Source organism: Anolis sagrei, chromosome 1 (assembly GCF_037176765.1).
Source record: "Anolis sagrei isolate rAnoSag1 chromosome 1, rAnoSag1.mat, whole genome shotgun sequence".
In the NCBI taxonomy this organism is placed as follows: domain Eukaryota; kingdom Metazoa; phylum Chordata; class Lepidosauria; order Squamata; family Dactyloidae; genus Anolis; species Anolis sagrei.
Window position 1 is genome coordinate 93,925,066 of NC_090021.1, and position 72,089 is coordinate 93,997,154.

A 72,089-nucleotide genomic window follows, 5' to 3' on the forward strand; every position below is an offset into this window, starting at 1 on the left:
AAATACTTTTTGAAATAAAAATAATTCTTTTCTTTACTTATGAATTACTAGCACTGTGAACCCCGCCAGCAATCTAGACCAGGCATGGGCAAACATTCTAACTTGGGGACAACATGCTAGCACTCCCTGCTAAGAGGACTGGCTACCCACTGATGGAAGGAAGAAAGGAAGGAAGGGAAGGAGGAAGGAACGAGAGAAGGAAGGGGGGTAGGGAATGATAGAAGGAGAATCAGGGAGGTAAGGCAGGGTGGGAGAGAGGTAAGAAGGAAGGAAAGACAGAAGGAAGGAAATACAAAGGTGAAGGAAGGAAGGATGACAGGGTGGAAGGGAAGGATGGATGGAAGGAGAAGGAAGGAGGAAGGAAAGAGAGAAGGAAGGAAGGATGAAAGGGTGAAAGGGAAAGGAGGGAAGGAGAAAGAGGGAGGGAGGGAGGGATGGAAGGGAGGGAGGAATGAGAGAAGGAAAGAAAGATGGAAGGAAATAATAATAATAATCATCATCATCTTTATTTATATCCCACCACCATCTCCCAAAAGGGACTTGAGGCTGCTTACAAGGCACTACAAGTGTAGTATATAACATAAACAGTACATGAGTATAAAAACAATATCACATAAATGTTATAAAAACAGTCACTATTAACACATAAAATAAGATCACAGTTTGAAACGGAAGGACGAAAGGAAGGAATGAAGGAAAGAAGGAGAAAGAGGGAGAGAGGCAAGGAGGAAGGAAAGGGGGAAGGAAGGAAGGTTAGGATGGTGAGAGAGAGGAGGACCTGAGAAAAGATCCCAAGGGGCTGCATCCAGCCTCCGGGCCTGGGTTTGGCCATACCAGATCTAGACTAAACTTGGCACACATACCAATCATGACTAACTAACAAATGGTGTGGTTTGGGGGTAATGGCAGATGATGATGGCAGTTGTAATTTACCCACATCTTTATGAATTTTCTAATTGAGGCATTCATAAAATTCAAAAATAAACAATGACCATTTTTTCTAATATTTATCAATTCAAAAGACCTAGAATCATAGAATCATAGAGTTGGAAGAGACCTCATGGGCCATCCAGTCCAACCCCCTAGCCCAGACATTGCCAAATACATAAGCTAATACTTCTTTAAGAGAAAATTCAGTCTGTTTAGGGAGCTTTGAAAATGCTGGCTTTGTTATCAGTAAATGTTTGATGTTTAGACCTGTTTTATATACCTATATCCCAGGGTCACCTAAACATTTCTCAAGCCAAAAGGGGTTGCAAGTGGAAATGTTTAAGAAGTTCTGCTTTAAGGTATCAAATGTTAAACTTATGTTTTTTGAAAAGCTTTTTGGTTTGTTTTCTTTGGCTTCATATATTAGCTCAGGCATGAGCAAACTTGGAATTGTGGGAGTTGAAGTCCAAAACACCTGGAGGGCCCAAGTTTGCCCATGCCTGAGCTAGCTGCTTTGAAACTGTGCATCTCCTGGGCAAGTGGAGTGGAGATGTTTCTCCAGTCCTAAAGTATGTTGCCTCACTACTGAACCAGTGTATTGTCAAGTCTTAGCTTAAACTAAGAATGGGAGAAAAGGGCTTTATATACACAACTCTCGAGGAGATCACATTATATATCTTTCTTATACTTACTTATGGCAGTATTCAACAATAACTTCTCTTTTGACTTTTTCAGCTTCATCCTACAACAAATGTTGTTTACATAATATTTTGCAGCAATTTATACATCACATGAAATATAAAAACAAAACATAGACATACAAAACCACATTGGTGCCATTCAGGGAACAGAATTCAATAAGAGTACATATGTTCAAATCAATCAATTACAGGAGTTACAACTGATAACTCTAATACATTTTAATAGGTCTACTCTAGTTGGGAATAACACTTGATGTAGTCTAAAGCACTTTCACACAGAAAGAGACAGTGTGATGTAGGGGTTTTTTTCTGTTAAGAGTTACTTGGGGCTGTTGTCATATCGCCTCTTGAACCTTTTTTTTCTTTTTTCTTTTTCTTTTTTCTTTTTCTCTTTTTATGTATGTGTGTGTGTGTTGTTGGTTGAGATGGGTTCATAGGAAGGGGTCTGATGATTGGGGGGGGGGAGGAGTATAACTATAGGAAGAGGGTTGAGTTAAGAGATAGAAGTGTGGAGAGGTGAAGCAGATACCCATGAGAGATTACTATGAGATTAGATGGTGGATGGATGAGGGCGTGAGAGAATTGGCCATCTGCAAGGACATTTCCCAGGGGACACCCAGATGTTTTACCATCCTGTGAGAGGCTTATCTCATGTCCTTGCATGAGAAGCTGGAGCTGACAGATGGGAGCTCACTCCACCTTGTGGATTCAAACTGCTGACCTTCAGGTCAGCAGTTCAGCCATCACAAGGGTTTAACCTATTGCACCACCATGGCTCCTTCAGTGTGATGTAGTGATTTGAGCATTGAAAATTCACATTTTATTATTGCTTTGTTAATTTAACCACACAAACACACAAACTTTTGTTCTTTATAAGTTTTACATAGGTGAAATACTACAATTCTTTTGAAAATGGAGGTTTTGTTCACTTCCATTTTTGCAATACATGGATGCTGGGAGTTGCAGTCCAATAACATTAAAGACCACACAATTCCCATCCTTGTTTTTCACAGCTAAGGAGACTGAAATTATTCCACAGAAATCATTCTAAAAATAACTATATAATTTCTAAAAGAAAAACATTCCTGATGGACTTACTGTATTCTGCATCCTGCTTCCCAAGGTGTGCTTCTTTTGAATGAATGCATTCAGCATCGTGTCTCGTGGACCCTGTTTCTCCAACTGGATGGAAACAAAAGCTTCGGGGTTCCTGGAGGATAAATGAATGACTGTCCTTGAGACAGAAATACTGGTACTCGTCTGTTAACAGACAAAATGCATGGTAGATAAAGCTAAATGTTTCCCTTGACATTAAGTCTAGCTGTGTCTGGCGGGGGGGGGGGGGGTAAAAATTACCTCCTTAAATTATAGTGTCCAGCGATAATATGTCGAGTGAAATATGAACTCAGTGGTGTAGTAGCAAGAAACTGATCTTCTATTTCATTTCCAGCTGTGGAATTCTTTCCATTTGCTGAACTGCTCTGACTTCTCAGACTTAGAGCTCCTTCCTGAAACAGATGTATATACAGATAATGAATTCTACTTATTATTGTAATAGACAGAAGGATACCATGTAGGTAAAATAAAGGTAAAGGTTTTCCCCTGACATTAAGTCCAGTCGTGTTCGACTCTGGGGGGGGGGGGGGGTGCTCATCTCCATTTCTAAGCCGAAGAGCCAGTGTTGTCCATAAACACCTCCAAGGTCATGTGGCCAGCATTACTGCATGGAGCACCATTACCTTCCTGCCACCAAAGCGGTGCCTACTGATTTACTCACATTTGCATGTTTTCGAACTGCTAGGTTGGCAGAAGCTGGGCCTAACAGCGGGAGCCCACCCTGCTCCCCGGATTTGAACCACCAACGTTTCAGTCAACAAGTGCAGCAGCTCAGCAGTTTAACCTGCTGAGCAACCTACAGTATACCAAAACAAGTAACCAACACATAGCTAGAAGACAATTTCACTCATATTAGCCTATTGTTACAAAATACGCAAATATATTGAATAGATTTAGATTCATCAGAGGATGCATTTTTGTCTGGGGAGAAATAATGACACTGTTTGAAATATATACATGGTCTAATTCTTCTCTAATGACTTTGAAGAAAAAATATAATAGACAATTTAATATTCAGTCAAGTATTAACATTACCCTGGAGAAATTTTATGACACCCTTAACTAAATTGTTGTAAAAGATGTTAAGCAAAATATACTTAATGATTTTTATAATTTATTCTCTTTTACATTGGCAACATGCACTGTGTTTTGCATGAAGAAATTGTGAAATAAGTGAGTTGGTATAAGACATTTAGAAATGTACAAGTAGACAAACAGCTAGCTACATACTACCATTAGCAATTGGTATGCCTTCTGATTAGATTCAGTGTGGTAGATAGATTCAGACTTGGAAATCCTGACTTAAATCCCCATTCACACATGAAGGATACTAGTAGGTAACCTGAAGCCAATCTCTCTCTCAATTGACACAACATACTTCGCAAGGTTGTTGTGATGATAAACAAGTAGGTTAGGGTATTTTGAATTATTTGCCATAAAACTTTAGTGGTTTACCTCGGGATTCTGTAAAATCCAGGTGTGGCAGGTAAAGTGGATTCAGACTGCTATAATTGTGCAATATGAAAGAGACCTCAATATTTTTGTGTTAGGGAAGAAAATATTTTGCGCAATGTTTCACTCCCAATTCAAATAATGAAAATAGGAACTACAAATTAGAGATAGAAATATTTTTTTATTGAGGGGACAGTGGTAAACCTTTCCTGTATAGTGGGAGGCTGTGAGTTTTCTGGGGTGTATGGCCATGTTCCAGAAGTATTCTCTCCTGACATTTTGCTCACATCTATGGCAGGCATCTTGTGAAGTCTGTTGGAAGCTAGGTAAATAAGGTTTATATATCTGTGGTAGTCCAGGTGGGAGAAAGAACTCTTGTCTGTTGGAGGCAAGTGTGAATGTTGCAATTGGCCAGCTTGATGAGCATTGAATAGCCTTGCAGTTTCAATGCCTGATTGCTTCCTGCCTGGGGGAATCCTTTTTTGGGAGGTTTTAGCTGGCCCTGATTGTTTGCTGTCTGGAATTCCCCTGTTTTTTGAGTGGCCTTGTAGTTTCAAAACCTGGTTGATTGCTGCCTGGGGAGATTCTTGAGAGGTGTTACCTGACCTGTATATATGCAAGAATGAAGCAGTATGAGTGGTGCAATTGCATGTAACATTTACTTTTCATTCCAAAGTCTGTCCATACCTTATCAGCAGCCCATGCTGCTTTTAATTTTGGGTAACTACATGTTTTGTGCTGTTTGCTGCCCTCAGGTGAGATGAGAGAACAAATTCTAACCTTTATGCCCTTGCTTCGTGTGGGTTGCACCATGGGGCAAAACGTAGCCTGTTGAATAGCCACAAGGAGTAAGTTTTTATGACTTGTTTGGCAAGCAAGAGCAATCTGCAAATTTTCCATTCCATAAGGATTCAGTAAGATCTGAAGAATAGGCATAAAAAGACAAGCAATTACACAACCATAATAGGCAGTTGCACAATTCTTGTGTGTGTTTGTCATCGATAAGCTTGACAAAGAATGTAATACTTTTTATGTGAATTCAGAGAAATGATCTTGTTCTGTATGGAATCTGGAATAATAATTAAGTACAATACAAAGCAATAAAAGGTTTTAACACATATGACAAGGAATTTAAATTTGGTGAAATAGTTCAGCCCAGAGTTAATTCTTGATTCAAATTATAGTTGCAACTTTCTGAACAGAGTCCACAAAGAGTAGGCATATAGCTGTGTGTATGTCCTAAATGACCCCATGGAATGGAGGGTCAGTGGACTACCTCTAAACAGTGGGTAAGGACTGTATTGCACAATGTCATGTGCTACCCATTACTGCTCCACAAGCTCCTTGCAACAAACCTGTCCCTGGATCACGCCACAGTGCTGCAACATGTGTGATGATCTGACATATAAGCATTGAATTGACATCAGGGGGAAGGATTATCCTATTATTATGCTATCCCCCTCTCGTTCACTTCCAGTAATTAAAAGAGATTTAAAAAATAACTAAACTTAGCAGAAACTTCAAAAAAAATTAAATTATGTAGCTACAGAATGGTGAGAGGGCAGAATTTCCTCCCCAACAGGAAATGTGGCCATGGGACCACAGAGCTGCAGCTGTACAGAAAGTTGGGATAACAAGTGTGACTGTCCCAGAAAGTTTCCAAGATTAGTGATTGGACAAATGCTGTGGGAAGATGGCTTCATGCAATGAAGTCCTAAAAAGGGCATTTACTGATACAACAATGGAGCATTTGCAATGTGGAATCCAAGTAGTGTGGAGACAAAACAACAACATCAGCGATTGAATGAACTCATGCTGGACACCAGAGGTCATAGGTTTGAAGTGCTATTCCCACTGCTAAACACAGCCTGTGTCTTCTTTTGCTTGCACTTCCCAACAGCTGCATATACATCTCACAGCATTCAGTTATCCAGTTGTAAGTTTTGTACAATATTTATTTATTTATTTACTGCATTTCTTTACTGCATTTATATACCACTTTTCTCACCCCTGGAGGGACTCAAAGATATGTAAATCAACTAATGGCAAGATTCCATGCCAACATATATACAAAACCAAAGTATAATAACTAGACCAATAACCTATAACTATAAATTAAACCATTAAAATCATATTAAAAATAGAACATAAACAGGCATGGAAACAATTAAAACATACAATTAAAAACATCTTAATATACGAGGGTTATCCAGAAAGTAAGGTCACAAGGCACGTAGCTCTCGCTGGGAATCTTCTCAGGGGAAGTTGGTATCACTGCCGTGTAGCGGGAAGCCAGCGGAAGCAAACAAAGCAGTGCCAGCCGTCAGAGGCTCATTGATTGGTGTTGTGGTGAAGGTTAGAAATGAGAGTCCTCATTTCATTCCCTCCAAGTGTGAAGTTCGCGCTGTAATATGCTACCTAAATGCTAAAGGCATGAATGCCACTGTGATTCATTGCAAAATCATTTCAGTTTATGTAGAGGACATAATGTCAAAACAGCATGTGACAAGATGGGTATGGAATATATTGTGAGACCATGAAGAAACTTCGCAGAGACATCCAAAACAAACACCGTGGGATGCTGATGGTGGGAGTCTGCCTCCTTCATGACCAGGCATGTAGCTGGGGGGGGGGGGGGCTTGAGGAGCTTCAGCCCCCCCCCCCCCGAAATTCTCATGGTGGTTCGCGAAAAGGCCTTACTGGTGCATTATTTAAATTGTTATGTTTATTCATATCATGATCTGATCACCATACTCAATATATCCCATATGCATGGGGGTATTGGGGTAATGATACAAAAGGTTTGCTAGGCTAGACCCTCTTTCACTCAGACTCAGCCCCCCCCCCCCAAACTCAGCCCTCCCGAACCCCCCCCCCCTTAAAAATTTTTAGCCCCCCCCCCCCCCAATGAAATCCTAGCTACGGGCCTGTTCATGACAATGCCCATTCTCATACAGCTCATGCAATACAAGAGTTGTTGACTCCATTTGGTTGGAGTGTTTTAAGCCACCCCTCTCACAGCCCCGATCCCACACCCAGTGACTATCACCTGTTCACTAAATTGAAGGAACACTTTGGTGGAAAATACTTTTCCAACCACAACAAGGTGAAAATTGAAGTGATGAACTAGTTGAAAAAGGCAGAGGGAAACTTCTATGACACAGGCATCAAAAACTCGTCCCACTGATGACAAAATGTATTGAACTGAATGGTGATTATGTGGAAAAATAATGTAATGCCTATGCCATAATCCATGTAAATTTTATTAAAATAGATTCCTTGTTTGTATTTTTTAAAAAATCTTGTAGCCTCCCTTTCTGGATAACCCTTGTAAAAAATCATATAATCCAGAATCATAATCCAAAGCCATTCCTATTGTCAATTGCACTTATTCCTATTCATTTCTTGTACTGCTGTACTTTACGGCCCAAAGGCTTGGTCCCTCAGCCGTGTTTTTACATTTTTTCTGAAGGCCAGGAGGGAGGGCATTGATCTAATTTCACTGGTGAAGGAATTCCAGAGCCAAGTGGACACCACTGAGAAGGCCCCGTCAAAAAACGGAAATATTGCTTGTTTCCATACACATTTGGACGAACAAAAAAAAATTCAAGGCAAAGGGTGTGCTAAAATATAATGCTTTAACAGTGTTTGAGTTGAATGGAGAAAAAAATAATTCAGGCACCTGAAGAATGCTTTCTCTTGTACGAAAACTAAATTTGCCAATTTGATTGTCAATGTCCTGGATGCTTAACATTAATGTGGATGGAATATATCTGTAAGAGAGAGAAATGTTTCTTAGCTATTAAAACACAAATGCAAATGTTTCCCACCTAGCAATTAAAAGAAAACACTTTTACTGGCTTTCTGTATATTCCCTTACTGCAAAGAAGTATAGTTTTCGTTCTTTTAAAAAAAATCCAATCATATCATTGGGAAGTTTTCAATAAAATTCTTGAAAATACTAACTATATAAGCAGTATAGGAACAACATGGCCTATCTTTTACAAAGAGGGGTGGTTTGAAATGACTGATATGAAGTAAAATATCTATTTCTGTACACTACTGCAATTTTTTGACGTACACCAGTAAAAAGTCACACACTGTACAAAAGCAACCCTCCCCGACCTGAAAATCGCAGATCTTGGCAAACAGACTTTATTTCTGCCTTTAGTACAAAGAGTCAAGTAGAAGCTGGCAAGGCCCTTGAATGTGTCAAGAACAGATGGAAAGTTCAGAGTCACCATGCCCTGACCTAATAATGGTGGGAAAACACATAGCATGTGGGTAGAGCACATCCAGGTGCTGTGTGGAAGGCTGCCTGGGAAAGGTGCCAGCGGCAACCGTTTCTACCGTGTGTAAAGCATTCATATACTGTTCTCTTAAGATTACTCATAAGGGCAGAATTGGCAGTTCCATCCTCAGCAAGGCAATAACTAGACTGGAATACATATTCAGGTATCAGCATGAACATCTGGTATGTTGCCACCAAGGAAATACGGAGATAGTCTAGTGCAGCCCCTTGGACTCTTTTCTCAGGCCTTCCTTTCTCTTGCCATCCTTTCCTTCCTTCCTTCTCTCTTTCCTTTCTCCTTCCCTCCCTCCCTTCCTTACCTCCCTCTTTCTTCCTCCCTCCTTCCTTCCCTTCCACCCTTTTGTGCTTCTTTCCCTCCCTCCTTCCCTCTCTTCCTTCCTTCCGCCCATCCTCCCTTCCCCTTTTGTCATTTCTTCCTTCTCTCCTTCATCCTTCACCCTCTCTCTTTCTCCTTCCTTCCTTCCTTCCTTACTTATCATTTTGTCTTTCCTTCCTTCCCTCTTTCCTCCCTCCTTCCATCTCTCCTTCCTTCCTTCCTTCCTTCCTTCCTTCCTTCCTTGCTTCCCCTTTTGTCTATCCTTTCTTCTCTCTTTCCTTCCTCCTTCCCTCTCTCTCTTTCTCCTTCCTTCCTTCCTTCTCCTTTTATCTTTCCTTCCCCCTTTCCTCCCTCCTTCCCTCTCTTTTTCCTTCCTTCCTTCCTTCCTTCCTTCCTTATCCTTTTGTCTTTCCTCCCTTCCCCCTTCCCTCCCTCCTTCCCTCTCTTTCTCCTTCCTTCCTTCCTTCCTTCCTTCCTTCCTTCCTTCCTTCCTTCCTTCTCTTTTCTCCTCCTTCCTATTCCCTCCCTCCCTCCCTTCCTTCCTTCTCTTCATCCTTTTCTTTCTCCCTTCTTTTTCTTTTTCCCTTTCCTTTCTTCCTGGGGGATGTTTAGCTGGGAGAAGAGAAGGTGGAGAGGGAACATGAGAACCATATTTCAAGACTTAAAAAGGTGTCCCATTGAGGAGGGCAGGGGACTGACTTTCTGCTGCTCTAGAGACCAGGGCACAAGCAATGGTTTCAAATGACAAAGAAAGCGATTCAACTGAAAAGATTAGGAAGAACATCCTGAGAGTAAGAGCTGTTGGAGAGTGGCATAAGCTGCCTGGGAGTGTAGTGGCGTCTCCTTCTCTGGAGGTTTTCCACAGAGGCTGTCTACTGGGAGTGCTTTGATTGTGCCTTCCTGCATGGCAGGGGATTGGACAGGATGGCCTTAGAGGTCTCTTCCTGCTGGCTGTTAGGAATTGTGGGAGTTGAAGTCCAAAACACCTGGAGGGCCAAAGCTTGCCCATGCCTGCCTTAGAGGGTTACATCCCCTGTAGTTCCCCCTGCAAAAACCTATGCTAAATGTTTGTCCTCACACACTTCCAAACATCCTGGGTGGAGGCAATGAGGGCATTTTCACTATGTTTTGGGAATATCCTGAGCCATTCTAGGCCCAGTGACAAGAAGCCACTTTCCTATCCTTACTTTTAAAAGACATTTCCTGGATGCAAATTGGCTGAGAGGGGCACATGGCCCACAGCTGCACTTTGGCCATCCCGGTTCTATACAACACAGCATATAGTGTACTGTAAGTTAATCTGGAGCATGACATCTCAAACCGAGTGGTGATATACTTACAACATGACTGAAATACTCACAAACCCCTGTCTTACCTATCAACACTACTGTCCTGGCGTTCGAGAGAAGTAATAAATGTTGGCGCAGGCTGGTCTGTTTTTTCTTTGTGCGTTGCAAATTCAAAATACACCGGCCTTAAGTAGAGGTGGAACTCGTCAAAACCCATTTCTCCTGCAAATTCCTTGTACAGTCTAAAAAGGAAACGAATACGTCTGAAGCTACATCTGCCATTATACCTTAGGACGATTTTGAAACTCAGGATACATATATGTATGTACTGTACATATTTAATTCATACTGTGTCTTTCTCTCAACATGGGATTCAAGATTCCTGACAACAAGTCTCAAGTAGAACAGCTCCATTCAATCAATTGTTGAATGAAGAGTCGACTCATAGGTAATTCCCACTGATTCAATGAGTCTATTCCATTGGTTCTCAACCTGTGGGTCTCCAGGTGTTTTGGCCTACAACTCCTAGAAATCCCAGCCAGTTTAGCATCTGTTAGGATTTCTGGGAATTGAAGGCCAAAACATCTGGGGACACACAGGTTGAGAACCGCTGGCCTATTCTAATTAGGATTAAAATTAAGAGCCCCCTATGGCGCAATGGGTTAAACCCTTGTGCCGGCAGGACTGCTGACCAAAAGGAGGTGGGACCAAGAGCAGGGCCTCCCCAAATGATCTTAATCTCCGAGATGGTTTATAGAGGAAGATATGTTCGGATAGGAACGCTGGCCAGGAACCGTTCAAATAATAATAATCTTTATTTATATCCTGCCCCCGCCCGGTGAAATATTGTACTGGAGGATCCAAGAGACCCACAAACACTTCTGTGCGGACTGTGTGTGTGTTTTTGTTTTGATTTTGTTTTTGATTTTGTTTTTTGGAGCATGGGCAACTGAAGCCATAGATATGTGGATAAGGAGTTCGTACTGTATAGTAATGTATTCCCCATTCCCACCCACCCCCCAACATGAAAACAGTTTAGAGCAAGCCCTACCATCTGTCTCTCCACAGAGCAGCAGTGGGGAATGACTGGATCTCCAGATGTTCCCATCATTCCTGATGTAGACCACTGACTAGTGACGAGTGATGGAATCCACAATGAAAAGGCCACAGTTTCTCCCTCCCATCATAAAGGGTTCAACAGAATACTCTACATCCCAATACTAACCTGCCCATCTGTGCACTCTCCATTGCTGCCTCTATCAATCGATGGCGAAGGACTAGAAGTTCAAGAAGCCTTGAGAAGATGTTCAGAATTAACGTTTGTTTTTCTTTATTCCCTTTATTCTGTTCCTCCTTTGCTACTGACTTCAGTGCCAAAACAGCAATCTCCCTTACAAGAGACGGATCTTCAACCAGAACCTCTGTAAATAACTACCAAGGAAACATTGACTTATAAACTTCCAATATAAAGAATGCAATAAATTGTGTTATTGATTTTATGACAGCCATTTCATTGGTCGCACTGTTATGTCTTAACCTGGAAATACTTCAGTGAAAGTCAGACTACAATTTATTTTATCGGTATATAAAACAGGCCTTTTTGTCACATCATCCTTTATACTTCTTCATGCTTCATAGTAAAATATCAGCAAAAAAATATTAGGTCTGGAAACATTTTTATGTAACTGGATTGTTGTGTTTTTTCCAGGCTATATAGCCATGTTCTAGAAGCATTCTCTCCTGCTGTTTTGCCTGCATCTATGGCAGGCATCCTCAGAGGTTGTGAGATCCTCACAACCTCTTAGGATGCCTGCCACGGATGCAGCCAAAATGTCAGGAGAGAATGCTTCTAGAACATGGCCACACAGCCCAGAAAACACACAACAACTCAGTGATTCCAGCCATGAAAGCCTTTGACAATACATTTTTATGTAACTAACAATAGTGCCTGTTATAAAGAAATAACTGCTAGGGTTTGTTTTCTACTGTTTTTCCATATATATTAAAATAAAACACAATTGGATGTCATGCATTTCTGCTGAAAAACTTGACAAAACTTTAAAAAATTGAAACCAAACAAGCCGCAGGCAGAAGACAGCAGGTAATATAAAAACAAATACAGCAGTGAAGAGGAATTGGCTAGAAAAGCAAGTCTGTCAACATCCTTCAGGCCAAATGCCTGCTAATCTGGTCAGTTTATGTTTTACTTTGAGTGGAAGGACAGCAGGGAGGAGGAGGAGGAAAAGAACTGAAATTGGGCATTTAATAAAATAAGTGCAGCAAAAGAAAAGGCCCTGTTATGTGCCTGAGGCCAAACTTGAGCTAACAGTGGAACATAAAGAAGAGAGTTACATTATCCTTTTTTTCCATATCAAGAGTGACTTGAGAAACTGCAAGTCGCTTCTGGTTTGAGAGGATTGGCTGTCTGCAAGGACGTTGCCCAGGGGGCGCCCAGATGTTTGATGTTTTACCATCCTGTGGGAAGCTTCTCTCATGTCCCCACGTGGGGAACTGGAGCTGACAGAGGGAGCTCACCCCGCTCCTTGGATTTGAACTGCCAACCTGTTGGTCAGCAGTCCTGCCAGCACAAGGGTTTCATCCATTGCGCCACCATGAAAGCAGACAAGCTTATGGAGTACATTCTTTCTTGGATTTTACTTAACCATAAAAAATTAATAAACATATTTCTTTAATAATCAAATCCTTCTGAAGAGTGCAACAAGGATCTTTATCCAGTTTACAAAGGCCCCATCTATACGGCCATATAATGCATTGAACTGGATTGTATAAGTCCACACTGCCATAGGATCTAGTTCAATGCAGTTAATCTCCATTCCAAAACTGCATTAGATGACAGTGTGGATGGAGCCAAATACATTAATCAAATATCTATACTGATTCAATATGACCAGTGAAGAAACACTGATAACACGGATTGAGTTCTGCAACAGCAAGTACTTTGTGGTGAGTAACATGACTTTTGAGCGAGGGTAGAGAACATGTTGGACAGCAATTCCCATCAGTGCTAGGTCTTTTTTTTCCCTTTTATAGTGAAATAGAGGCAAGGAGGAGAGCTTTTTGCATCTTTCATATCTTTTTGATATGAAAGATCGTAGAATGATAGAATCATAGAGTTGGAAGAGACCTCATGGGCCATCCAGTCCAACCTGCTGCCAAGAAGCAGGAAAATTGCATTCAAAGCACCCCTGACAGATGGCCATCCAGCTTCTGCTTAAAAGCCTCCAGAGAAGGAGCCTCCACTATACTCCAGGGCAGAGAGTTCCATTGGTGAACAGCCTCCACAGTTAGGAAGCTCTTCCTAATGTTCAAGTGGAATCTCCTTTCCTGTAGTTTGAAGCCATTGTTCTGTGTCCTAGTCTCCAGGGCAGCAGAAAACAAGCTTGCTCCCTCCTCCCTATGACTTCTCACATACTTATACATGTCTCCTCTCAGCCTTCTCTTTTTCGGACTAAACATGCCTAACTCTTTAAGCCACTCCTCGTAGGGCTTGTTCTCCAGACCCTTGATCATTTTAGTCGCCCTCCTCTAGACACATTCCAACTTGTCAACATCTCCCTTCAATTGCGGTGCCCAGAATTGGACACAGTGTGATTCCAGGTGTAGTCTGACAAAGGCAAAATAGAGAGGTAACATGTCTTCCCTAGATCTAGGCACTATGCTCCTATTGATGCAGGCCAAAATCCCATTAGCTTTTTTTTTGCTGCTGCATCACATTGTTGGCTCATGTTAACTTGTTGTCCACAAGGACTCCAAGATCTTTTTTACACGTACTGCTGTTCAGCCAAGCATCGCCTCCAATTCTGTATCTTTGCATTTCATTTTTTTTGCCTTTCATTTTTTCTGCATTTGTTGCTGTTGAAGTTCATTTTGTAAGTTTTGGCCAATCATCTCTCTAATCTGTGAAGATCGTTTTGCATCCTGCTCCTGTCCTCTGGAGTATTAGCTATTCCTCCCAATTTGGTGTCGTCTGCAAACTTGATGATCTTGCCTTCTAACCCTTCATCTCAGTCATTAATCACTTAATCCCAGCTAAATGTTGTTCTCCTGTGACAACTGAAATTTAACTATGCCAAATGGTGAAGCCAACCTAGATTAAATATATATTACATTGCAGTCTGTGTTATTTATTTCAAAACAATATTAAATTCACCATAAAGTTTTGAAGAGCAAGACAAGCATACCTCCTTCTGTGTTTGAGTGCCGTAGAAAGACCCAGGACTTTCCAGGGTCAGCCATGTATCCAGAGCAAGATGAAGCACTTGCTTCTCCAGTTGAATTGCCTCTTGGGCTGTCTTTGGCCTACAGATTTGCTGGAACTCTTGCAAGATATGACCCAAAGCTTTTGGGATTAAAGATATCAGGCCAAGAGATGGGTGAAACTCCAACAAATAGATGTTCTTCAAAGCTGTGCTTTAAAAAGAAGGGGAAAGATAAAAGAATGATGAAAACTTATGATGATGAAATGGGGGAGGAAGAGAAAAACTCTTGTTTTAAAAGAAAGTCACAAGGATCTTCATAGTCAAGATAGGAACAATGAACAAGGAAACCCAAAAAAGAAAATAAAGTTACCAGGTGTCCTTCACTTCATATACAGCAAAATGACTATGATGTTTTTAATTGGACTAATCACATCAGACAAGTTCATTGTGAGGGGCTTCCAATGGCGCAATGGGTTAAACCTTTGTGCCGGCAGGACAGCTGACCAGAAGGTCGGTGCTTTGAATCCGGGGAGCAGGGTGAATTCCCGTCTGTCAGCTCCAGCTTCCCATGCGGAGACATGAGAGAAGCCTCCCACAGGATGGTAACACACCCAGCCATCCCCAGGGCAACATCCTTGCAGACAGCCAATTCTCTCACACCAGAAGTGACTTGCAGTTTCTCAAGTCACTCCTGACATGAAAAAAGAGTAGGATTGTTTAAAATAACATCCAAATTTTGATATTAAAGAAACTTTATTATTATCAACCAGAAATGAATAATCAACCAAGATATTATGCATAGATATGTACTGGTGTAAGATACAAATAATTACATGCATACCTGTTAGTGTTTGTTGGGAAAACAATTATTTTTTATATTTTTAATTAGGCATGAAAAATAGAAATGCTGCAGCTAACAAACTACTCAGCTACACAAACTTAATGAGTTTCCTAAAACAGAATCACTATAATTATATTGGCAGAGAAACAAATATTACTCACAGGCTGTTATTAACAGCAATTAATTGTTTTGGAACAATATATGGGGGGAAACCAAATTCTTGGATTCTACCTTTGGGTCCATCACGCCAAATCTTGTGGTTATAATCACGCTGTGTATCTATCTGAAAATCAACAGGCAAAAAAATTCTACAAGATATAACAATTGCTGACATTTTTCTAGGACATGTGCTTAAATAACATATCAATGATATTACAGGTATTATAATAATAGAATCATAGAGTGGAAAGAGACCACCTTGTGGGTCATCCAGTCCAACCCCCTGCCAAGAAGTAGGAAAATCGCATTCAAAGCACCCACAACAGATAGCCATCCAGCCTCTGCTTAAAAGCCTCCAAAGGAGGAGTCTCCACCACACTCCGGGGCAGAGAGTTCCACTGCTGAACAGCTCTAACAGTCAGGAAGTTCTTCATGTTCAGGTGGAATCTCCTTTCCTGTAGTTTGAAGCCACTGCTCCACATCTTTGTCTCCAGGGCAGCAGAAAACAAGCTTGCTCCCTCCTCCCTATGACTTCCCCTCACATATTTATGTATGGCCATTATGTCTCCTCTCAATCTTCTCTTCTTCACGGTAAACATGCCCAGATCTTTAAGCCGCTCCTCATTGGGCTTGTTCTCCAGACTCCTGATCATTTTAGTCACCCTCCCCTGAACACATTCCAGCTTGTCAACATCTCCCTTAAATTACAATGCCCATTGTAGACAGATGTGCTGGCACAATGGTCAAGAATGAGGTAAATATTTTTACACAATGTACATGTTTTGAAAATTAGATTCACATATAATAATATAACTTGGACCATTTCGTGTTTTAACATGTATGGCTGAATAGTTCCTTGAAGAACTGGTACCGAAATTAACCATAACACAGAAAATTCTCAAAGCCCAACCCAACTGGCCACGCTGGCTGGGACATCATGCGAACTTCAGTTCCCCTAAATAAACTTTTCCAAGCTCTGACCTGGTACAACCTTGGTTGAAACGAGCATTTGTTGTCCTGCGCATAACTCCAAGTCTGCTCACCTGCTGGTTCAATATATCCCTCACCAGCTGTGTGTGAAGCCTTAGGCAAGCACACTCATCCTTATAGAGGTTCACAAAATATCCAAGGTGGAAATCAATTCGAGGGCGTCTAGACATGACATCGGTTATTGCTTGGGCCAAAGCAAATCTTTCTTCCCAAACTAAAGCATGTTGGTATGCTTCAAAGTAACTATCCAGGAGCTGAAAAGATGTTTAAAACAAAGAAAAGCTGGTTTCTTTCTATTCTTTTACACTGCTTCCTATTAATTTTATATACTAATCATAAAACTATTTCAGGATGAAAGAAATACTTAGAAAGTTTGAAATAACTACTTCAGGAGTTTGCCAGATCTTTGTCTGGGATTTTCTTTATATTACATGTCTATACGGGTCTGTAACTCAAAATAGCTACTTACAGTTTTTTTAAAAAGGTAAACACACTCACAGAGACTCTATATCATATCTGAACCAGTCCAACACTTAGAGCCCCATCACATTATAGTATTATAGAATTATTATTCCACTTTAATAACTTCCATGATAATTATGGAATAACTTATGGGATCCTAGGAGTTGCAGTTTGGAGGGGGTTGTTGTTTACAATTCTCAATCTGAGTGCTCTTAAAATCCCAGACTTGGAACTGACCACAATGGCTATCCAGTCCAACCCCCTGCCATGCAGGAAAAGCACAATCAAAGCACCCCCCAACAGGTGGCCATCCAGCCTCTGCTTAAAAGCTGCCAAGGAAGGAGCCTCCACACACTCTGAGACAGAGAGTTCCACTGCTGAACAGCTCTTATAATCAGGAAGTTCTTCCGAATGTTTAGGTGGAATCTTCTCTCCTGTAATTTGCTGAGTCCTAGTCTCCAGGGCAACAGAAAACAAGACTGTTTCCTCTTCCTTATGACACCCTTTCACATATTTATAAATGGTTATCCTGTCTTCTCTCAGCCTTCTCTTCTGCAGGCTAAACATACCCAGTTCTTTAAGACGCCCGCATAGGGCATAGTCTCCAGACCTTTGATCCTTGGGTCGCAATAAATTACAAATGCCAGATTTCCTGAGAATGTTGCCATGTAGTTTTGCAATGGCTGCCAGTATGTTTCCTGCCAAAATTCATTTAAAGCCCTACTTTTTTAAAAAAAGATCTTCACCTCTTGACAAAAGGATACCAGTGAAGGAGCCTTGGCATACATCCTAACAATCTTTCAGCTTTAATTGCTCTATTAAAAATATATATCGAAATTTGTGGAGAGCTTTAGAGGGAAGAAAATCTGCAAGGAATAGAAAGGTTTACCTCTCTGAAAATGTAAAAAGGACAACAAATTAGATAAAGACACTTCTGTCCAGCTCCAGGTGCAACTGAACGTGGCCTGTTTTGCCCAGAAAGGGATGCACTTGGTAGAACAGCCAAAGGTGATCAAAGGCACAATGGGCAATTGATCTTACCTGTGTCTCCACAAAAAACATTAAGTCCAAGTGGTCCTCAAGTTGTGCACTTAGTCCCTATCCTTCTGGGGTTTTTTGTTGTTGAATTAAATTCAATTGCGAAATGCTAACTACAGCTTTTTGCCTATGTAGATGGTATGTACAGTTCTACATACAATTATACCCACTAATACACACACACATGTTGCTCACAAATATGTATACCTGTTGTTTGTTTTCCAAGAATCCTGTTTCACAAGTCCAAAGGTCAAGCAGCACTGCGGACCGATCCACTGACCCATGTGCCCACCCTGAATTCTTGTTGGAATTACTGCTGGCTTTCTGGCCTTGGAAAGAAAAAAGATTGTTCAACAGATATTGCTAAGGAAACTAATATTCAAGCAGCCACAGAACCTGCACCTGAGAATCCTCAGTTGATCTGGGTAGGCTTTATTTCTCCAAGCTCTGTGTTCTAATTTGGAAGGTCTCTCCGCTTCACACAACCCAACAGTAGCCAACACACATAGAAGTTTCTTCAGATGTTTCACCAAAGTCTGCTGGGTACTATGTGAGCTCTCAGGATGATAGCTGGAGCCCCTAGCATGACATCTGCAGGTACCACAGCACCCACCAATACCGCCATCAGAAGCCACATCTTCTTATAATTTTTTGCATTTTCACATCTATTTGTATTACTGTAGAAGTGCAGTATTTTGATTACAGGACAAGAAAGTGCTGTCCTCCAGCTGTCCTGACATCTTCCTTTCAGCTTCGGCCCCATGCTAAACCAGAGGCATCTATTCCAAAGAGAAGATATAAGCACCCCCTGATTTCAGCATGGCTACTTGCCAATTAAAATTGCTTCCTTTTAGAATAGGTAAAGGGAAAAAGTATTTGTTGTAGGTCAGTGTTTCTCAACCTGGGAGTCGGGACCCCCCAGGGGGGAGGTTGCGATGGAGTGTCAGAGGGGTTGCCAAAGACCATCAGAAAACACAGTATTCTTCTGTTGGTCATGGGGATTCTGTGTGGGAAGTTTGCCCGATTCTCTCATTGATAGGGTTCAGAATGCTGTCTGATTATAGGTGAACTATAAATCACAGCAACTATAACTCCCAAATGTCAAGGTCTATTTCCCCCAAACTCCACCAGTGTTCACATTTGGGCATATTGAGTATTCGAACCAAGTTTGGTCCAGATCCATCATTGTTGGATCACCCAGCTAGCCCTCGTTTAAATTCTTGTACTGTTTTTATACTCTGTTTTATTATGTTATTGTTACTATTTTAATGGCTTATTATGTTATTCTATAAGCATTTTTATTTGATGTTGTCGTGTGTCTTGTATGTATTTTATTTTGCTTTATTGTAATTGCTTGGGATGGCCCCATGTTAGCCATCCCAAGTCCCTTTGGGGAAATGGAGGAGAGGTACAAATAAAGTTATTAGTTATGATTATTCTTTGAGTCCACAGTGCTCTCTGGATGTAGATGAACTACAACTCCCAAACTCAAGGTCAATGCCCACCAGACCCTTCCAGTATTTTCAGTTGGTCGTGGGAGTTCTGTGTGCCAAGTTTGGTTCAATTCCATCACTGCAGTTATGAAGTACCAACAAACATAATGTTATGATTGGGGGTCACCACAATATAACACACTATATTAAGGGGTCGCAGCATTAGGAAGGTTGAGAACCACTGTTGTAGGTGATGGGATCCAGGAACAAACTGTGAGTTGTGGGTTGCAACAAGAAGAGCCCATGAAGGCGAGGGAGGCTAGCCGAGGATTCAAAGGATAGCATTTCACCTGTAAGTGATGTGTTTTTTGTGCATGACCTTTATGTGTGGCCTCAATTTAGGGTTGCCAGATGAAATATAGAACAGGTGTCCTGTACATTTATTGGTTGTGTAGAAGAAGACATTCCGCAGGTGCCACTTGCATGATAAGCCACCAATACTTGCTGGAATTCCCTCTTGTATGTAACTGTTCAGGGTGCAAGCACCCGGCCCATATTATACTTGGCATCCCTACCTGAATCCCATTGGTAGTCATAGAGTAGACTCATTCAATCCACTGACCACATTTGGACCGTGTCATTTTCTACACCGCTGCGCTGAAGATATTACAGAAATGATGAATGTACCAGCGCCTTACCTCTTTCCCTTTCGATGTACTGGGTTGCCACAAGCAAAAGCTGTTCTTCTAGCTCTTTCAGGTCTTGGAGGGCTACATCATAGATGACAAAAGCCCCCCTCTGGTCCTGTGTGTGAACGTACATGTCTTCTACTGTGTAAAAGTCATCATGATTTTCTACCTCTGCAAACTCCATAAACTGTACACTATGAACCTACAAAACAACATGTATTTTTTAAAAGAGAGAAATAAAAGCTGGCTACAAAGTGTATTATTAACTAAAATGTGTTTGCATTTTTCACATCTTCTTGGCAAATCTCCAGAAATGTGGGAGAAGATTCTGTTGGTGATGAGAAACAAATCCAATGATCTTGACTGATAGTGCAAACTCCTTGGAGGTGTCTGAAGATGAGCCTAACTGGAGGGTTGGGTGCAGGTTTGGGACTGTAAAACAGTAAATCAAAAGACAATGGAACGACACTTGTAGTCAGATATTATAGTTGTCACACGGCCAACATGTGAATGGTAACCAAATATGGAAAGACAAAATGTAGGGAATGTAAATGTGAACGATGATTAAAGTACTTCTTGCATATTTTTATGTAAACACAGCACTTCTATCTGAATTGCTTTTACATTTTAGACATATTCTCCTTATATACAAATGTATAGGGAAATCTTGAGTGGCATCCAACCTCTCAGTGTAAGCTGAAAGAGGCTACGTTTACAGAATGAGAGTTGCATCTATGGAAGGGAAAAGATACTCTTTCAGTGCATGAGTGGCAACCTGCCTCCTCATCAGTAACACTATGGAACCAAATTTGGGGAGAAAAAATGGTTCCTGGTTTTAAAGTATTATTCCTGTTTAATTGTGGGGCACTGACTTTGAAAGTATCGTATTTATTATACTCCAGAAACTTCATTTTTGTGGCTGCCACAAACTATGTTGAATTAGTTGAGACTCTATGAGATATTCATTGAAAAACTATAATAATAATAATAATAATAATAATATCCCATTATCATCATCATTTCTATTTCTTGCTCACCTCTTCTCACGGCTCAAGACAGGTTACAACATTGTAAAGTACACATTCTTCTGAAACATTCTTTAAAATACACATATTAAAACATATTTCTATAAAATACATATTAAAATACATAAAACAGAGATTAAACATAAGATGCAAGTTTAAAATTCATCATTAAAACTATAGCAAAATGTGCTGCTCGATGTCTTAAAAAGATTTTTTGCAGTTCAACAAACTTTTTTCTGTTTTTATGATAGAGCCAATTAGGAAATGACATTTATAACCTAGGAACAAAAATCATGTTATCTGTAGTGTAATTTACACCACCCTGCATGAGAAGCTGGAGCTGACAGATAAGAGCTCTCCCCACTCCCCGGATTCAAATCACTGACCTTTTGATCAGCAGTCCTGCTGGCACAGGGGTTTAACCCATTGCGCCACCCAGTGCTCTGCCTAGCAGTTAAGAAAGGGCACCTAAAAATTGGATAAGGAGCAGCCAGATGCACTTCCCCAAAGACAAACAGCCTTGAATTTTCACACCACGCTTTGTCAGCTTGATTAAACAGAGCATGCCATAAATACAGTCAAGCCCATTCTCTTTGAAATATGACTGGGAATTCCCCTAAAGATCTTGATGTGGGCTTGTAATTTAAAACGAATATCCTGTGTCTGGATTGTTGTAAGTCTTTCGGGCTGTATGACCATGTTCCAGAAGCATTCTTTCCTGATGTTTGGCCTGCATCTATGGCAGGCATCCTCAGAGGTTGTGAGGTCTCATGGCTGTATGAACATGACCATACAACCCAAAAAACTTACAACAACCCAGTGATTCCAGCCTTGAAAACCTTTGACAAGACCTTTGACAAGACATTATGCTGTGCCTACTATGCAGATGTTCTGTGACAAACAGTCTCACCTTATAGTCGACTGGTGTATAATGCACATAGGAGTGTGATTCAAGTCCACCGAAGGCACCAATGCCCCCCTTGGCTGCATTTACCCAACAGGAGTCTTCAGCAGAGGAAATCAAATGGCCAGCATTCAAGGCAAGGCCGGAAGTGTTGATTGTTAGTGTTCTTTCGATGGATCTGAAGTAGTTGAGGATTCCCAAGCAAATTCTCTGGCACAAATTGGACAACAATAACATGTATAAATTAAAACAACCATAACAATCACCACAAATAGGAAGGCATAATTAAATAATTATTATAATTATATAAATAATTATTAATATAATAAGCTGACACGATATGAGGATTTAAAGATAGAACTACAAGGACTTTGGCACAAGCCAGTCAAGGTGGTCCCAGCTGTGATCGGCACACTGGGTGCAGTGACTGAAGACCTTGGCCTGCACTTAAACACAATCAGCGCTGTCAAAATTACCAGCTGCCAGCTGCAGAATGCCACCTTACTGGGATCTGCACACATTATTCGCAGATACATCACACAGTCCTAGACAATTGGGAAGTGTCCGACGTGTGATCCAATACAACAGCCAGCAGAGTGATCTTGTTTGCTGTGGACTCATCTTGTTGTGTTTCTAATAATAATAATAATAGTAATAATCATCATCATCACTGTCCTAGAAACTTGGGAAGTATTCGACTTGTGATTTTGTGATACGAAGTCCAGCATATAGATCTTGTTTACTGTGACATACTGTGCTTTTGTGTCAGTAAATTAATAATAATAATCATCATCATCATCGTAACCACCACAAACAGGAAGGCCTTGAATCATAAGCTTCATGGAAAAGATTTTCAATATTTCCTTCCCTTCTTTTTTTTTACCTGCAATTCCCGAATCCTCAAGTGACGCAAATAAAGGAGAGATAAATAGGCTCCTTTTCTTGAGACAAGGTCCTTGTCACTGGCCTCCATGTCCTCATCTAGCCCCAGCAGCCGCAAAGTGGTTGTATAACTATATATTGTTTTTTCCAAGAAGGAGAAATTTAATTAATCACTGCTCCTCAAACAGATTTCTAAGACACTTCTAAATTAAATAATCTCCTTATATTTTGTCTTCTAGAGGTGAACTTCTTACTGAGGTCACTTACACAGAAAACTCTGCACCAGTATGAAATTTAAAAAGAAAGAGGCAATATATTCTGATTCAGTCACATTTTAGGTAATAAGCAGTAAATAAGGAACATCTATGTTGTTGATCTAGTGCAGACATGGGCAAACTTTGGCCCTCTAGGTATTTTGGACTCTAACTCCCACCATTCCTAACAGCCTCAGGCCCCTTCCTTTTCCCCCTCAGCCGCTTAAGCGGGCCTGAGGCTGTTAGGAATGGTGGGAGTTAGAGTCCAAAATACCTAGAGGACCGAAGTTTGCCCATGCCTGATTAAGTGGTTAAGATGTTGCATTAGGAGACTGGGAGACCAAAGGAAAGCAAAAGAAGCTTCTTCTGATCTAATCTTGCCAAGAAAACCTCATGACAACAACGTTTAAGCACATACAAATACAATGCGCACATTTAAGGCACTAAAGCTCTACCCAGTTATGGTTAAGATATTTCAATCCAGAGAAAGTACCTTTGTCTTTCTGCAGCATGTAACATTCCCACATTTCCTGCCCTGTTCTCTTCTGTCACTACCCATAACTATTTCCCCTAAATCCCTGAAGCAGGTGAGGCATTCAGCTCACTTCCCAGTAGGCATTAGGATATAAGAAAGAAAGACTCACATACTAGACAAAGTGAAAGAAATAGGAGCTCTTTCTAGTGGCAGAAAGTTACTGTTTGTCATAGCACATGGGTTCCTTATAATGTATCTTACACTAAGCCCCCAGTGGCACAATGGGGTAAACCTTTGTGCTAGCAGGACTGCACACCAACAGCTTAGAGGTTTGAATCTGGGGAAAGCACAGATGAGCTCCCTTTGTCAGCTCCAGCTCCCCATGTGGGGACATGAGAGAAGCTTCCCACAAGGATGGCAAAACATCCAAACATCCGGGTGTCCCTTTGGCAACGTCCTTGCAGATGGCCAGTTCTCTCACACCAGAAGCGACTTGCAGTCTCTCAAGTTGCCCTGGCACACACACGAAAAAGTATGCTTTGTTTTGTGGTTGGTCACTTGGGCTTTTTGTATGTAAACACAGTCTGAATCAGCAAGTGTGACTTCTGGAAATCCCAAAGTGGGAGGGCAGCCAAACAGATATTTAAGAATTATTTTAAAATCCAATTTTAACTTTAGAAAAATAATAGTGAATACATTCTCATTGCATAAGGTTTTATAGCATGGGTGTTCGTAGACCAAGGAGTTTATCACACAAAGTAGGCAAAATGCAATTACAGCAGTGTCTATGACTGGACCTCGTTACATAAAGCAGTCCTTCTATGGTTATCCTAGTACAGTGGTTCTCAACCTGTGGGTCCCCAGATGTTTTGGCCTTCAACTCCCAGAAAACCTAAGAGCTGATAAACTAGCTAGGATTTCTGGGAGTTGAAGGTCAAAACACCCGGGGACCCACAAGTTGAGAACCACATGGAAAGTCTTTCTTTTACAAGTACAGATAATCTGCTTTTGTGAAAGCAAAACATTCCAGTGGACTCCCACTGAAAGAACAACAGAAGAGGAACCATGTCATAAGATAAGTCCCACTTTTATCCTGCTGAAATTGTGCTTTACTTGCCTCATGTGATAAAGTCCCAAGATCAAGTCTCATCAGATGGGAACTATCACATTGAGTGACATTTCTTGGAATGTTCTCCATTACTCTAAAGCACATATCTACATCAAGAAGGAAGTGCACAAGCTGGATTGCAGTTAAACATAAAAAAAACCCAAGATGATGGCAGCCAAACTGATTGATGACTGGCAAGTAGAAGGAGAAAGCGTGAAGGCAGTGACAGACTTTGTATTTCTAGGTGCAAAGATTACTGCAGATGCAGACTGCAGCCAGGAAATCAGGAGATGCTTACTTCTTGGAAGGAGAGCAATGACTACTCTTGGCAGAATAGTGAAGAGTAGAGCCATCACACTGGCAACAAAGATCTGCATAGTTAAAGCCATGGTATTCCCTGTAGTCACCTACGGATGTGAGCGCTGGACCATAAGGAAGGCTGAGCGAAGGAAGATAGATGCTTTTGAACTGTGGTGTTGGAGAAAAATTCTGAGAGTGCCTTGGACCGCGAGAAGATCCAACCAGTCCATACTTAAGGAAATAAAGCCCGACTACTCACTGGAGGGAAGGATATTAGAGGCAAAGATAAAGTACTTTAGCCACATCATGAGAAGACAGGAAAGCTTGGAGAAGATACTGATGCTGGGGAAAATGGAAGGAAAAAGGAAGAGGGGCCGACCAAGGGCAAGATGGATGGATGGCATCCTTGAAGTGACTGGATTGACCTTGAAGGAGCTGGGGGTGGCCACGGCCAACACGGAGCTCTGGCATGGGCTGGTCCATGAGGTCACAAAGAGTCAGAAGCAACTAAATGAATAAACAACAAATATCAAGAAGCAAAATATATCACTGAGGAACCCTGAGTTTCTGCTCTTCTTATTAGATAAGTAGCATGCTGTATGAATACATTTTGCCATATCTGTTTTTCTGACTATACATGCTACACATATACTTTAAAGCGTAAGAGACAAGCACAATGAGGAAACAACCAGCAATATTAGTTTCACCTTGTGTCTTTCTTCTTTCTTGAAAATCTAGAGCCCTCCTTCAAACAGCTGTTTTCCATCCCTTTCTCATTAGCTGTAGTGGCAGGATTTTCATCATTACCATTTGGTTGTAGTTCCTACCCATATTTAAGGAATAAATATTATGGTCAAACATCTCTTTAACACAGCCTTTTCATGTTTAAGTGTTATATAAATGTAACACTATCTAGGCTGGGGAACAGCTTTGTGAATTTTCATTAATTTAACTCAAGATATGAACATTTTCATCTGGATGTATTATTCATACACTGAGGTAACCTTTTAAAAAGACTAAGTATAATAATCTAAATAATTTAAAAATCAAGAAAGCAAAGCAAAAAGAAATATTTAGCATTGTGGTCACAAAAAGTAGCCTTTTCAGACTGATTACCTGGCCCTAAACCTGATAGTCATTGAGTAAAAAGCTTACAGCTAATAATCTGCATTGTTTCACAACTCTCTGGGTTAATAAAAGATCTGCATTCAGAATCAGTCAATGCCTTTTATCACTTCAGACCTATTTGGAATGAACTGCAGTAACTACAAGATAATAGAGGACTGTGGTTTCATACATTTCACCAAACAATAACAGAATTTAATCCTGCATTGCAGTTTCCATTTCGATTTCAGAAAATTCATTCTCAAAGAAGTCTGCAGAAACCCTACAGAGACCCACACAAATTTCAGGTTATACTCCCCCTTGCTGTTACCTGGTGGAATTCTGGATTTTGATAAACATTTTCCCAGATTTGGTCATATTGTTGTGAATTAAACGAAGTCATAGAAGCTGATGTACTTTGCTTCGGCTCTAGTACTGCTGCTGCTTGCTCTCGGAGAGTCTCCATCACCCACTCCAAATTGGAAACCTAATTGGTTACAACAACGTGTTGTAGTTCACCAAAAGAAAAAGCACAGGCCAGATACCAAAAAAAATGTGTATCAAGGAAAGAGAGTTCATATCAGGGACTACATCGTTTCATACGTAATCTGGCAAGTTTCCTCTCTCATCACAACAGGAAGCATAATAAAATAGCTCTAGATAGAAAACTGAAAACATTGTATTTTAGTTAGAATCCCATCTTCCCAAAGCTTATTCTATTTTGGTAAGCACAAGGCCTCCACATTTTGTGCATTTTCCAGAGTAAGGAATTGTTTTCCTCTATTTTTTCTGTTGAACTGTTGAGGGCAGCAATCTTCTGGCAGGCAATACTGACATTTGTGGGAGGTGCAACCACAACCTCAAGCAGGATTTATTTATTTATTTTATTTATTTATTTACAGTATATTCTGCCCTTCTCACCCCGCAGGGGACTCAGGGTGGATTACAACGCACATATACATGCCATTTTGACATACAACATATATAGACAGACACAGAGGCAATTTAACATTCCAGCTTTCTGACTTCAGGAGGGTATTCTCAATTCCAGCCACAGGGGGATTTGTCGCTTCACTGTCCATTTGTGACACTGAGTCCTTGATGGAGTACCTTCTCATTCTTACCCACACTGCTGGAAGATTTTATGGTGTCATAAATTAGTTAAATTAGTCTCCCCGCATAATGCAGTACCTAAATTTCCTACTTGACAGATGCAACTGTCTTTTGGGCTGCATGGGTCAACAGCAAGCTAGACTATTAATGGTCAGGAGCTCACTCCGGCTCAGGTTGGCTTTGAACTCATGACCTCTTGGTCAATAGTGATTTAATTCAGCTGGCTACTAACTAGCTATGCCAAAGACCGGTCCCAGGAAGACTCTCTTTCTTCCTTACACACATACAACTTTTCCCTTCTCTCCCTAACCAGTAGGCTGCCCATGGAGTGAGATTATCTTTAGAGATTTGAAGTGAACACTTTAAGAAAACTTTTGAAATTAGGAAGAAGGTCATATTTTGCCCAACACTACCTTCTACTTTGGAAGACAATCCAAAAAAGAAATGGGATAATATAATGGGGAAACAACTTCCAGAAAGTAATTACAGTATAGGAATGTCTATAAACAGGTTACTGAAGGTAAAACACCAACATAAGTAAACAGTGATGTGTTTGCTTTCTTATACCAAAGACAATGGACTGGAGACAGACTGTTAGCCACAGTCTGCTCACTACAATGAATGACCACAATGAATGGCTTAATTTTTATATGTGTACTTGTGACGAGGCATTGAATGTTTGCCTCTATGTTTTTTCCCCCTGTGTGTTGGAATCTGCCCTGAGTCCCTTAGAGGAGATAGGGCAGAATACAAATAAAGTATGGATTGCTGGCTGTCTTAGTGACACATAGCATCTTCTGGGAAGTATTACAGAGGTGGGTTTTTTCCCTTATAAACCACCTTGACTGGAAACCTTGACATATTCCAGAGCTTCAGGACAGTCTAAACAGTGGGATCGGGTCTAATTCAGACTGACCCTCTGTCCATACTTGACACTGGTGCCCTTACCTTTTCCCTGCACACACCAGTGCAGGGGAAAAAGTTGGATCATGCCCATGTTGCTACCAGAATGAGACATCCAAGAAGGAAGAAGAGGAGAAGCAAACAGACCCTAGATGTGGTAAAGGTAAAGGTTTCCCCTTGACATTAAGTCTAGCCAAGTCCAACTCTGGAGGGTGGTGCTCACCTCCATTTTCTAAGCTGAAGAGCCAGTGTTGTCCATAGACACCTCCAAGGTCATGTGGCTGGCATGGAGCACAGTTACTTTCCCGCTGGAGCGGTACCTATTGATCTACTCACATTTGCATGTTTTCGAACTGCTAGGTTGGCAGAAGCTGGGGCTAATAATGGGAGCTCACCCTGCTCTCCAAATTTGAACCACCAACTTTTTGGTCAGCAAGTTCTGCAGCTGAGCAGTTTAACCCGCCACACCAATGGGGGCCTTCTAGATTTGGTACACATCTGCTAAATCCTGGTCTGGTCCAGATCTACACTGGACTACACTGGTCAGTATAGATGCACTCTTAGATATGTTTGAACATTGTGAACTGTTTACCTTTAAAAGGTTTGACTGAATGAGCAGCATTTCATCCACCTTTTTCCATTGTTTCAATTTCATTAATAGTTTTTGTTGCCATGGATCTTGTTTAGCTTTAATCTGCAAACACAAAGGACAGACATGTAAAAGAAAATGGCACATGTATATGAGAACATTACTCAAGTTAGTGCAGTTATACTGGATAACTCCATTGAACAAAAGCATTGCAATGGCTTCTTGTGCAGCTGCCTTACCCACAAAAGTCTGAAAGTCGGCGTTGCACCAACTCCTTGAATAACTAGTACAAAGGGCCTTATACATGTGAAACTGAAACACACAAGAATGCCATGAAATGTATATTTCTGACCCTAATCCAGCAGTGGTGGTCAGTGGCAACCAATAGTGGGGGAACTAGTGGCCCTCCTATTGGAGGCTACAACTCCAGTCAACTCCAGGCAACATAGACAATAGTGAAAAATGAAAAATAATGAAAACTGCAATCCAATAGCATTTGAATGTCAACAAGACACTCATCCTTAGTGAAGATTATCATTCTGCTTTTTTATCATGTCAGAAGTGAATTGGAGTTACAAGGACGTTGCCCAGGGGATTCCCAAATATGTTACCCTCCTGTGGGATGGTAACACATCCAGGTGTCCCCTGAGCAACATCCTTGCAGATGGCCAATTCTCTCACACCAGAAGCAACTCCAATTTGTTTCTGACATGATTTCAAAAAAGCCTCCTGCTGGTAGATTTTTATGTGTTCAAAAAGGAGTTATGCAGGGTGATAGGACAGAAAACCGTGCAGCCTGTAGATTTCAAATGCAAGTGTACTTGAATATTTTGCAAAAAAGGCTAGGTGGGTATCTTCCCATCTTCCCACTCTACAGCTGATTGGTGTTGTCTTGTTGTTTCTGTGTGCCTTCCAGTCTTCAGCTTAAGATGAAGAACACATAATCATTTGTCACTGAGAATTTGGGAAGTGGGAAGTCTAATGGCAGTTTCCTAAAGTGTGATCTCAGAAATGTATCAACACAACAGATTCTGTTGTTTTTACCTTTTTAAAGGGAATCCAGTTGGCTCTCTTTTTCAATGCCATTTTGGGATTCATACCCCAGTTTTCCCGTCCTGGATTTTCAGCATCGTAAACAAGAAACGTTCTCATGGCCTGCTGCTCACTGAAAATGCTTCTAAACTTTTGCAAGACCTAAGTGCCTCAAGAAAAAATGCTCATAAGGTTACAGAAATCAGAATACATGTTTCCATCGGACACTGCAAGTGTTTATTCATGTTACTATAAGAGTTTCTTAAACAGAATCTATTTCTTTCATGTAGCATCATTACTGTGAAGCCAGAAAAGGCTATTTGCTCTTAACATTTCTACTTAGTATTCAATTGTTGACTTAAAATTAATATTAACTGTACTTGAAGCCTGAATCTAATTTAAATTGGGAGGAGGGGGAGGAATTGTGCAGCTCTCCATATGTTGTCAGATTGTTCTTCTATCAGCAAGAGCCACATGCACTTACAGATCAACAACATCTGGAGGGACACACTTTGTCCACCCTTGCACTAAATTAATGGGAGTTGATTTATCACTCAGCTATATGTTCACTGAAATAACAGTAATTAGAGCTAGCAATTGGATTTAGATCAAAATTCTTAGATTGTCCTTACCAGAAGAAAAGTTGTTATTATTTATTGATGTTGACATAATTAACAGTTTGGACTGTATCTTTCAGCCACTAATCTGCAGTGACAGTTAGTTAAAACAGCATGTAGATGATAAGACAGCTAGTTAACCATATAAAGCAGTGGTTCCCAATCTGTAGTCTGCAAGATATGATCCACAGCCTCACCATTGCAACGAGAGTAACTAATCTCGTGAAACCCTCTTATAGTGTCGAGGCTTATTGGATATGATTTTCTGTGGGTGAGCAGATGGCGACTACTGGATGGAATATGTTCTGTATCAGAAACTATTGCTGATGTGGTCTATCCAACGCAATTTTCTGAATCAGTACCTCAAATAAGCAAACGGAATCTAAAGTTGACCAAAAACAGATTCGTAACCCTTTTGGTACAAATGTTGGAGAGTGGTCCCTGGTCAAGTGTTCCCTGGTCAAAAAAAGGTTGGGAACCACTGATATAAAGGAAGTTCGTACCTTATAAAAGGACTTCTCTCTCTAGAGATATTTATTACTGCTCTTACTAAACCAACTAAAAACAAATATATTACTTTTGGGGGTTGGTAGCCAATAAAGTGCTTGTCTTTGGTATAGTATACAAGTAAAAGTAAAAATGGCAGGGTGAGAATCTGACCATATGCTAAGTGCTAGGACAGGCATGAGCAAACTTCAGCGCTCCAGGTGTTTTGGACTTCAACTCCCACCATTCCTAATAGCCTCAGGCCCTTTCCTTTTATCCCTCAGGCACTTAACCACTGAGGTAGGGGGAGGAAGGGACAGGAGGGTGTGAGGAATTGTCAGAAACACCTGGAGGGCCAAAGTTTGCCCATGCTTGTGCTAGAACATGGAGAGTCAACTAAATTCAGGTCTTATAGGTAGCACTAGGAAAATAGAGGAACTGGGAAATAGAGGGAGAAAATGTGGAGGCCGTGACAGACTTTGTATTTCTAGGCGCAAAGATTACTGCAGATGCAGACTGTGGCCAGGAAATCAGAAGACGCTTACTTCTTGGGAGGAGAGCAATGTTCAGTCTCGATAAAATAGTAAAGAGTAGAGACATCAGACTGACAACAAAGATCCGTCTAGTTAAAGCCATGGTATTCCCTGTAGTCACCTACGGATGTGAGAGCTGGACCTTAGGGAAGGCTGAGCGAAGGAAGATCGATGCTTTTGAGCTGTGGTGTTGGAGGAAAGTGCTGAGAGTGCCTTGGACTGCGAGAAGATCCAACCAGTCCATCCTCCAGGAAATAAAGCCTGACTGCTCATTGGAGGGAAGGATACTAGAGACAAAGTTGAAGTACTTTGGCCACATCATGAGGAGACAGCAAAGCCTAGAGAAGACAATTATGCTGGGGAAAGTGGAAGGTAAAAGGAAGAGGGGCCGACCAAGGGCAAGATGAATGGATGGCATCCTTGAAGTGACTGGACTGACCTTGAAGGAGCTGGGGGTGGTGACGGCCGACAGGGAGATCTGGCGTGGACTGGTCCATGAGGTCACGAAGAGTCGGAGATGACTGAACGAATGAACAACAACAACAGGTAACACTGAACACTATTCACAAACACTATTGCATTCTGTTGTCATATATAATATGAAATTTAAATTACCATGGAAAGAAGTTCCATCTCACTAGCAGCATGCCTGAGATTTTCTACATCATAGCTGATACCAAACTGAGAAAGCAAAAGACTGAGTTGGGGCTTCAGATCTTCAATTTCTGCACTGTGTTGGGGAAGTGCAGAGGCAGCCTCCTTTGACAAGTGTCCTGGAAGAGGGCAGAATCATGCAAACAGCACAAGACTAATTACACATGGTGAAGCTTTAGGAGGCACCAGTTCCTGAAACATGTTTTTAAAAACAGCTGTGGGTGCTTTGTGCATCAGACATCTGTTCATGGACAGTCCCACATTAGGCAGAGTAAACCACTTTCTCATTCCATGGCATCTCAAAGCATTCATCCTGAGTCTGCGGGAGGACAAACTTGTGCGTGATGCACATACTATTCTGAACTAAGCTTGAAGCAATTGGCATGCATTGCTCCTTTTACACTGATGACGTGAGACACAAGTGCCGCTATAGTTTGTTTCTCTTCATGGAATTGGGGTCACCTTGGAGAGGGTTTTGCAGGTAGTGAACTAGGAGGTGTGGATACAGCTTTCAAGAAAGATCATAGAGTTGGAAGAGACCACAAGTGTCATCTAGTCCACCCCCGCCATGGAGAAAGACCCAATTAAAGCACTCTGGAGAAAAAGTTATTCAACCTCTGTTTCCAAAAATCGTTGATGAGCTCACACAGTAAAAAAAGTACTTTCTAATGTTTAGGTGGAATTTTTTTGTAATTTGAATCCATTGGTTCACGTTCTTTGCAGCAGCAGAAAAGATGCAGGTTCTATCATATATATAACTTCCCTCAGATATTAAAAGAGTTATCATATTACACCTCTGACTTCTCCCCTCCAAGCTGAACGTAAGGCTTGGTTTCCCAACATTTGGTTTACAGATCTCCATATTTATAAAAAGGAATATATGTCAAAACAGCTGAAGAGGAATAACTTTCCAAAACTGTTAATAGGACAGCATCCTACAAGCACATGGAGGTAAAGGTAAAGGTTTCTCCTGACATTAAGTCTAGTCAATTCTGACTGGGGAGTGGTGCTCATCTCCATTTCTCAGCCAAAGAGCCAGCGTTGTCCGTAGACACCTCCAAGGTCATGTGGCCAGCATGACTTCATGGAACGCTGTTACATTCCCACTGGAGCTGTACCCATTGATCTACTCACATTTGCATGTTTTCCAACTGCTAGGTTGGCAGAAGCTGGGTCGAACAGCGGTAGCTCACCCCGCTTCCCAGATTCAGACCTTTCAGACAGCAAGTCCAGCAGTTTAACCTATGTAGGCACATGTAGGCAGCACTATCTTGGGGGGGGGGGGGTTAAGGAAGCCTCCATCACTGTGGCCTCCATCACTGTGTCCTGTCCATGCCCTGCCATGGCCCCTGGCACTCCTCACTCTCCCACCTGATGGTGCTGGGCCTTTTTCCCCGCATAAACCTCTGTTGAGAGACTTTTTCAAGTTACACTTCAAAACCCTATGTACTATATAATTAACAGTTACAGATGTCCCTTTGCACAACCCTTTATTGACACACCAAGAATTTTAATCACTATGCAACAACTTGCTAAAGTTCAATAAAGCTCATGAGGGTTTGTAGAGTTATATGTAATCCAATTTATTACCTTATTACTTGGCAGTAATGGGCCATCTGTGTTCCTATTTTACACTTTGCTCTAGCATTGCCTTTAATGTTTTACTTAATCATTTTCTCCTGTTTAATAAATCCAGCTTAGATCTATATAGCAGATGAAGATAGACTTTATTTAATATCTTTAAAACAAATGGTTCTGGATAACGTGTTACTGAAAGCAAACAGCAAAGCAACAAATCATCTTGATTAGCTGTCTCCATAAAAACCCATTTTCCCTGCAAAGTTAATAGCCAGATGCAGACGGAGTAGTCTACATATTCCCCTACAGCTACTATCCTGAAATGACCTTAGCTTCTTATTTATTTATTTATTTGTTTATTTATTACAGTCGCTTATACCCCGCCCTTCTCACCCCAAGGGGGACTCAGGGCGGCTTACACAACAAGGCACAATTCGATGCCCGCATTACATGACAACAAAACATAACATCAATAACAATAGCAATTATAACAATGATAACAATTAACCTAAGCAGTCATTAGGAAGCAGTCATTAGCAGTCCAAGGAAGAGAGAGATCCTGCACTAAAACTCAACAATATTCAAATTGGCTGTAATATTACAAAGATGCAATCTACACAGCATCCATTCAAAGTGAGGAGAGGAGATAAATGGGGCAAAACCGCTTTCCCCAAAACCAATACTGCAGTTTTGTACAATAGAGACTTCCAAAAAGTTTCCTTTAAGACTACACAGCCCAGAATCCCTAAGGTAGCAGAAGAAGTGAGGTGCTGGTTGGACAATTCTAAGAGCGGCAGTCTGTGAAGTCTTGGCTTTGCCATCTCCTTTCCTCTGCTTTAGTTCCCCCCGTTTATAGGTTCCCCCAATAGTGTAGTTACCTTCCCTTATATTAGTTTTTGGGTGGAGTTTAAAATCCCACCAGAGGTCAATCTTAGTTGGTCTATTCCATTTCCTGTATAGAGCTCCCTTGCTGGACTCTTCCCTCTTTTCTACAGCAGAGCTACAGTGTTCCCTCGCTACTTCGTGGGTCGCTTTTAGCGGACTTGCTGTTTCATGGGTTTTTGAAAATATTAATAAAACATATAAAATATACAATATTTATGTCCAGTGGAGACCAGGGACCTTGGAAGTGCAGCAGCCAAAGGCATGGCAGGGAAGACCTGCCTCCCTGACCTCCACAGACCCCAGAAGTGTGGTGCCTGAGGTGCGTCGGAGAAGGCCTGCCTCCTTGGCCTGCTGCTGCCAGCATGGCTCCAAAGGCTCTGCCAGAGTCTGCAGAGGCCAGGGCGGCAGGCAGGTGCCCTTGGGATGGGCCAGGAGGCAGGTAAGGAAGAGTGGATAAGAAAATAATATATAAAATATAAAAAATAATGTATAAATATTAAAATTAATATGGCATCCCTACTTCGTGGATTTTCACTTATTGTGGGTGATCCTGGAATGGAATCCCCGCAATAAGTGAGGGAACACTGTACTGTGATTTAGGCCCAAGCAATTCAAACAGGCATTCTTAGCTGCTGTGTTTAGTAGTATTATTATACCAACAGTCTAAAGGACAACAGAAGCTTTTGGCCAGCCTAAGATTCACAGGAAAGAAGATTAAGACAGTTTATTAGCAACAATTTCTAATCCATCGCTTTGCATCAGAGGCAGAAGATTTGAGAGATGACTACAACCAGCAAAATCTCCTTTTGTAATGTATTGTTTTACATTATTTTATGATAGTCCTGGGTGGCAGGCATGTAGCCGGGGGGGGGGGGGGCTTGAGGGGCTTCAGCCCCCCTCCCGAAATTCTCATGGTGGTTCCTAAAAAGGCCTTACTGCTGCATTATTTAAACTTTTATGTTTATTCATATCATGATCTGATCACCATACTCAATATATCCCATATGCTTGGGGGTATTGGGGAAATGATACAAAAGGTTTGCTAGGCTAGACCCTCTTTCACTCAGACTCAGCCCCCCCCCCCCGAAACTCAGCCCCCCGACCCCCCCTGAAATTTTTTTACCCCCCCCCCCCCCCCGGGAAACGAAATCCTGGCTACGGGCCTGCTGGGTGAGTTTATCCATCTTGTTTCAGTAAACTCTTTTGGCCAGCCTAAAGAGTTATCTTTTCACCTTGCCTAAAGTGCCTTTTTCTGCTAAAGGTCTTAACAGAAGGTATACAGATAGCCCCCGAGTAAAGTCAGACAATATAGTTTTCCCAAAGGCTTGGTTGTGCCATCACACAGTCCCAAAGATATTACTTCAAGCTCTTTTTACAGAAGAAATTGTGACTGGAAGAAGATAAAGACCATGCACAACAACTATAGTGGAAATGTCAGGAGAGAATGCTTCTGGAACATAATCATACAGCCCAGAAAACATAGAACAACCCAGTGATTCCGGCCATGAAAGCCTTCGACATTGAATTATAGAGTTTGTGCAGAAGTCATTGATACTATGCATGTGTTTAACTGTTAGAGTATATATTTGTGTTTGAAACAGTAGCTAAAACTAGAGTTATCTGGTTTGAATCCACAGTGAGCATTGCCAAGGAGACCAGGCAGGCTAGCTCAGGAGAGTGAGAAGTGGGCGGAGCCAAGCAGGAAAAGTTATAGGCGTCTTTGGAAAAGGACCAGAGTAAGTGAGTGTGTGAGAGAGTGGAGGCTTGAAAAGCCTGGGAGAGAGGTGTGTGTGTGAGTAGCTGGAGGTTTTTCAGTCTAGAAGGGCTGAAGAGAGAAACTTGGCCAGTTTCTTTAGTCAAGGAAGACTAAAGGAAGTCTGTTAGGATCCCTAGTCAAGGAAGGACTAGAGATCAGAGATTTGATCAAGGGAAGATCAAATTGGAAGGCTAGTTATAGTGGGAAACATTGTTCACTAAAGAGCTTCACCTCAGTAAAAGTTGGCCACGAGCTGTGTTATTTGAAAGAGTGGACTATATTACAAACCAAGTGATATTCAAAGTTCTATAAGTTATTTAACAACCTGCAATCATACGCTTTGTACACAATAAACTTGTTATCTTTTGTTAAAAACCGTCTCATCTCATCTAACCTGCGTCTGTAGAGCCAGATCTCATCGGTGATACCTCAAATACCTCACGTTGGTGGCAGTTACCTTAATTTACAACTAATAATTGGCCTCCTCTATAATATATTCTTATACACAATTGAGGCCTGAGATTAATTCCCTCCGTAATCATCCACATCTGCACAATTGGTTTGCACATCTTCTCAGAGTTGTTGTACTGAAAATGACCACTTGGCACAAATGAATACCCTCTAAATGGCCTGGACCTCCATTTGCACCATTTTGTACTTGGATGGCCATTGAGGGTGATGAGGATTGTAGTACAATGCAGCTGGAGTGCATCCAGGTGAGTAAGGCATGTGGATGAAATTATTTCTTACCACCTGGCACAGATGTGCGAGGCCTGACAAGGAGCTGAATATTGGGAGATAAGAATTCTGTTTTGTTGGGAGTCTTGAAAGCATCCCCCTCATTCCAGGATGGTTGTCTGTCAACAGAAACTTCTGTCCTGTGAGAGATAGGCAGGTACTGGAGTGCCTACAAGATATGAACATTGATATGTTATAGGCATTGCTTGCCTTGAAAGCACAGAAAGGATCAAAGAACAAGCACCAAGTGCCACTGAGGGACTGAGCAAACCTAACTCTTATGTTCCCCACCCCATCCCTGAACAAGGACCATGGAAACTGTAGTACACTATCCAGTATACTAGTTTCATTTATTTATGTCCATCAACATATGTCCATTTATCAATTTACAGCATTTATATTCTGCCCTTCTCACCCAGGGTGTATCACAGAACACATACATGGCAAACATTCAATGCCATTAGACATATAGGACAGACAGACAGAGGTATGTGGCTTTGGCATCCTGGAGGTTATGCTCGATTCCAGCCACAGGGGGTGCTTGTCACTTCAACCTCTATTATGATGAGCCTTTTATGATCACAGACTTTCCTCCTATTAGTTGATCGCCAGCTTCTTATGGTGCCAAAAAACACCTCCTTGCTTAAGAATTGCCTAGTTTCTTTACTCACAGTACAACCTCCGTATTCATGAGAGATATGCTATTGGACATCACATGGATTATGTGATACCGCAGATTATAGCAATCTCTACTGAAACGAAGGATCAGCTGTTTTCGAACTGCTTGGGTGGACAGTAAGCTAGGCTGAAGGTCAGGAGCTCACCCTGACCCAGGCTCAAACTGCCAACCTTTCAGTTGGGAAAGATCTATTGCTCCTGGTGATTAAGCAGCTGTGCTAAAACCCGGCATTTTGTTGTTAGCCCAGGGTGACTGTATGGCATTGTTTGGACAGAGATCCTTCGTTTCAGTAGAGATTGCTATAATCTGCGGTATCACATAATCCATGTGATGTCCAATAGCATATCTCTCATGAATACAGAGGTTGTACTAATAGGAATTGATGGGATTTCAGGCCTTCCTTCAGAACTTCAAGTCATGGGGATTTACATTCTGCATGCTCCAGAGTCTTGACATTTATAAGAGAAGCTTTGGCTGTGCTACTTCCAGAGAATATTGACAACTCTTTATATTCATGAAACAAGTTAAGAATATCACAGCCTGTTTCCTACAGAAGATTCGCATGTGGGTGTGAGGTGATACATGAGGTGGAATGAAAATCACACGTAGTTCACATCTTTACCAATCCACACACCGTCTTGCAAGAGCAAAGATATGCCAGATGATCAGTAAAGAATAAGTGTTTACTCTTTGGGTTGTTGTAGGTTTTTTTGGGCTATATGGACATGTTCTAGAGGCATTCTCTCCTGATGTTTCGCCTGCATCTATGGCAAGCATCCTCAGAGGTAGTGAGGATGCTTGCCATAGATGCAGGCGAAACGTCAGAAGAGAATGCCTCTAGAACATGGCCATATCGCCCGAAAAAACCTACAACAACCCAGTGATTCCAGCCATGAAAGCCTTCGACAATACATTGTTTACTCTTTGTTATGCAGAGCAACATTTATACAATCATGTGAACAGCTGCATTGACTCACACAATATCTGCTTTGAAGTGGAATAAATGAGAGTGTGGACTCAGATAACCCAGCTCAAAACAGAAATTGTGGGATTTTCTGCCTTGATATTCTGGGTTTTATGGCTACCTGGAAGGCCCCTGGGATTTACAGCTTTCAGAGGGCCCTTCCACACAGCCCTATATCCCAGAATAGCAAGGCATAAAATCCCACAATATCTGCTTTGAACTGGGTTATCTGTGTTCACACTCAGATAATGTGTTATTTCCTGCCTTAATATTCTGGGATATAGGGCTGTGTGAAAGAGCCCTTAGTGAGAGCTTGACCAACCTGAGAAAAGGCCCAGCAAATACTGCTGATGAATGCAAAGAAATATGTCCCATTTCTTGGTGGCCTACACATGCTATGTTAAGAGTTTCCGTCCTCTGTTTCACAATCTGTACCCATCATCTTACCCGGAGGTAGTTGTGAACGGCCTTAAGTGAGTGCAGGTGGCATATTAGCCATTGGGTGTAAATGGTCAGGTCTTCTAGGGTCACTAAATTGGTAGGATTTTCCCTTCCGGTCAGGAAGTTCTCCCTGGCGCTCGACAGCCTCTGAGCCCTTTGAACAGCATCACTGTACTCTTGCATGATGTGAGCCACTTGTTTCTAGGGAAAGAGCAGGAGCGAGAGAGGAGACGCGTTGCTTTCCCAGAAAAATGAATTAATAAGATAGAACATGAAGGCAATACAGTTTAGCCTTCCTCTCTCCAAATGAGAGGATCTGAAGAGTAGGAGGAGCTGACATTCATGGGGACAATTAAATCATAAAACTCAAATCTGAGCTTTTAAAAATCATTTTGAGAGAGCTCTGTCTTTAAAAAAAAATGGAAACATCATGAGTTTTTATAGCTTGGGTGGCTAAGCACTATAAAACACTTGGCTACCAACAATATGTATAATGCAAGTCTGTTGTTTCAGTGCCTCCCCTGGTGATTTTAGCACCTTTCTAGACTGCCATATTATCCAGATTATCAAAGTGGATATCCACATTATCTGCTTTGAACTATATTATATGAGTCTAGACTGCCATATAGTCTAGTTCAAATCAGATTATTTGGATTTTATATGGCAGTGTGGAAGGGGTCTCAGTGTTAGAAATGAGTTATTTATATATTATTTATTTATTTTGAAAGTTTTTTTTATTTTGAAAGATATTATTTGTATCCCGTCCTTCTCAACTCCGAAAAGGGACTCAGGATGGCTACCAACAGGCACTACTCAATGCCAACAACATGTAAAACATAACATACAGTACAATTAGCAAAATTAAAACCAGTTTTGGCAGTGGCCTGGGGAGCTTTTGAATAATTAAAACTTTTGTGCCAGTTGTGGCCATACCTTGGGAAGTCAGACTTGGCCACGGTGGTCCATGCTCTAGTTACATCCCATAGAGGCTACTGCAACACACTCTATGTGGGGTTGCCTTTGAAGACAGTTCAGAAGCTTCAAGTGGTCCAATAGGCAGCAGCCAGATTGCTCACTGGCTGACAGTCTGCTACTGAGTACAATTCAAAGTGCTGGCTTTAGCCTATAAAGCCCTAAACAGTTCTGGCCCAGCTTACCTGTCCAAACTCACCCCTCCTATGAACCATCTCAGAGGTTAAGATCTTCTGAGGAGGCCCTGCTTTCGGTCCCACCTCCTTCACAGGCATGACTGTTTGGGACGAGAGACAGGGCCTTCTCAGTGGTGGCCCCTTGGCTATGGAACTCCTTCCCCAGTGAAATCAGATCAGTGCCCTCCCTCACGGCCTTCAGAAAGAAAGGGAAGACATGGCTGTGGGACCAGGCCTTTGGTCAGTAAAATAATGCAGTGCTAGAAATGGATATGGAATATGTGCAATTGACAACTGGAATGGCTCTAGATTATGATTTTGGACTGTGTAATTTTTAAATGCTGTTGCTAAAATGTTTTAATGCTATAGTTTTAATGTAACTGTTTTTTAAATTGATTGTTTGTTTTATATGGCATTGAACTGTTGCCCATTTGTAAGGCCACTCCGAGTCCCCTTTGGGGTGAGAAAGGCGAGCTATGGATATGGTAAATAAACAAATAAATTTAAAGGAAATGAAGTCATGTTGACAGTTGAGCTCTTGAACAAAAGCACCTATACTTGCATTTAGCGTTGTGTAGCTCTGAGAATGTTCATACCTGATAGAATGGATAGAGTTGCTCAACCACACTGCTGTGCTGACAAAATCTCTTCCATCTGAGCATGTGCAAATATTTGCTTTGGACCAACTGTGTAATTCTGTCTGTAAAAAACTTCATCAGAAGATCAAGGAGATGAAAGCAGCGATATTGCTTGCAGAAAATAAAGTGACATCATAAAAATAATATCTAGGTGTGTCCTTTTTTTTGCTTTAATACTTTAAAATTTCATTTCTTTTTGCATGGGTTATTCTCTGCACTATTATCACACTAAACTGGAAAGATGTTTCCAACAGCTGATCTAAAAGGCAGAGACATAAAATAATGGTCTGACACTGGACAGGAAACCTCATTTAAAGATTTCAAAGCCAAATGACAGCAAATGCGTGCTGACAAGTACTACATGATTCCTTAAATGTCAGAGACCAACACTACCTGGTGCAGTAATAAAGGTAAGTTTTCCGGGGTATGTTCTCTTTTTAGACAGCTCTCTGCCTCCCTCTGCAGGACATCAGCCTGAATTACAAGCGGCTTGGCCTCTGCGACCTGTAAAATATGGGCATGAAAACAAAATTATGGCACTCAGGATCCCATTGATACAGCAGTTGAGTCGTGTCAAATTCACTTTCAAATTCATATTCAGATTTACTTTGATTGGATCAGGAAAATATACCATCTCTTTCACAGTCTAGTAGACTTATTTGTAGTCCAGGGTCATACAAAGAGCTTAATATTCATGGCAATGGTTTCTTCACCTGATCATCCCTTCCCTTTTGCCTGAGTAATATAGATAGGACATGAATCCTCCCTGAGTCCCTTTGGGGAGATAGAGTGGAAAATAAATAAAGATGATGATGATGATGATGATTATTATTATTATTATTATTATTATTATTATTTGTACATTTTTATTGCACCCTCATGGCAGGGTGAGTAGGCAGAGCAGTGCAATGATGGTAGGGATGCCATTGTTTGTTTGTTTGTTTGATTGATTGATTTATTGATTGATTGATTGATTGATTGATTTATACCCCACCCTTCTCAACCAGAAGGGGATTCAAAGTATCTTACAAACTTCTGCCATGGTAGAAAGAAATGCCCTGTTTACGCCTGAAGTTGTTGACTACAGACAAAGCAGGTGTAAATAATAGTAATACTACTACTACTACTACTAATAATAATAATAATAATAATAATAATAACTTTATTTATACCCCGCTACCATCTCCCCAAGGGACCCGGTGCGGCTTACATGAGGCCAAGCCCACAATACATCAATAAACAAAAGCAATTCACAAAAAACAATCAATACAATACAATTAATATAAATCACATAAACAAAAAATAAGCAATAAAAAGTAAACAGTGACACACAGCATTTAAAAACCTATGGCCGGGCCAAATGTAATAATTTAAAATATAGAAATAATGCTGGGCATGATCAAGGTAGGATATAACTGGGATCGGGTTTTCAAAGAGAGATGAGGGAACGCAGTCAGTCCTAAATCAGTAGTAAAGTGCATTTGAGGGCATATTGCTGAGAGATTTCCTTATTCTGGGAAGGCACACTGGAACAACCATACAGGCTCCTCCTAAAGACTGCCAGAGATGGGGCATGTCTGATGTCCTTGGGAAGTGAGTTCCAGAGTCAGGGGGAAACTACAAAGAAGGCCCTCTCCCTCATCCCCACCAATTGCACCTGCGAAGGAGGTGGGAGCACGAGCAGGGCCTCTTCAGATGATCGAAGAGATTGTGTGGGTTCGTACACAGAAATGCGGTCAATGGTATTTTTCTTTTTCCAGTCTGTTTTCTTTCCATTTTTCCACTCACTCACACAAGTAGAAGTTGCATCCTTCACCTTCAAACTAAGATGGTTAGCAGTCCCAGTCTATGAGCATGGCAGGGAGTGATGGGCTTGGTAGTTTCTGGCACCAAAAGGACTTCAACATGGCCATGAGACACACTGTTTCATCCCATGTTTGTACCAGGGACACTAATGGGGTTATATCTGCACCCAGGCTTCCTTTGAAGCTCCTTTCCATTAATGTAGAGTTGGGTAAAGTTTAGCCTTGCAGATCGCAATGGACCGCAGTGCAAACCCCAAACAGGCTAAGGCTGATGGGCGCTATAATCTAACAACACACAGCTCCAGCATTGAGTAGTTTCACCACTGTACCCAACAATCCCCCAGCTACCCTTTGTCTTGCTTTACATTTTTCATTGTTAATAAAGGGATTTAAATTTGTACGCTTTAGATAATTTGACTCTAAAATTCAAAAAGGGCAATAATAATAATAATAATAATAATAATAATCTTTATTTATACCCCGCCACCAACTCCCCAATGGGGACTCGGAGTGGCTTACATGAGGCCAAGCCAAAACAACATAATTACAATAAAATAAGACCGAAAACGCAAACCAAAAATGCAAACAAAGCGAAAAAGCTTTTATAAAGCTAAAATGATGTAAAAACTGAAGGTATATAACACTGGACCAAATGGAGATCTTTCATATTCACATCATCAGTTTCTTAAGGCTTATTGCATCTATACATGGACCCCCATGAGTTTGCTATGATTGTTTCACTGAATTTTAATATGTATACATTGGTGTGCTTTTACTGAGATTTTTTAAAATTGTGGTAGAAGCCTCCATGGTCTGCTATTCTGGGATAAATCTAAGGAATGGATTTATCATGGCCGGGTTTTAGCACAGCAGTTTCACCACTAGCTGCATTAAATCTTGCCAATCAAAAGGTTGACAGTTCAAAGCCCAGGTCGTTGTGAGCTCCTGCCCTTTAGCCCAGCTTCTGCCTACCTAGCAGTTTGAAAGCAAATGTGAGTAGATAAATATATACCACTTTAAAGTGGGGAGGTATTTAAGGCACCCATAAGGAAATGCCAGAAAAATCTGGCAATTCGATCAAGGAGGAAGTTTACAAACTAAGCTCTTCGGCAGGGAAGATGGAGTGACAGGTAAATGTGAGGGAGTGGATGGCAGTAGAATCTGAGCCCCTTCTCCAATCCCCTCTGGGATGTTTTCACATGGGTATTTTTCAGTACTTACCTGTAAACACTTCTTCAAGGCCAACTCCCTTTCTCTTCTGAAATAATCAATATCTTTTGGAAGGCGAACAGAGCTACGAAAGAAGATGGGAAAAAATTATTATCTAGATCAGTGGTTCCCAACATGTGGTCTGCAAGAACGGAAATATAGTCCACAGCCGCCCCATTACTACATCTTTGTCTCGAAACTACGCAGCAATGAGAACCACTGGTTTCGTGAAAGCTTCTTATAGTGCCAACCGAGGCAACAGGGATGTTGGGAGGGGAGAGGCTGACTACCCACGAAAGATTGCTACTTTCATATCAGCTCTAAATTATTAAATATGGTTTTCTGTGGGCGAGTAGATGGTGACTACTGACGGCATATGTCCTGTGTCAGAAACTAGAGCCAATGTGGTCTATTCAATGCAATTTTCTAAATAAGCACCCCAGATAATAAAACAAAATCTAAAGTTGACCAAAAACTGATTTAAAATGCTTTTGGTACTAATGTTGGAGAGTGTTCCCTGGTCAAAGTGGTCAGAAAAAGGTTGGGAACCACTGATCTAGAGCCAGATTGGGTTCGGTCGACTCAATATGGTAACTCATAGTATCACACCCATCACATTCCACATCATATTGTAATATTGTAGCTAAAATACAAAAAAAATATGACAAAAGTAGGTACTTTTTTAAAAAAAATCTGCAATTAAATCATGTGTGTGCTCTGATTGGAGTGCATGCACATTAGAAAGTTCAAAAAGTAAACCAGGAGAGAGTTTTTGCCTTGTAAGTATATTGATATATTGATAACTAGATTTATGGAAAATGTTTTTGTGGTTGTAATTAAAAGGATATCTTATTTTATAAAGGAATTTCTACACTGCACAAAAATTAAATAGACACTAGTCATTTTGGCATATCCATCTCTGTTGGTGTCACCTGATGTGGTTTGTACCCCTCAAGTGATGCCACTGCAAGCGTATATAGCTGTCAAGAATCGGGGCTGGGGACTAAGGTATATTACTCTGGCATTATTTCTTTATTTATTTACTGTATTTGTATACTGCCTTTCTCAGCCCGTAGGTGACTCAAGGTGGTTAACAGGGCAAAATTCAATGCTTACAATATGATAAATACAATTAAAAACATAACATATAATAAAAACTAAACAAATCAATAAAATACAAATTCATAGTGTCTCCTTCTTAAAAGCATTGTCCGGACTCATTGTCTAGTCGTTCCATTTTCCTGTGTCTGTTACTCTGCATTTGCAAACACTTGTTCAAAAAGCCACGTCTTGACTTTTTTCCAGAATGTTAAAAGGGAGGTGGCTGATCTAATATCTATAGGGAGGGCGTTCCACAGCCGAGGGGCCACCACTGAGAAGGCCCTGTCTCTCGTCTCCGCCAAACGTATTTCTGATGAAGGTGGTAACGGCAGCAGGGCCTCCCCAGATGATCTTAAGGCCCTAGATGGTTCATAGGGGGAGATGCATTCGGACATGTAAGTTGGGCCAGAACTGTTTAGGGCTTTATAGTCTAAAGCCAGCACTTTGAATTGTGCATTGGAAAAACTTGAGAAATTAATGTTGTTTGAAGCGGCAGTATCCCCATCTCTATCAACTGTTCAGCTCAAGGCATGTGGACATTCTCCCTTTGCTGATAATTGCTGTTTTGTTTCACTCTCTGTTCATAGCAACCGAGTCATCTGACTGGCTAAACACTGTCAAAATAAAACACTAGGATATGAACCAGCTGAATGAACATGCAGAAAGGCTTGTAAAAAAAAACTGCTGATCTGACAATCCATTGCTTAATGGAACAACACTTTATAAATATACTACCATTTTAGGAGGCATTCGGGCACAACCATAATGCAAGCTTTGAAGAGTTACTTTTTTGAATTATGACTTCATGACCTTTTGGAGAAATTTATCGGAGATGCAATCAGGAAAACTAACATTTTGAACTTCTAGGTAATCTAGATCAGGCATGGGCAAACTTTGGCCCTTCAGATGTTTTGGACTTCAACTCCCACCATTCCTAACAGCCTCAGGCCCCTTCCTTTTCCCCCTCAGCCACATAAGCCATTGAAATCCACAAGCATGTGGACAATTTCAACAGAAAGGAGGAAACCATGAAAATGAACAAAATCTGGCTGCCAATATTTAAAACTCTAAAATTATAACAGCAAATAAAGAACAACACTCAAACACAGAGGAACACCAGACAAGAAACAATCAGGGACAGCTAACACCTCTCAACAAAGGATTCCCCCAGGTAGTAGCAAGCCACAACTAAAAACTGTCAGGCCACCAAATGCTAATCAAGATGGTCAATTGAAACATTCACACCTAGCTCCAACAGACAAGAGTTCTTTCTCCCACCCTGGACATTCCACAGGTATATAAATGCAATTTTCCTAGTTTCCAACATACCCCACAATCTCTGAGGATACCTGTCATAGATGCAGGCAAAATGTCAGGAGAGAATGGCCATATAGCCCGAAAACATACAACAACCTTACCTTCCGACTACGTGTATAAAGAGTTTATGGTTCATAAATGAATTTGATTATTAGATTTGGGTCTCATTTCCAAGATACCTCATTATGGAATGATGAGATACAATGTAAGCCAATCTGAGTCCCCTTTGGGGTGAGACGGGCAAGGTATAAATATAGTAAATAAATAAATAAGTGTACATTTATGCAACTACAGATATTCCAAAATGGGAGACGGGGGGCAAAATCCAAAACGCTTGTTGTCCCAAGCATTTCGGATAAAGGATACTCAGCCTGTATATCAGAAAACTATATGGAGAAAACAATATGGAAAAGGTACCTAATGGTGCAATCCATATTCATGCAATTAACCTTAAACAACAGTCATATGTCTAGAAGAGGCATACGTTGGAGCAACCTCATTCATTTATACTGCAGCCAGATTTTTGCATGGGGAGAAATTATCTTTACCAGTCCAGTGATCCCTGCAGAACCCCATTTCCCTCTATTTCCGTCTTCAGTTCAGCCAGCTGTGCTGCTAGTTCCTTTTCCAACTGCTGGACCCTCTCAGCTGAAGAGATCTTGTAAATTTCATCCATTTAACCTGGTGCCATAGAAAGGAAATACAAGAGAAGATTAACACTCATTACCACATGTAATAGAGCATTTCAGTGTAACTCACTTGCTATGTAGTTCTTAAGCAAGCACACAAACATTCTCAGACTGATTTGCCAAGCGCATGTTCTCTCCCACTCCAGGATGCTGCCTTGCTGCTTTTGTAGGGTTGCTATCTGAAGCACAAACATCACTAAAAAAAAAAAAAGCAGTATTTTTTTCTCAGGTTGATGGTTCACTTAATACAGGTGTGCCTTATCATTGGGAAAACTCTTTATCTGCTGGACCTGAATAGAGGAGGAAAAGGAGTAACACCAAAATGGAAGAAATCCTCTGAACTTGTTTCCCTAGAGAACGACTCCTCTGCACCATCTCAGCACCTTTTGGAATGTGACCTTCACTAATGGCTGGAGACACAGACTGATAATTTTCAGGATTTAAAATCTCATGTTGGCTCACAGTCCAGAGTTCCCATGCTCCACTTCCTCATTGACATTGGTATCAGCCACAAGCATGGGCTGCACTTCAACAAAAATACATGGAGAGCCACAAGAGTGACCCCACTGCTCTAGATCTCCCAGTGCAATTCTATAGTTAGTTTCCAGTTTTTCACTTTTATGGGGGTTGCTAACTTCAGCAAACATGAAGCACCTAACCTCATAATAAATGTTTGCCTTTGCCACAGTCCTCTAATGTGCCAAACAGTATTTGCTGCTAACACCAGCATTTAATACTTGGATGAGAAGATTACAGCACAGTCAGAGACAAGGGCAAAGTGCTAATAAAAAGGAAAATTAAGGTACAGCGGAGAATCGGCTCCACACATAATCCAGTTTTACAGTAGTAGTAAATCTGGTTATGCATCCCCTGCTGAATCTTGACTACCAGATGCAGGCTCCACATACAGTGAGTAACAGGTTTATTTAACAGAGAAATATATAGTTGCTCGGAAGGGCTCTACATACAAGCTTGGGACATATTTAATGGGGCAACTGAGAGAAATCAATGAAGGGAGGTATTAATGAGTCAGGATGCTTAAACAGAAACCTCACTATGAAACAAGGATATAAAAGGAATATGCCCCTTGGCAAATATTAAAAATGAGAGTCAAAGCACTGGTGCTCATTCAAAACCAAGGGCCATCTGCATTGCAAAATTAATGCAGTTTGACACTACTCTAGTTGCCATGGCTCAATGCTGTGGACTCATAGGAGTTGTACTTTTACAGTATCTTTAGCCTCTGCCAAAGTACTGATATCGTTCCAAACTACAAATTCCATGATTCCATAGCACTGAGCCAAGGCATTTAGATTGATTTCAAACTGCTTTAATTCTGCTGTGTAGATGTAGCCTTAGTCCATGTGTTACTGGGCATTGCTTCCTTAACAGAAAAAATGGTACCAGAGCCAGAAATAACACAGAAGGAATAGGGAAGGGTTCCTGTACCAGAAAAAAGAAGAGCAGTTCAACATGTTTCAGCAAGTATTTTATTCAAAACTGAAGAAATACACAGAGTGCTTGAAAGCTTCATCCAAAAAGCATCCAGGAAATATTTTTTTCCATTTTTTGGCTTCAACCTTCCTTATGAGTGCCATTTTACAGGACAAACATACACATTTATTCTTTCTTTAACGTGCTGGGGATAGCTAGTGAGGCAGATGTATTAGTTCTCCCCTTTTCCCTTTAGTTTGCTCTTACACATTTAAATAGCTAGCCTGGTGCCGCAATGGGTTTAACCCTTGTGCTGCTGGACGGCTGGCTGAAGGTTGGCAGTTCGAAACTGCTGGTCAGAATGAGCTCCTGCTGTTAGCCCTAATTCCTGCCAACCAAGCATTTTGAAAACATGCAAATGTGAGTAGATCAATAGGTACCGCCTCAGCAGGAAAGGTAAAACGATGCTCCATGCAGTCATGCCTGCCACACGACCAGGAGGTGGCTATGGACAATGCAGGCTCCTCGGTTTGGAAATGGAGAAGAGCATCTCCCCCAGAGCAGGGAAATGAAGGGAGAAGCCTTTGCTTTTGTCTGTGTTGTGTTTCATTGTACAGTATTTCACTGTAACGAGGCATTGAATGTTTCCTGTGTCATTATTGTGGTAAATGAAGGGAAACTTCATAGATAAATTGATCAAAATATTTCAGGGCCATCCCTTAGCAGTGGCTCAAGGATGCAATTCTCACTCACTTCTACTTTTAGAATAAGATTCCATAATCTAGTATTTTCCTCACGTTAACTCTCATATCTTTTACAGTGAGACCCAATTCCCATCTTTTTTGAGTTGCCAAGAAATCCAATTATGTTGGGTCTAACACATCATAGTAAATACCCACAGCCACATATCAGGGACAGTTTTAATTGTTGTCTTACAAACTGAGATGATTTCCTTGCACAGTAGCAAACTTCCCAAACCGTACTGAACATCTTTGTTACTTGAAAAAGGTTCATTCCCCATCTCTTGGATACTTTTTTTTCCGTGTCAGGAGCAACTTGAGAAATTGCAAGTTGCTTCTGGTGTGAATTGGTTGTCTGCAAGGACATTGTCCAGGGGTGCCCGGGTGTTTTGATGTTTTGCCACCCTTGTGGGAGGCTTCTCTCATGCCCCCACATGAGGAGCTGAAGCTGACAGAGGGAGCTCACCCGCACTTTCCCTGGATTCGGACCTCTGACCTGTCAGTCTTCAGTCCTGCCGGCACAAGGGTTTAACCCATTGCACCACTGAGAACTCATTGGATAAAATGGCACAGCTCAAATTCAAGAGATACTATAAAGGGGTTTGAAGTGCAAGTAGTTAATTTGGAGTAACTATTTGTCTTCATTCTGCTCAAAGGCAAATCAGGAAAACTCCCTGCAGAAAACTAATTTTTCACCCAGTTGCTGTTAACTAAACATACAAGCTGTTACTTGCAGCACTACACAAATCTATTCTACTTTATTTCCAAGGTCTAGACCTCAATTATTTTCTGTAATTATAGCCGATCGGTTTTATTGCCTCCTTTAAAGGCCACAGGCATGATTGAACAAGTTGAATTAGTAATGAGATTAGGATCAGAGCTGCAAATGTAGTGTCTAAAATTTCAGAGGCAACATGATTAATGATATTATAAACTTGTCTATCCACTTAAAACACACACTAGTGAAATGCTTGTCATTACAAAGGGACAAGAAGAGAAAATGTGAAAGGAGACAAAGGATTCTTGTATCTGGGTGTATCTAATTTAGGGAATTCTTATCGAGTCTAATTAAATTGCCAAGACACCTGAACAGGAACTTTTAAAGTACAGATATAAGGCTTTTAACCAACTTGTATAAACCAGTTTCCTCTTCTTACCTCCATAGTGATCAAGACAAGTGTAAGTTTAGTTTAGTTCTGGCAAAGCAATGTACAGGTTTCTATGTGATATAACCTTTAGTTAAGCTCTTCAAAAAACTTTTATTTGCAGCAATTTTGGCATGAATTGGCAAACAAGAGAACAAATCTAATGGATTACATGTAACACAGAATGTTGTGATAAACAACAAACAGATTGGATGCAGCTTATTTTAAATGTTCTCGCTTCGATCATACAGCTTAAGAGCAATACAATACCTGGCAAAGGACAGCAAGGTCACAGTCTCCCAAACGCAGAAGGTAAACAGCCGCCAGCAAAGAAAAGCCCTGTTGTGTTATCAGGGACTCTACCAGCAAATCGCTTCTCTCACAGGTTTCTATAGCAAAAGTAATCAAAGGCCAATGTAGCAATGGAAGGGCTCCTCACAGTGCTTGTGTAAGCTTAAATGTAACCATAGGAACTGCAGTGTGTTCACACACAAGCACACAGATAGAGAAAGAGAGAATCCATTGAAGAATGTAGCCAGCTCTCTGTATTTACTCATTCAACCATCAACAACTTGAAATATTTTTTTAATGGAAGTCAAAACCCTGATTTTTTTCCTTTTCCTATGAAGCCGCGATTCCCAACCTGTGGTCCATGAACCATCAGTGGTCTGCAAGAACGAAAATATGATCCACGGCCTAACCATTACTACACCATTGCAATGCCCCATGGACTATGCTCCCTTCCTCATGGCCATGCACCCGTGGTGAGAGAAAGCTGTTATGGACAGTTTCTTTCTGCTTTTTGTATTTTTTTCATCCTCAGCCCTCTCTCTTTTTTATTGTTTTACACGAGCGTTAACAAAATCTACAGATAATAACACAGCCCAACCAAAAAAAACATTTCTTGGTGTCTTTGTTTTTAGACCTGTTCCTTTGGGTTATTTGCGATGCTGATTCAGAAACATGCACTGGATTGACCACATCAGCTCTAGATTATTAAATATGGTTTTAATAATATGGTATTAAATATGGTTTTAATATGGCAATTACTGGATGGCATACATTATGTATCAGAAACTGGAGCTGATGTGGTCTATCCAATGCAATTTTCTGAATCAGCACCCCAAATAACCAAACTGAATCTAAAGTTGACCAAAAACTGATTCATAAACCTTTTGGTACTAATGTTGGAGAGTGATCCCTGGTCAAAGTGGTCTCTGGTCAAAGTAGTACCTGGTCAAAAAAGGTTGGGAACCACTGCTATAGCATTTTATTATGCAATTGTATAGAATAGGCATCTATGTATTTTGAAATCCACAGGTAGTCCTGCAACCAAACCCCAGCTGATACACCAAGAGTCCATTGGACCATACTTCTCACTAATAGATAAAACACAGATCCATTTTCTCCACAAAATGTGATCTGTCCTCAAAAAAGGAATATACATGCAGATATACCTCAGTTGACAAAGTTAGTGTGTCCCTTGCTATTATTTCTTAGCATGTACCAGAAGTTGAAATAATATAGAAAGGACAGGGCTCAGTTCCTATTCTACATGAAAAAGAACTACTTGACATGTTTCAGCAAACCTTTCCTTAGTGACTTAAGACATATGCATCTGAAATGGAACAACTCAGTCAGGTAAGATTTGCACTTGCATAAGTAAACAAAAATATTTTGAACTTTCTGGAGAGCTTTCCAGAGATGAAGAACCATTTCTTTCACCAGCTGCCACCTTTCCTAAAATTTCCAGTTTGGTGTCCAAACTTATAGAGGCGAGCAAGATGCTGTGGGACAGCTTGGAGGAAGGCTTATTTACTCTCCCCCTTTCTCCAGTTTGTTGTTTATATGCGTTCAGCAAAGGACATTAGAGGCAATCGCTGTTTGCCTTGCCTTTTGTAGGCAAACACACAGCTGCAGTAGGATCAGCTAAAAATGAATCCCATTCTTTCCCAGCATTAGCTTTAAGACTTTGCTTACTGCTGATATGATAACACAGCACTGAAAGTCTGTATTTTTCCATTAAAAAGACATGAAAAAGTTGTGTGTAAAAGAGCTTCACTCACAGAGACAGGGCTGAATTAAGACATTTGGAGGCCCTACTTAAAATATTCTGGTGCCCCATGTCTCCAATTCAAAATATAAACAATAATAAACCATAGATGCAGGCGAATCGTCAGGAGAGAATGCCTCTAGAACATGGCCATATAGTCTGCAAAAACCTACAACAACCCATAAAATATTTGTCAAAAGGAAACAAAATTTACAATAAAATGGGAAATAATGTTTATTTTTGTGCTAATATTGTATTTTTTTCATTTGAGGGGGGTTTCCCTTTTTTCTGAAACCACACTAAAAAAGGTAATTTTTCATGGCTTCGAAACTTTTACATCTCTTAGAATGCATCTACACTGTAGAATTAATGAGGCTGGACATCAGTTTAACTATCATGGCTCAGTGCTATGGAATCATGGGAAGTTGTAGTTTTATGAGGTCTCTAGCATTCTCTGCCAGAATACTGATGCTGCATAGAATCATAGAGTTGGAAGAGACCTCGTGGGCCATTTAGTCCAACCCCTGCCAAGAAGCAGGAAAATTGCATTCAAAGCACCCCCGAATAGATGGCCATCCCACCTCTGTTTAAAAGCCCCCAAAGAAGGAGCCTCCACCACTCTAGGGCAGAGAGTTCCACTGCTGAACAGCTCTCACAGTTAGGAAGTTCTTCCTAATGTTCAGGTGGAATCTCCTTTCCTGTAGTTTGAAGCCATTGTTCCACATCCTGGTCTCCAGGGCAGCAGAAAACAAGCCTGCTCCCTCTTCCCTGTGACTTCCCCTCACATATTTATACATCGCTCTCATCATGTCTCCTCTCAGCCTTCTCTTCTCAGGCTAAACTTGCCCAGCTCTTTAAGCTGCTCCTCATAGGGCTTGTTCTCCAGACCCTTCATCATTTTCGTTGCCCTCCTCTGGACACATTCCACTTTGTCAACATCTCCCTTCAATTGCAGTACTCAGAACTGCACACAGTGTGATTCCAGGTGTGGTCTAACCAAGGCAGAATATAGGTGTAGTATGACTTCCCTGAATCTAGACACTATACTCCTCTTTATGCAGGCCAAAATCCCATTGGCTTTTTAAGCTGCCACATGACATTGTTGGCTCATGTTTAACTTATTGTCCACGAGTTATCAGCTCTCCTGAGTTAGATGATCAAGTTTATTTTTTTGCTGTTCCAGAGGAACAGACTAACCCAGACTAACAGGTTTAAGTTGAAAGGGTGGAGGGAGTTATGATTACATATCATAAGGAACTTTCTGACGGAAAGAACTGTTTGACAGTAGCACTGACTACTTGAATGGTGATGGGATCTTTTGCTGAAGGTTTAGCAGGTGCTTTATCTGTGCATTTCTGCACTGGGAATGGGTCAAATCAATGCCCTTTAGTTGTTTTGAATCTGGATTTCTTTCTTTTACTGAAATGCAAATTGTGGATGTTTAAAATAAAATTACACATAATCCTAAATTAGTTATACTACCATGTGGAAAAAAATATATGAATCTCATTTATCAAGTTCAAAGAAAAAAAACAATATTACTCTATATCAATTGACAGGTTATTTAATTAAAAGTGGTGGACACACATCATTAAAAGAATCACAAGTATATTTTAATTATATTTGCCCTAAATTGAAGTCTCAGGATTAATTGGTACTCTAATTATTCAACCAGCGATCCGGTTGAATCAAACTTCAACAATCAATTCCCAGTGGATGGTCTGCAGTGACCACAGTTTCCAGCGCTATGGTTCCCACACGATATCGTCTTTCTTCAATACCGACTGAAGCTTCTGAGCACATTTTAAGAGCTGAAGAGAACTTGTGCTCCTATTCACAGGACAGGAACTGCGGACCCCAAGTCTTGAAACGACAGCCGTCTCTTTGGTTCCTGTCAATTCCTCTGAGTTTGATGCAGCGTTAGCTACTTTTCTCTTCAGTTTTTGAGCACTCCGCCTCAACTTGAAAACCTAAATAACAAAACAAAACAAATCAATATAAACTCTTCCCACAATTGGATGAAGCAAAATATATAAATATTTGGGCTCAAAGAGGCATTATCTACAAAACCAGGTTTAATTGTGCTGTTTTTGCACCATTCATACAACCAGAATTCAAGCTTTTTAAAACTACAAGGCCTTTTGCATCAACTATACACTCCTTTAGGGAGCCCCTGGTGATGCAGTGGGTTAAAGCGCTGAGCTGCTGAGCTTGTTGACCGAAAGGTCGCAGGTTCGAATTTGGGGAGCGGGGTGAGCTTCCACTATCAGCCCCAGCTTCTGCCAACCTAGCAGTTCGAAAACATGCAAATGTGAGTAGATCAATAGGTAGATCTGGCGGGAAGGTAACAGTGCTCCATGCAGTCATGCCAGCCACATGACCTTGGAGGGGTCTACAGACAATGCCGTCTCTTCGGCTTAGAAATGGAGATGAGTGCCAACCCCCAGAGTCGGACACGACTGGACTTCATGTCAGGGGAAAACCTTTATCTTTACTATACACTCCTTTGCTTTATGTCCTAACCACTTCCTTACATGTTCTTGGTGTTTTTTTAGCTTTGAAATTTGTTCTCCTTTGATTTCCATCTGCTTTACAAGGCAATCCAGTTCACGTTCTAAGTCTTCCCGCATGTCTTGATCTTGAGTTTCTTGTATTTGCTTTAACAGTTCTTGATGCTCACTGTTGAAAACAAAAAAATAATCAGAATTTTAAACAGTCAAGCAATCCACTGTCTTTCATATGACTACTCTCATCTGCTTATCATCAGAAAAACTTAACTACTTTCACAGTATCACACAACCAGGCTCCATCTACACTGCCATATAAAATCCAGATTATCTGCTTTGATAATATGGATTATATGGCAGTGTAGAAGGGGCTTCCATTACGAAAAAGCAAGGAATAGTTAAAGTACTGTTATGCAATAGCACTCCCTTCTTACACCATGCCTTCGCTTAGCAGACCACATAGAGATTCCTAGAGAAAACACTTTAATCCAATCTCTGAATAATCAAATCTGCAAAAGTCAAACACACAAATGTGGTAACTCACCCAATCTTTATATGGGTATTATTTGAGCAACCTGTTTTCAAATAGCATGTTTTTAATAAAACATTTGAAAAATATAAACACAATAAATAAGGTGTTTTACAAAGTTGCTGCAACTCAAGGTTTTACAAGAAGCAGAAACTTTCTCAACTTTGGCATACATTCAGTAATCTGTTAGGACCAAATGCAGCATACCTCTAATCACAGTAAGAAGTTAACAATTAATACAGCTTGTAAGTCTTATATTTCAAGTGCTTCTAACAATACAATATTTTTGACACTGGAATTTGGGAGACCAAACTAAGTACTGTGATCTATTTTTGTGGTAAACACAACTGGAAAATGGCCCCGCTACAAAAGACTGCAAGCAGCAATTAAGCCTGCAAAACATTTGCACAAAAAGCAGTGGAAATGCCCCATAAAGAACACCAAGCAACTTCATTCTCCCCAACTTGCCTCTGAAGTTGTAGGGTGTTTAAACAAGTCCTACCCAAAACAATATGGCTGGGATCCAAAGAGCTAGTTTGAGCATGCATGCTTTTTTCTTCAAACAGAACCATCTTACATGAAGAAATCTTTCTTAGGGGAGGCGAGGTACTCTGCTTCTTATGTTGTATTAATATGTAGTTGGACACAGAAGAATATAATTTATTCTTAGCAATGTTTGTGAAAGTGTCTTTTTTCAAACGAAATAGATGGTTCTCAGCTTTCAACAGTGTGATCTAAACCTATAGCTTCCCAGCTACTTATACATACCAACAGACAATTGAATACGTACAAGCTCATTTGTCCCAGCTCATCCTGCATGACCAAGAGAAGATCGGAAAGACTATCTGTCGCCGAAGAAGACGTGTTGCAAGATGATGGTCTGCCCAGAGCAGCCCTTCTTGAAGGCCTCTTTTCACTTTGTTCTGGGTAATGGGAAGTCACGCATGGACTACGATATTTCATCATATGCAGGACACTTTGAACATTTGCAACAACAGAGTGACTTGAGCTGGCAGACTTGTAGGAAAAGTAGTGCATTAGAAAGTCTCTTTAAACAAACAATAACTTAAAGGAAATGTCATTTAAGAAGATAGAGAACTTACCTTCCCGGCAACAAAAGGTAGCACTCCAGTCTGTTGCGATGGGTGTGAGCCATGGGTTTTTGTCAAATCTGGATTGTTCTGAAAATTAAAACTAGATTTATTGCTGTTTTTCAAGAAATAGGAAGTGTAGGGGTCCCAAACATGCCATTATACCACCAATGTCCATACTGATTTTTATATTGTACTATCTGGGAAACTATGGAAAGCCACCTTTGAATTTGTTAGTAAATGCTATTTTATTTACAGTATTTCTATACTGCTTTTCCCACCCCCTAGGGGGACTCAAAGCGGTTTATGTGCATCGGGGTTTTTTTAAAGCTTGAGAATGATCATAGTAAAATATCTTTGCTGATATTGATCTGGAGATAACAACAACAACAACAATTAGCACTGACAAAATTACTATTCGTCAGCTGCAAAAGGCCACCCTACTTGGATCTGCACACTTTATTTGATATATCAAACAGCCCTAGACACTTGGGAAGTGTCCAACATGTGATTTATATTAATTGTATTGTATTTATTGTTTTTGTTTATTGCTTTTTTTATTGATGCGTTGTTGGGCTTGGTCTCATGTAAGCTGCTCCGAGTCCCTTGGGGAGATGGTGGTGGGGTATAAAGTTATTATTATTATTATTATTATTATTATTATCCAAAATAAAGGCCAGCATAGTGATCTTGTTTGCTGCATAATAATCTTGTTGTGTATCTAATCATCATCATCATCATCATCATCATCATCTTTATTTTTAACCTGCCCTCTCTCCCCAGAGAGATTCAGTCTAGATTTTATCATCTCCACATAGGAGTTTTTCAGTGCAATTAAAAGAAAGTTAATATATCTTAACACTTAAAACTTAAAAAAAAAAATATCTGGAAGAAGCTACTAAATAAACTTGATTTTTTTTTAATGACAATAGCTATCCACAAACACTGGGGAGATATCTTAATACTATTTCTTCAAGTTATTTTTACTGCATATTTGACTATTCTTTTCTTTTACTGCAATGCCATACATGACATATGAAGACTTTCCTGAGGATCTTCAAATCTCCAGGAGCGCCTTTTTGGGGGATACAAAGTTCTGTATGGAAAAAAGGAGAGGAAAGCCTTCCTAGACAGACTGAAGAGCCTTTGTGGAATACTGGATAAAAATCTGAGGTTGGATACAGATTTCTTGCTCTCATTAAAATATTTATATCAAGTCCTAGAAAACCAACTATTTGCCCATGTGGATATGCCCTCAGTCGCCTTAGAAGTACTATTGAAACGGCTGCATAAAGAAAAGAAAAATATATGACTTCCCTAACTTTGAGATAGATTTTAAAAATTCACCTTTACACCTTTTTTCTTCCTGCTCTTCTTCTTTGTATCTTTTTGTGGTGAAAGTGAAGACAAAAGAATTCTGTTCATTTCAAGTCCTGTTTGCAGCTAAAGTCAAGAAAGAAAAGCAGACCTCATTCAGGCTGATATCTCAATCCACAACTAAGAGAAGCAACAGATCCTTCCACGGGGTCATTTGTCCACCAGAAACAGATCACAAGAAAATACACAGTAACAGACATCTCATCTCTTCAGAATGACACAAGAGATCACTGGGAGAAATATTTCATATTATCTCAGTAATGTACAGCTTTTATTTTGAAAAAAGATTTCTTCTAATTTCTTCAATGGGTTAAATACGATGCACTTTAGTGTGTGCTAGCACAGGACAAAACTCCTGCCATACGGCTACATGTTTGAACTCATTAGCAACATCTGTTTCGCACATAATGCATATCTCCATCAGCCTGCAATTGCAAACATTTACAACATTGCTGACATAGGCAGTCTCCTCCATTACACAGAATGTTCCAGGTGCAAACTGCAGTATTGGTGTTTTTATCCAGTACTATACTTTTATACAGCTCCATATCTATAAATTTACAGGTTGGGAACTGGGGCCAATAAAGCTACTACAACTGTACAAAGACCTTGCCTGGTCAGAAACACAAATGATATCCCATTAGAATATATTAACCTAAAAAGCTAGCAAAGACAAAACTATTCCTGAGAGTGTATTAGACCAAGAATGTTTAATGCAGAATGTAGCTTTATGGGTCAAATTTTGCAGACCCAGTCAGAACACGGGAAATTGACTTTTTGAACTATAGTTCTTAGAATCTCCTCTGAGATTCTAGCAGTTACAGTCTCCAAAAGATTATATTTCCAAGTCATATATACGATGTGCAGCCTCATGTGTGACTGACACCATCTGCAGCAGTGCAGGCATTGAAATAACACAAATCTCTATATGGAGCAGCAGTGATCGAGTCTTTCCAGGCAGATTTACTGCTACAGGTCACTGTAGTAAAGTTTAGTCTTTACTACAAAGTAAAGTTTAGTAAAGTTTAGTCTTTACTGATTAGTTCACTGACCATATCAACAGTAAAAGACAAAAACAAAAAATACACAAATAGATACTAATTACTGTCCTAAAACTCATGTAATAGTGAACATACATTAAAACACAATTAAAACTTGATTAAGTTAAAAGTTAAAGATAGTTAAAAAATATCATCATTAAAGTGCCAAGGTAAAACTGCTGCAGGATCATTGAGAATATTTTATCAAGTTGATATACGTCTTCAGCTCAGGCAAAAACAGATATTTATTAGTCCAATTAAAATCCACAGGGCATTTTTTTTAATACTAACAATGTCCCCAGAACTTGTGACAGAATTTGGAACAACTGCACTCACTGACCAGAATTGGCACCTACTTATTTTGATGGTAAAAAAAGTAGCTTATGAAAATATGATTGCAAATTCTAGACCAGTGGTTCTCAACCTGTGGGTCCCCAGATGTTTTGGCCTTCAACTCCCAGAAATCCTAACAGCTGGTGTACTGGCTGGGAATTCTGGGAGTTGTAGGCCAAAACACCTGAGGACCCACAGGTTAAGAACCACTGCTCTAGACAAAGCTAGTGTTATGCTCACAGAATAAATAATATCCAAGTTGACAACTCAAACATCAAGAATATTATGAAAACCAGATCTCACATAACAATGGTCTCTTCTAATTAATAAGCATTAAGCTAACTTTGCCAACTTGGCCCATTCTGAGATGGTAGATAAGCTTAAGTATATTTGAAATTTTGCATCTAAGACATTTTAGGAGAAGAGTTGTGGCTTCCATACCGATAAGAACACAGGTATTTTAGAAAATGTGCAAGATATTGCTAATTTAATTTCTACAGGTTTGTTGTTGTTCATTCGTTCAGTCATTACCGACTCTTCGTGACTACAAGTTTAGAACATTATAAAAAACCCACAGAGGTTCTGAAAACAAAGCAGGGCAGGAATGTGGAAATGACATATTTAGAAAAGAGTAACCACACATCCAAAAGAGTACAGTACATCCTTATCTTTGTGGAGGGTATGTTCCAAGGCACATGGTGGATACCTGAAAGCATGGCTGACTGTGAACACTAGATTTTGACTATACTTGGGCTGGAAACATACCACAGAATTGTGTCAGTGGATTTAGAGAGGCCCACAAAGAGTTTTTTGGGAGAGAGATTTTTTTTTTAGAATGGAGGAGTGAAACCATGGATATTGCATCTGTAGATAAGGAGGTTGTACTGTACAGTGGTGTGTCATGGTACAACTGATCTTCGGTATTGTGGCTGGTTAACACAGATCTAACACAGAGATCTGAACCTTCTTTTCTTTATCTTTGCAACCAGATTTCCCTCCTCGCTCACCTGTGCTGCCTTATCTTGTATTAGCTTACGCTGATGTTGCTCTTCCTGAAGCTTCTGCTCCAAGTGTTTGATCTTTTCCTTTGGAAAAAAAACACACAAAAGATACATTCTAAATCACATTTAGGATTTTTTAAAAATCGTGTCAGAAGCCACTTGAGAAACTGCAAGTCACTTCTAGTGTGCAAGAAATGGCCGTCTGCAGAGACGTTGCCCAGGGGACACTCGGGTGTGTTATCATCCTGTGGGAGGCTTCTCTCATGTCCCTGCATGGGAAGCTGGAGCTGACAGAGGGAGCTCATCCTGTCTCACAGATTCGAACCACCAACCTTCAGGTCAGCAGTTCAACCGGCACAAGTATTTAACCCGTTGCGCCACCACGGCTCCTACATTTGGGATGACAACACTGAAATGATTTTGAAAATGGGAACTACAGCTTTCCAATACAGGAACCATGGTTGTGGCATAAAGCAGGAACGAAAAATACTACACTCTTCACTTTAACATAGAAATACCTAAATCCTCCATAGCTGCTTCTGCCAGTCTTACAAATGTTACAGTGTATAAGAAATCCAACTCGTGGACTGTTAGTGTAGTTACAGGAGGCCTTCCACTTTCACATGAGTTAGTGGTGCAAGGCCCCTGGGAAAATGGGGAAAAAACAGGATTTAAAAAATAAAGAACTATATTATTTACCTGAGGAATCTCTAGGTCCTCCAGGGTGATTCTATGGTCAACTTCTACTGGAGCTTGACTATAGGATCATGCTGGATGACCTACAAATGGCTGAGGAATTTTCTCTCTTGGGACCTCATCACACTAGAGAATGAATCCACTTAAAATCTGGTTTCTGCCTCCTGCAGAACTCTGGGGTTTGTAGTTTAGGGAGGAGCCTTTAACAGCCTCACTAAACTACAAACCCCAGAATTCTGCAGGAGGAAGAAACCAGATTTAAAGTGGATTCATTCTCTAGTGTGATGAAATAGTTGAAATCTTTAGATTCTCCAGCACAACACGAGAGTTGCGCTGGAGGACCCAAAGGTACCTACAGAGAACATATGCATCAAAATGGTGAATAATCATATCCACAGATGTTAAACTCACAAACGTGGAGGGGGAATTATACTTACTTCTGCCGTTTTCTGAGTGCTGGTCAGTCTCCAGCATTCTTTTTCGAGGATTTCAAGCTTGTCGAGTTTTGCACATAACTCCACTTGATCCTGGTCCTTTTCCTTCTGAAGCTGGATCTGAAAAATGTGCCCAAATTTGACAACTGAAAGGAAGCCTTCTTCCACTTTCAAAGATCAGCAAGTTTAATCCAATCAAAGAAAACAGATGTTGATTCTAAAGCAAGAAGCACCACCGTGATCCACGATGAATCTGTTCATTCATAAAAATGTGAACAAGCTTCATGTGAAAAAAGGAAAATCCCTGAAATTTATCTTCTGTACTTGACAGCTGCCATGGGATTTTATTTATTTATTTATTTACTGTATTTATATACTACCTTTCACACCCCTGAAGACAATGTTACACTGATGACAACTTTGTACAGATGAGCCAGATGATGGTAGAGAAAGAAGCAGAGAATGTCAAAGACCAAATATTTCACCCAGCTGAACCCTGAACTTTCCATGGGAGGTGCCCATGAAGATTGAAATGTACTTTATGACCCCGATATTAATGTTTTTTTCCCTAATATCCAGACATTAATTCAAGTATAATACACTTGCTATTCAAAACATCTTGAAGTTTTTTTGGGAGGGGGGATTCATGTCAGGAGTGACTTGAGAAGCTGCAAGTCGCTTCTGGTGTGAGAGAATTGGTCGTCTGCAAGGGCGCTGCCCAGGGGACACCTGGATGTTTTGATGTTTTACCATCCATGTGGGAGGTTTATCTCATTTCCCTGCATGGGGAGCTGGAGCTGACAGAGGGAGCTCATCCACGCTCTCCACAGATTCGAACTGTTGACCTATCAGTCTTCAGTCCTGCCAGCACAAAAGTTTAACCCACTGCGCCACCAGAGGCTCCTTATCTTGAAGTAGTAACTTGTATATAAAACTCTGTTGTATTTTACCATCTCTGGATCAGGATCAGAAAGGCCAGTTTTGAACTGATTTGTAGAGGCTGCAGCTAGGGAAAATTATTTGTTTCCATTTTCTTCCCACTTAAGTCCAACAAATGTCCTAGAAAGGGGTACTTCATAATTTTGGTCTCAATCTACTTATTATTTATTTAAACCCATTTTCTACCAAAGCATTTCCTCTAGCATTTTATAGATTAAATTATTGTATTATTGAATTCTGATCTCAAGAAATTTAGTCAGCAAATTTGTCCAGTCATCTCCATTGATATCCACTCAAGAAGCAAGAGATAATATTTGTCATCTGTAATATGGTGATGGAGTAAATTTGGGAAACAGATGAATTAGTGGGTTGCTGTGTGTTTTCTGGGGCTGTATCGTGATCTATAAACCCATAGATGTGGGCGAAACATCAGGAAAGAATGCTTCTGGAACATGGTCATACAGTCTGGAAAACTCACAGCAACCCAGTGATTCCAGCCATGAAAGTCTTTAACAACAGATGAATTATTACTGAATCTTTAGGAACTACTAGAAAAAGTAATTGAATGACTGATGTTCTACCAGTTTGAACAAGCAAAATAAAAGACGAAAAATGGTACTAACGAAGCTGGGACAGAGTATTTCTGAAACAGGACAATAAATGAGTGAAACAATGCATAGGAATTTGTACTTCTACATTTTTGTGTCATGTAATTTCTATTGTTTTAACCAATGTTTGCCACTTTGAATCCCACCCATGGGAGAAAAGCGAGATAAAAATAAATAAATAAATAAATAAATGATGTGAAATATTAAACACATGCATACTTGCTGCTCCAGCACCTGCCTCTTTTCCAACTCTGCACTGACCACCATCCTCCTCATGTATTCTAGTTGTTTTTCCAGCAAGGAGCAACGTGTTTGCGCTGCCCCTAACTGCATGCTCACACCTTGAGAGGAGAAAAAGAAAGGTCACAGAGGAGTAAACATAATGCTCTATTCGCCTTACAGGTTTATCCTCTCATTCACAACATATTACACAACAATTCTGTTACAATAAATATGGCATCTTTATCACTTGCACTACAGCTAGATCCTGATCCACAGGCTCAGGGTGCATCCACACTATAGAATTAATACAGTTTGATACCAATTTAACTGCTATGTTGTAGGTCTGAGGCCTTTTCTGCTGAAGAGTTCTGGTGCCTCACCAACTACCAATCCCAGAATTCCATAGCATTGAGCCACGGCAGTTCAAGAGTTTTCAAACTGCATTGATTCTATAATGTAGATGGAGCCTCAGTAACCTGCACGTTGGCTAGAGTTACTGTTTTTTAGCAATTGAGGCACATAAAAAGTCTCCACTGCTTTAAAACACCAGGAACACATAAAAGTACATTAACTCCAATAATTGTGTATTTTAATATTTTGATAAATGTTTTTTAATGTTTATGTATGTGTATGTGAATTTGTGTCCCAGCATTGAATGTTTGCCATGTATATATGCTGTGCTCCGCCCTGAGTCCCCTTCGGAACCCTTCTCACCCCTTCGGGGTGAGAAGGGTGGAATATAAATGTTTTAAATAAATAAATAAAAATAAATAAAAAATCTACAAATATTCTTACAGCTTCTTTAAAGTTTGTATCGTCAAAAAGTATAATAGAATCCAAATTTGTTTAATCAAGAATGAAAAAAGAAAACATAAGAATAAGCTGCAAATGGTTGCACATTTCCTACAACAACTCAAAAGCACAAAATGCAAATTAGAGCAACTAATAAAGCAGATCTGCAAGAAAAAAAATCAAGCCCTATTTATTACAGGTTCTGATGACATATTAGAGGGGAAAGCAAACCAAATGTATAAAAGCAACACTTCTTTGACATGAACAGAGTCAGGGTTTCATCAATGCTAATGGAAGCTACCTTTCCTCTCTTGCATCATTTCCCCATGTGTTTTATCCTTTTCATTTGATTCATGCTGCAGGGCTCTTTTGTACTGGGCGGCTTCTCTGGAAAGGGCATTCAAGTCATCTTCAGCCTGGGATCGTTCCAGTTCAAGGCGGTGGATCTTTTCTTGCAGAGTCCTGAGGGCTGTCACTAGAGCTGGTGAACAGATAATTTAATCATTAATCTTTAAAAATTAACAGTTCCTTTTGCGCCACAAGAAAAGTATTCTTATGCCAAGTTGAACCAGGCCATAAAAGAATTTACTGTAGGGAGCCACACAGCAGAAACTTCCTTGTTGGAACTTGTTGCATTACAGGAGAGTCAGTCAGCTGTACCCAGCACGTGAAATTGTAGAAAGAGGTGTCATAAAAACATATGCATCCAATATATAAATATTAAATAGGTTCCCATCAAAACACACTGTAATATTAGATCTAACTAGGCACAACAAATACAGTGTATAGTGTAAAATGTGGATTTACAAGCCCTTACATTGACACTCCTCCTAACCATATCACCAAGGAGAACCTCAAAATGCAGGCAGGTGTGTGTGTGTGTGTGTCTTAACAGACACACAAGCTATTGGATCTTAACAGCATGGCTTTCATGTGATGGAATCAATTGTGCTGAGTTCAATATTCTTCAGTTAAGTTGCTTTGTCCTTTCTTTTCCATATATCTAAATCCCAGCATGTACCAGATTATTTTACTTTGCTTTCAAAGCTTTGTTGTTCTACCTTGACATGCATCTCTCCATTTTTGTGCAGCTTTCAATTCAGTATTATCCTTTAATAATAAAACTTAATTTATATTCTGCCTTATCTCCCCAAGGGGACTTGTGCAACTCTTTGTTTGGAAACTATGGTTTTATTTCTAAATATTTGTCAGTTCAAGCTATTTTTGGTGAGTTTCAACTTTCACTAGTGTCTAGGTTTGGCAAACTAGGCCATTTTGGACAGCTTGTCTTAATTTAGTACCTCAAATTTATATAGCCATAGCCTAAATACAAGTTTGATGGCTGTCACTTTCAGAGAACCTGTTTACTATAAGATCTATAATTCAAGCCAGCAAGGTCTGTCTAGCTCTCTTCCTTAGATCTGAGAGCTCGGTCAAGTCCTCAGCCTAGTAATATTTCACAATCAATCACAAACCTATATATATATATATATATATATATATATATATATATATGTATGTATATGTATGTACATACCATGGGATATATTTAAATGTGCGGTGCTTTACCTTGGTTGTTCGGTGCAGGAATATCTGTTGGAATAGTTTTCTTCTTTAACTCAAAGCCAGATCTTATATTAACTGGAGGCTGAAGAAAGCTGCCAATGTAGCTGTGCTTTGATGCACTATCAAAAGACTAACAAAAGATACACAAGGTTGTTCATAAGTTCTACGTGAGTCTGAATATACCACTTTCCCTAGAGGTTTCCTTTCTACACATAGACATGACAAACACATCTATTGTCAGAAATAAGAAAAGGAGCAGTATCTTATTGAATGGGCTTACTCCTGTGTAAAATTGTGCTGCTAATTGCGACTGTGTGCAAAGTGGCGTCTCCTCAGTGATGTGCAGTATTGATCGCGAAAGTATCATGACAGTATACTGGATACCATGAGTGGAAATTCTCCCTTGGCATACTTTTGTTGACACAATTTTGTGACTGCTTATTTTGCAAACATTTACATTTCCATCTTGTGTATTAGCAAAATATACATTTGTATACAGAAAGCAAAATGTTTCAGCGTGGAAGTGTAACCAATGGTGACAATTCACTGAGTATTTTTTGCACAATCAGAAACTGTGCAAATCAGTTTCTCCCGAGAAGATAAAAGGAGCAGTCTTGATTTGAAAGGCTAAGTCATAATAATATTTTGTCAATGATTAATATTTTGCACAATCAGAAACTGGTTTCTGACAGCATGTTAATACATCCATGTGCTCATTCAAATTCTACAGCACCATCTAGAATTGTTTTGTCAATTTAGAAAAGCAGGTATTCTGCCTGGTTAAAATTAACCTAGGGCAGTGGTTCTCAACCTGTGGGTCCCCAGATGTTTTGGCCTACAACTCCCAGAAATCACAGCCAATTTACCAGCTGTTAGGATATCTGGGAATTGAAGGCCAAAACATCTGGGGACCCACACATTGAGAACCATTGACCTAGTGCTTGAGTATTGTAATTATAGTTGTTTGCAGTATTAGGACTGAGTTTTTAAACAGCACTGTGAGAAAAAAAAAACCAGAATGCATAAATCTTTGGTATCTCGAGTTACAAAGAAGAAAGACCAGACTTATTACATCTACCCAACCTCAATGAAAACTCCATGTATTAATATCATGCTATTCAACAAATGAGACTTTAACTACCACTTTCTGTTCTATCTGTTAAACAGTATAAATGAAAGTGGCCTCACTTCAGTACAAAAGAATCACCCCTTAAGATTCCCAAAGATTATTTTTAAATGAAACAGGTTAATACAGTTGCAAGGTTAACCATAAAAACAGTCTCTGCAGCACAATAATTCTAAATGCCTTTTTCTCCTAACTATAAAAAGCTTTAAACATTTTTACTTCTTAAGATACTGTTTTAGAATAGACAGTTACCTGGTCTGCTGAAGTTGTGTTACTCACCTCCATAACAGAGGACCCAGCGCCCCACTCTCCTGAGAAGATAAAAGGAGCAGTCTTGATTTGGAAGAATAATATTTTGTCAATGATTAATATTTATTTTCTTCCATTTAAGATATCAAACTGAGGCACTAAACACCTCCCAACAAAGGATTCCTCCAGGCAGGAATCACCCAGGCCTTGAAGCTGCAAGACTTTGCAATGCTAATCAAGGTGATCAATTGCAACATTCACACTTACCTCCAACAGACAAGAGTTCTTTCTCCCAACCTGGACCTTCAACAGATATATAAACCTCCCTTGACTAGTTTCCAACAGACCTCACAACCTCTGAGGATGCCGGCCATATATGTGCATGAAACATCAGAAGTGAATGCTTCTGGAACATGGCCATACAGCCCAGAAACCTCACAACAACCCAGTGATTCCGGCCATGAAAGCCTTTGATAACACATTTGTATAAAATCAGCATTTATTAAGAAACAATAAAACCAGAATCCATCATTTCAGCAAGAACCATGTGTGTATTTATGGGAAATTTAAAAAAAATCAGTCAAGAGGGGACGAAAATTAATTAGAGAAAAATGTTGGTTTTCACCTTTTCTGGATCACCATCAGGCAGAGGCACAGAACCTATGCTTTTACTATTTGTATTAATGTTGACCCAACATATCTAAACAAATATGCTTCATACTGAAACTCAGACAAACCAAGCGTTGATCCCTCTGTTTATACAACATCAATAGGGAAGCAAAAAAGTAGTACACCGTGTCATTGTAGCAAATTTCTCTGTTACAGGACTGGAGTATGCAACATGTATCTTCAACCCAGTAAAAAAAAAATCAAGCCAGAGCAAACCCTTTAAATTTTAAAAGTCATGTGTTGAGCAAATAAATGTGAGCATTAGTTCATGATATCTTTGTCCTTTCCTTTGCCATTTTGCCTCTGCAGCCGAATTTAACTTGGAACCCCCAGTGATGAATGCCAGGGTTTCTTATTTAGGTTTACTGTATGGGATGCACAATTGTGCAAATATGCTTTATACCGGAACATTTATTATTCCTCTTAACTTTAAAGTGGATGATAAGGACACTCAAAGATTTCAAGATTTGCCTTGTTGTTCACCAGAAGGTAGACTGCAATCAAATCAGAAGACTATATATTGGAAGGGCAACTATGAAAGAACCAGTCAAGATCCTGAGATGTAAAGATATATCATTGGAGACTAAAATTAGGATTATATATGCCATTGCATTTCCAATTATTGTGAAAGAAAGCTGGACAGTGAAGAAAACTGACAGGAAGGAAACCAACTCATTTGAAATGTGGTTCTAGAGGAGAGTTCTACAAACACTGTGGACTGCTAAAAAGATAGACAAATGGACTTTTCCCTAGAAGCCAAGATACCTATTTTTTTCATGTCAGGAGTGACTTGAGACATTGCAAGTCGCTTCTGGTATGAGAGAATTGGCCGTCAGCAAAGACGTTGCCCAGGGGATGCCCCAGATGTTTACCATCCTATGGGAGGTTTCTCTCATGTCCCCACATGAGAAGCTGGAGCTAACGGATGGGAGCTCACCCCCGCTCCTCAGATTCGAACCACCAACCTTTCGGTCAGCAGTCCTGCTGGCACAAGGGTTTTAACCCATTGTGCCACCGGGGGCTCAACTGAGACTAAATTGAGACTATCCTACTTTGGACACATAATGGAAAGATGGGACTCACTAGAAAAAACAATAATGCTTGATAAGGTAGAAGGCAATCTAAAAAGAGGAAGAGTGCATTCCAGGGCCATAACTACAGGGACCACTTTAACTGCCATGTCTGTGGAATCTTGGGAGCTGTAGTTTAGTGAGGCACCAGAACTCTTTGGCAGAGAAGGCTAAAGGCCTTATAAAGCGGCATCTTATCTCCCAGGATCCCATAGCATTGAGCCATGGCAGTTAAAGTGGGATCAAACTGCATTCATTCTAAAATATGGGGCCCTTCCCCACAGCCCTATATTCCAGAATATCAAGGCAGAAAATCCCACATTATCTGAGTGTGGACTCAGATAACCCAGTTCAAAGCGGATATTGTGGGGTTTTCTGTCTTAATATTCTGGGATATAGGGCTGTGGGGAAGGGCCCTGAGTCCACACTGCCATATATTCCAGTTCAAAGCAGATAATGTGGGATTTTATTCAGCTGTGTTGAAGGGGTCACAGAGGCACCCAAGTCTTGCAAATGTAGAGCCATGGCTTTCTTTATTGAGTCTGGGCAACTGGGGCACATTTACACTGGGACTTAAGCACTGGAGGAGGGAAATTAATTAGTTGCATAGTGTGTTTACATGAGAAATACAACTGATCGGTTGCACCAAAGGGCCCTTCCAGACAGATCCTTTATCCCAGGATCTGATCCTTGGTTTTCTGCTTTAAACTGGATTATATGAGTCTGCATTGCCAGATAATCTGGGATAAACAGAAAACCTGGGATCACATCCTGGTATACAGGGCCTGCCTAGAAGGACCAAAGTTTCCTTGAAGCTGGATCTGGTTCCAAACTGCATTAATTCTACAGTGCAGCAGCAACCTTGGCCACATCTCATTCCTGAGGGTCGCCATGCTAACTTGATAGCAATTGATAACAATATCCAAAGCAGTGGATTAAGATCGGAGGCTGGATCTGCACTGCCCTATATTTATTTATTTACGACATTTATATGCCATCCTTCTCACTCTGAAGGGGACTCAGAGCGGCTTACAAGATATATATACATATCAGATTTAAGTATTACTATTTGTACTATACTATTATACTGTAATATTATTAGTAATATTACATGTAATATAAATATATAATTATTATATCATATTATTATTAGTATTATATTGCACTACATTAATTAAGATGATCTGCTTTGAACTGGATTATATGAGTCTACACTCCCAGATAATCTGGGATCAGATCCCGGGAATAAAAAAGGACATTGAGTCTTAAAGGTGCTGCCACGTGTTTCTTCCCTTTGCCCCCTTCTTACACTGGAATAGACCCATAGTGATACTTCTTTGAGCAGGACCAAGCGAAGGAGGGATTCCCACCTGAGGGATAGAAGAGAGACTTAGAGAAATGTGTTATTAATCCCCAGCCAGCCTCCATGCCCCCAAATGAGCCTTTAGGATGCGCCCGACTTACTGCAGCTTGTTGTCCTTTCTTTTCCTGGGCCGTTTTTAAAGAGACCGCCTCCCCTCCCGCTCTCCCAGGCTCCCGCCCCGCCTTCCCCGCCTCACCTGTGACCCGGAAATAGACCCGCCTCCTTGAAGCCGCCCAGCCAACTTCCGCCCGAAAGAACCTTTCCTCTTCTCCTCCCTCTCTTTTCAGATCCTCTACATCAGATGAGTGAGATCTATAGATTGGCTGCCAGGTTACTCTATAAAATGTACATTCCCTGTTCATTGCACTAGCAGGCAAACCTGGTTTCCACATTTCGGCTTGTATCTTTCAGCAAACCACCCAAACATGCATGCAAAGGGTGCATCTTTCTACACTCTTGAATTAGTGTAGTTCAGTAGTTCCCAGCCTTTGGTCCTCCAGGTGTTTTGGACTTCAACTCCCACAATTCTTAACAGCTGGCAAACTGGCTGGGATTTCTGGGAGCTGAAGTCCAAAACACCTAGGGGACCAAAGGTTAGGAACCACTGGTGTAGTTCGACACCATTTTAACTGACATGCTCAATGTTGTGGGGTCATGGGATCTGTAGTTTTGTTGAGCACCAGCCCTCTTAGGTAGAGGGGGCTGAAGACCTTGCCAAACTACAGCTTCCAGGATCTCACAGCGCTGGGTCATGTCAGTCAAAGTAATACAAAACTGTATTAATTCTGCTGTGTAGATCAGGCATGGGCAAACTTGGGCCTTCCAGGTGTTTTGGACTTCAACTCCCACAATTCCTAACAGCTGGCAAACTGACTGGGATTTCTGGGAGTTGAAGTTCAAAACACCTGGGGGACCAAAGGTTGGGAACCACTGGTGTAGTTTGACACCATTTTAACTGACATGGCTCAATGGGATCTGTAGTTTTGTTGACCACCAGCCCTCTTAGGCAGAAGGGCTGAAGACCTTACCAAACTACAGCTTCCAGGATCTCACAGCACTGGGCCATGTCAGTCAAAGTCATACTAAACCGTATTAATTCTGCTGTGTAGATCAGGCATGGGCAAACTTGGGCCCTTCAGCTCCCACAATTCCTAACAGCTGGAAAACTGGCTGGGATTTCTGGGAGCTGAAGTCCAAAACACCTAGGGGACCAAAGGTGTAGTTCGACACCACTTTAACTGACATGGCTCAATGCTATGAGATCATGGGATTTGTAGTTTTGTTGAGCACCAGCCCTCTTTGGCAGAGGGGGTTGAAGACCATGCCAAACTACAGCTTCCAGGATCTCATAGCACTGTTCCATGTCAGTCAAAGTCATACCAAGCTGCATTAATTCTGCTGTGTAAATCAGGCATGGGCAAACAGATCCTCCAGGTGTTTTGGACTTCAACTCCCACAATTCCTAACAGCTGTTAGGAATTGTGGGAGTTGAAATCCAAAACACTTGGAGGACCCAAGTTTGCCCATGCTGGTGTAGATGTTCCCTTAGTTTAGACTCTGGAACACCAAGGGAGATCTGGACTTTCCTTCCTGGAGGTACTAGTATGGTTAAGAAGGATTTAAAATGTATATTTTGGAAGTTTTAACATTTTTTAAAATTCATGTTTAAAAATGTCTACAAGCCTTTGGGAACTTTTTATGAGGAAGTCTATTTTAATGGTGTGGAGCTGTACTGTTGTTCCTTGTTTTTTAATGTATATGTTTTCAAATTGCCTTTTATTCTGTTGATAATTTAATTATGTATATTTTAACTTCTTATATTTTTGTTTATATGAGTTTTTTAATTGTATCTGTTTTACAAGTTGCCTTGAGTCCCCTTGCTGTTGGGGAAAAGATGGCATATAAATAAATACTGAGGTGACTGCATGTCTCTGAGTAAATTACAGTATAGTCTCAGGCACATATCACACTGCTCCTATAGCCCATGATCGGATTCCAGATTATCTGTTTGTATCAGATTATCTGGCAGTGGGGACCCAGGCCCCTTCTACACTGCCATATAATCTGGAACTTCAAGTTACAACATCACATTAACTGCTTTGAGCTGGATAATCGGAGTCCACATTGCCATATAAGTTCAATGTGGATTTTATACAGCTGTGTAACAGAGCCTCACCACTGTATAATCTGGAACATCAAAGTAGATAATCCACATTATCTACATTGAACT

At 40.5% G+C, this 72,089-nt stretch overlaps 2 protein-coding genes across 5 annotated transcripts; both read right to left on the bottom strand.

Moving 5' to 3' along the window:
* Positions 1 to 3,577: 3,577 nt before the first annotated feature.
* Positions 3,578 to 46,862, bottom strand: LOC132774240 (uncharacterized). The gene is made up of 15 exons (XM_067473428.1): positions 46,735 to 46,862; positions 43,781 to 43,853; positions 41,148 to 41,258; positions 38,975 to 39,169; positions 21,884 to 22,087; positions 19,947 to 20,150; positions 18,034 to 18,150; positions 16,380 to 16,580; positions 15,339 to 15,460; positions 14,319 to 14,547; positions 11,342 to 11,547; positions 10,203 to 10,358; positions 7,882 to 7,972; positions 4,980 to 5,120; positions 3,578 to 3,604 (listed from the first exon to the last, which is right to left on the bottom strand). Exons 1-15 carry the CDS (start codon positions 46,860 to 46,862, stop codon positions 3,578 to 3,580), a joined length of 2,205 nt encoding a protein of 734 aa, XP_067329529.1.
* A 6,933-nt stretch (positions 46,863 to 53,795) lies between these two features.
* CEP57L1 (centrosomal protein 57 like 1) lies at positions 53,796 to 70,013 on the bottom strand. 4 transcript variants are annotated; one of them, XM_060753145.2, is made up of 12 exons: positions 69,961 to 70,013; positions 66,761 to 66,819; positions 65,386 to 65,512; positions 64,118 to 64,297; positions 63,022 to 63,143; positions 61,259 to 61,375; positions 60,132 to 60,209; positions 57,722 to 57,817; positions 56,387 to 56,464; positions 56,074 to 56,300; positions 54,782 to 54,926; positions 53,796 to 54,217 (listed from the first exon to the last, which is right to left on the bottom strand). In XM_060753145.2, exons 2-12 carry the CDS (start codon positions 66,791 to 66,793, stop codon positions 53,993 to 53,995), a joined length of 1,428 nt encoding a protein of 475 aa, XP_060609128.2. In that variant the 5' UTR covers positions 66,794 to 66,819; positions 69,961 to 70,013; the 3' UTR covers positions 53,796 to 53,992. The 4 variants fall into 4 exon arrangements, with proteins under 4 accessions (XP_060609128.2, XP_060609132.2, XP_067323327.1 ...); XM_060753149.2 differs by having other exon boundaries at positions 66,788 to 66,819; positions 69,961 to 70,008; XM_067467226.1 differs by lacking the exon at positions 69,961 to 70,013 and adding an exon at positions 69,806 to 69,848 and having other exon boundaries at positions 66,788 to 66,819.
* Between the last annotated feature and the right edge of the window lie 2,076 nt (positions 70,014 to 72,089).

What these genes read in the sequence shown, in the direction of transcription:
- LOC132774240 (XM_067473428.1), bottom strand. Translation starts at nt 46,862, where the DNA reads ATGGATGAAATTTACAAGATCTCTTCAGCTGAGAGGGTCCAGCAGTTG. An exon ending in TACCTTTATTACTGCACCAG is followed by an intron (nt 39,170 to 41,147) that starts GTAGTGTTGGTC and finishes CTCTTTCCCTAG; the next exon opens with AAACAAGTGGCTCACATCAT. An exon ending in GAGAGTGCACAGATGGGCAG is followed by an intron (nt 10,359 to 11,341) that starts GTTAGTATTGGG and finishes TTTCCTTTTTAG; the next exon opens with ACTGTACAAGGAATTTGCAG.
- CEP57L1 (XM_060753145.2), bottom strand. Translation starts at nt 66,793, where the DNA reads ATGGAGGTGAGTAACACAACTTCAGCAGACCAG. An exon ending in ACACAACTTCAGCAGACCAG is followed by an intron (nt 65,513 to 66,760) that starts GTAACTGTCTAT and finishes ATCTTTTGTTAG; the next exon opens with TCTTTTGATAGTGCATCAAA. An exon ending in TACCTTTTGTTGCCGGGAAG is followed by an intron (nt 56,301 to 56,386) that starts GTAAGTTCTCTA and finishes TTTTCCTACAAG; the next exon opens with TCTGCCAGCTCAAGTCACTC.